General features: G+C 41.4%; 2 protein-coding genes across 2 annotated transcripts; one reads left to right on the forward strand and one right to left on the reverse strand.

Moving 5' to 3' along the window:
* Positions 1-6316: 6316 nt before the first annotated feature.
* Positions 6317-24898, reverse strand: BDH1 (3-hydroxybutyrate dehydrogenase 1). Its single transcript, XM_063441693.1, has 7 exons — positions 24593-24898; positions 22988-23103; positions 14428-14485; positions 14230-14337; positions 9976-10117; positions 9070-9222; positions 6317-6824 (listed from the first exon to the last, which is right to left on the reverse strand). The coding sequence occupies exons 1-7, from the start codon at positions 24896-24898 to the stop codon at positions 6355-6357; spliced, it is 1353 nt and encodes a 450-aa protein (XP_063297763.1). The 3' UTR covers positions 6317-6354.
* LOC134586861 (D-beta-hydroxybutyrate dehydrogenase, mitochondrial-like) lies at positions 24755-44997 on the forward strand. The gene is made up of 5 exons (XM_063442758.1): positions 24755-24970; positions 26509-26619; positions 35446-35587; positions 36772-36924; positions 43321-44997. Exons 1-5 carry the CDS (start codon positions 24755-24757, stop codon positions 43788-43790), a joined length of 1092 nt encoding a protein of 363 aa, XP_063298828.1. The 3' UTR covers positions 43791-44997.
* The last annotated feature ends 27092 nt before the right edge of the window (positions 44998-72089 follow it).

The raw sequence follows: 72089 nt of genomic DNA on the forward strand, positions 1-72089 counted from the left end.
CATGCTGACAGGCAAAAACCACCACAGCCAGCACTTCTTCCACGTACTCGAGTCAAAGCGGCAATACCCGAAGCGCACCCCGAGCCACATCAGACCGAGCAAGCCCCATCCACGATCAGAGCAGGAAGAAGAAACAGAAAGCAACCACAACCACTGACCGCACAGTGCTACAGCCCTCTACTGCACACCAAGGCTTACAAGGCACGGCACTCAAACATGCCCATCAACTGAGAAGCTATGGCGGGACTATAGGATCTCGTAGGGTTATCTCCAAGAACTCTCCCCACACATAGGCATGGATTATGACCACGCTTTGCGTTCAGATGGAGCTGGTGGTGACCCCAGCCGTTCACGATATGAAGCATAATGTACAGTACGCGTTGACTAACACAACCTCTGCATAAACCCTTGTATATAGTTATTTTTTACTTAAGTTTAATGCGGACTGAGGGAGATGGCGGAATGTGTGATGCTCTGCCTGGTGGCACCCTGCTTTAATGCTAAGCTGGAAACTGAAATAGAACTGCATACTCTTTAGTCTGCACTGTGTAATCTATCATAACGTAAATTAATGTCTTACCTATCGCATGTTAGGCTGTTACTGAACAAAACGTATGCCCCTCGCTTCAGTATAGTCATGCATAACCATATCAATGACACTAAAGCAGTGACACTTAACAAAGAATCAACCTTAAGCTACTGTCACTAATCAACAAATAATTCACAATGGCAGACGTAGTTACCCAGCTTGTATTTTGCTTGTATTATTAACCAAAAAATTGTGCGTTTTCTCTGATGCTGTTCAGCAGTCAGTGAATAAGTGCCTGTAAACATTGTTTTTGAATGCTGTTGTGGCATTACTGCTATACGAATGTTAAACCATGCACAGCAAAAATAAAGAATTTAAAAAAAAAAAAATAATCTACAACATATTCAACAAAATAAGCAGTGCAGTCCTGTTATAAAGCTGTGCGCTATCATTCGAGCCAAAACCAGCAAAATACACTGTTTTGATATCAACCTAACTTTGAAAAGACTGCACAACTGTATCGTAAGGAATTGTACGGTTGACATAACACAGGATAGATGGATGGATTTAGGTAGTTAATAATAACTCTTATACTTGTAATTCAGAAGAGAACTGATATTAGTCAAAGCAGGTGATATTCTTCCAAAATTGAATCATCTACCTTAGGTGACTAGATGGCAAACTCCTGTTCCTAACATGCAGAAGTGGAACAAGGCGAATATTCTGTTATTGTAGCTAATCTTCTCCATGATTCGACTTGTCGTGCGACCAAAGGTTCTATTTGGCAAACCACTGCTGCCATATGCTGACCTCTATTATTGGGCAGGATGTGGTCATTCACAGAGCTGCTGCTTACTGCATGCTTTCATTTATTGCAACATGTTTTTCAGCAAACTCACTACACTGCACGAAAGCCCCATGTGCTGTTTCTGTTAAAGGGACACTATAGTCACCAGAACAACTACAGCTTATTGTATTTGTTCTGGTGAGTAGAATCATTCCCTTGAGGCTTTTTGCTGTAAACACTGTCTTTTCAGAGAAAATGCACTGTTTACTGGCCCCTCCTTAGATGGCTGCTAGAGGTTCTTCCTGGGGCAATGCTGCACCGCAGGCAGCACTGCCATTCAGTGTCTACACCCTCTGCATGGAGACACTGAGCTTTTTTTATAGGGATGAATTGATTCAATGCATCTCTATGAGGAGATGCCGATTGGCCAGTGCTGTTTGGCTTGTGCTGGCTCCGCCCTTGATCTGCCTCCTTGACAGGCTCAACCAATCCTATGGGGAAGCATTGGGATTGGCCCAGACACCCACTTCTGATGATGCCAGCAGACAGCAGGCAGATCAGGGACAGAGGCAGCAGCTGCAGACTTGAATACAAGTTAGATTTTACTATATTTAGGGAGGCATGGGGGGACCAGATGGTGTTTTTAACACTTTAGGGTCAGGAATACATGTTAGTGTTCCTGACCCTATAGTGTTCCTTTAAGTTAAAACCACCACTACAAGCTCCAATTTTTATAGGACCAGTCCATTAGATCACAAATCTCCTGCAATGTACTAACTGGCAACACATACATTTCTTAGCCATCTCTGTATGCTTTATATACTATCAAAAGGGTAGCGGGTAGGGGTCCAGAAAGATAAGTTCACAGTGGTCCCCAAGTGTCTCAATATATGTGGAAAAGAAAAGCTATATATCCTCCATAGTACTTATCCCAACATTTTGTGTCCATTCAGAAAATGTCAGGATAGAGATTTGTTTTCAGTTAAGAAGATGCTGGAAGATAAGTCAATGTTTGTATTTTGTAAGGCATGTAACAGTATAGTGATGTTTGTAATTATATACATTTCTAATACACCAAAATATGTAAGCATTACCACCATATTTGTGCAAAAAAGATCCTGTGGCTCTTTGGCAGATCCAACATTTTTTTTATATAAAGGAAATACCTTATGGAGGATCAGAGGCGATAGAGAACATCTGTATAATAATTTGTATTTAGTTTCCGAGCGGGTGACATGCATGGTATGTATGAAAAAAAAAGATTTTTGCCCACTACTTGTCAGATACAGTCATTGTAGGAGGGTACAGCAGGGTGTAGGGATATTTTTTAAATAGACATCCAGCTGGTATACCATCCAACAAAAAAGAGGGTAGTAAAGAAAATAAACACTCCATAGAATGTGGCAGGAGAGTGCAAATAGTGAGCACATTTAATATTTAATAAAAAAAAAAATACATGGCACAAAAAAAAAAAAATAATTGTGGAGCACAAACCGAAAAGAACAAAAACAGGAAAGCTACCTAGTACATTTTGTGCCATCTCTGGCACTTATTTAATGTCGATCGGGATTCTTTAACCCCTTAAGGACACATGACGTGTGTGACATGTCATGATTCCCTTTTATTCCAGAAGTTTGGTCCTTAAGGGGTTAATCAACTCATCACAAAACAAAACAGATTAAAGGGCATAATACAGGAGTTGTTTTAGTTCTTCAAAGTATGTGTATGGCCTATCATCAGGGTCTGTGCTGGGATTTGAGCATAGGAAAGTACAAAATGTGCCTCCAGTCTATGTATAATATATGGCAGAGTTTGTCTTGATTGCCAAAACCAGAAAGACCAGGGTGGAATCTAATGGAAATGTTTCAATGGGTAAGAAGAAATAGGTCTTCTCCAGTTTCAGCCACATGTACTTCTCGATGATTCATAATACGCTCACTAACATAGATGGTCATGGAGAATAAAGGATGAACCACATAGTGGGACAGGTCTGGATCTCAAATCGGGTACCAGTCACCTCCCCATTACACTTTAATATCATGGTTTTCATGTATTTACTCAGACAATGCAGAACTTTGCCATTTCTGAGATACAGCAATGTTCACATTTGACTGAAAACACACTTACACTGGTTGTCAGACAGAAGGCCATTATAGCAGCTTCCTCTCGAGAACCTTCAGTATTCAAAGTCTTCACTTTCAGCATCATAAAACACAAGAACATCACTAAACCTTCTCTGTGGGGAGCACTGGACTGGCAGAGAGCAATGGTAGCTGAAAATGTGCCATAGGACCAGGATGCTTCTATGATGGGAGGGGCAGATGCTCCAATTAAAGTGGAGCTGGATACAGGTTTTATATATATATATATATATATAAAAAATTATTAAAATGTTTTTTAAATATTAAATCATGTTAAAAGTTTATCCAAAAATAATAAATCATTTGAAAATCTTATCAAAATATATTAAATTGAGGCCCATGTTGGATGAGGTCTACCGAGTTCTACATTATCTTCAGAAAATGTTAGCCAGCTTTCAAAATAATTATTTAGAATAAACTGTAGGGAATGGGATTACAGACATATTTTAAATTTACATTTCACATCCAACACAAATATTCTTCCTTGTTATGAATAATAGATTCTGTTTAAAATGTTAATAATGTACATTGTATATATTTAATTTAATAGTTCATTAATTTATGACATGTTAACAAAGCATAGCGAGATTGTATTAATAAAAATGTTTAATGTAACATTCTCTTGACAAAATATTAACATTTTAGAATTACATATCTGTGATCGACTTTGAATTAAAAAATTAGGTAGTTACCATAAACTTGTTTATGCAATATTTTTTTTTAGATAAATGTGCAGTTTCTAACAAAAGGACCAGAATGTCTGCTGCATCCCTCTATAGTGGGAATGGTATAGCTAATATATAGCAGCCTTGTATAATTAACTAATAGAATAAACAAATCATTAATTGTAGGTGTTACTGAGCATTGCTCTTGGAGGTTAGTCAAATGAAAAAGTACCTTAAGGCATTGTCGCAAGTTATTGAGGAAAAAAAATAAATCTAACCTTCATTTAGTCCCATAATACATCTAAAGCAACTCTAAAGCAATGGTGGGTTCTTGGGACAGCCTTTAATAATTATGTCCACACTTAACCTGTCTGGCCAGCAGTGAATTCACATATACGGGGCACAGTTGAAGAACGTTTTTGTCTTTTCTCCTCTGTGTCTTATACTCCAGATCTACATCTTTCCACATCATTAAATGCTAGGCTGTGAGCACAGGACTAATGTATTTGACAGAGTTGGATTTCTACAAGCCTTTCTGGGTCACCATACTGCTCTTAAAGGAACACTATAGTCACCTAAATTACTTTAGCTAAATAAAGCAGTTTTAGTGTATAGATCATTCCCTTGCAATTTCACTGCTCAATTCACTGTCATTTAGGAGTTAAATCACTTTGTTTCTGTTTATGCAGCCCTAGCCACACCTCCCCTGGCTATGATTGACAGAGCCTGCATGAAAAAAACAAACTGGTTTCCCTTTCAAACAGATGTAATTTACTTTAAATAATTGTATCGCAATCTCTAAATTGAACTTTAATCACATACAGGAAGCTCTTGCAGGGTCTAGCAAGCTATTAACATAGCAGGGGATAAGAAAATCTTAATTAAACAGAACTTGCAATAAAGAAAGCCTAAATAGGGCTCTCTTTACAGGAAGAGTTTATGGAAGGCTGTGCAAGTCACATGCAGGGAGGTGTGACTAGGGTTCATAAACAAAGGGATTTAACTCCTAAATGGCAGAGGATTGAGCAGTGAGGCTGCAGGGGCATGTTCTATACACCAAAACTGCTTCATTAAGCTAAAGTTGTTCAGGTGACTATAGTGTCCCTTTAACTCTTTTAGTCAATGAGAATTTGGCGGCACAGACAGAGCTGCAGCTATAGTTCAGTGCTCAAACCCTTAGTAAAAGTGTATATAAGCACATGTATCTCATACATTCCTAAATTCGTGAATGGATACAAAATCCTGGCAATCTGTGGTAAATGTAAGTAATTGAAAAGTGTCTAAACGCTCAACTACATTGATTACATGTTACTTAACTTTTGTCCTTGTGTGGCCACATTGCAAGGACCAGGGCAAGCAGTAATCCTGTCTCCATACAATGAGAGTCATACCGATACTGTAGGGTGAAAATGTCCAGCAGCTTGATGTTACACCATAACTACAGTTTGTATGATGCATCTACAGATACTATTTATTCCCTCAATCTGTAACTTGTACATAGCTGTTGTGTGCAGGGGTTAGAGGCTTGAAATGACCAACAATGACTACTTTTTATAAAAAAACAGACACAACGTGTGGCATGTCAGACGCTGGCTTTGGTCACTGTGAATTGCCATTGAAGTGTTATGAGGTAGACAGCTGTAATGATTTGGCTGGACATTATCCATTCCCTTATAAGTCATGTGAGGTAGACAGCTACGCAGTTTGGCTGCTATTAAAAACCACTAAAGTCACCCAGGCCACTTTATCTCAATGAAGTGGTCTGGGTGCAGTAGCCCTTTAATGTTAACCCTACAATATAAACCATTGCAGTTTTTTTTACTTTTTTTAACTGCAACATGTAAATTGCAGAGTTAAATCTTCCTCTAGTGGCTGTCATACTAACAGCAACTAGAAGACCTTCCGCGGCACTGGCCGAGTAAAACTCGGTCACATGACACAGAGCTTGGATGCACACGTGGCACTCGCTACGCTTGCGCATCAGATCCCCAATGCTCCTCTATGAGAAGCATTACATTGGACCATTGTGGAGGAGGCCATGCCCCTTCCGTGACATTACGAGAGGTGGAGAGGTATTATTTGTTTTTTGCATATGTGGGGGGGGGGGGGAACCTATGTAACTAAGGACAAGGACGCTAAAGCATTAAGAATCCATGTTTCTATTGCTAATGTTTTAGTGTTCCTGTAAATTATATTTTGTTACATTTAAACATATATCTAATACAAAAATTGCTAATGAATGTAAATTTTGTCAGATATAGCACCAGGCATGTGTGTCATAATCTGCATCCTCAGCCACCAGTAATAATCCATGGGGTGATAACGTGTGTAGGGAGTGGATGCCGTCAAAGCATGTGTGACATCATTAATAACAGGTGATGTGTCAGTGGAACCGCTGTTACAGTATGTGTGCATACGAGCAATTTTCTCATCAAAGTATTTTCTTCCGTAATCATTCTTCACCTCCTCTGTTAACTGTTCCCACATTTTGTCTCCAATGGCTTTGATCTTTTCAGGGCTGTAGAGGCTGGTGGCAGCAATGAAATTACCTGGCTCCACCACGCTAACCTTTACACCTAGTGGATGCATCTCATAGCGGAGGCAGTCAGAGAATGCTTCGACGCCAAACTTTGTGATGCAATAAGGGGAGCGAGCAGGATTTGACATTCGACCCAGCATACTACTGATGTTCACAACACGACCTAAAACGATACATAAAAAAGAACCCAGACCGTACATTAGTACATGAAAAATTGTAATGAGATTAAATGTAAGGCTATAGGGAGTTTCCAAACGTATAGTCTTGTTATCATATGACAGCATGGTGTTTACTACTGAAAGTCTACTAATAAGCATGTTAGGTAATGTGGTCTTCTTAGTGAGGCATTACTTAATATAAGATAAATCTGAAGCCTCAGTCTTGTATTCGGAACATAGCAACTTTATAGTTTGTCAGATATTTCTCCCTGTAAGTTTAAAAATGGATGATGGTGCATGTCAGATTTGGAAGCAATAATTGCTCCTCTGCCCGTACAAATACCATATTTGTTCAACATCTGCTCACAGGAATGGGCAACTACATGGGAGTAGCGGTATACAGCCATGCAAACACAGTTTTGACTGGGATTGTCTGTAAATGGATAGAAGTGATGCAATGGCTACTATCAGCTTATTCAGCTCTTATCTTCTGATTTGATAATTGCAACTGGTGGGGTCTGATCTATAGATGCCTTAATTCATGCAGATAATATCAGACCCCATAGATTCTATCCTTTCTTGAGAGAAGATCTATGCCATTGCTGCTTGCCTCTGCATTAGAAGCAGGTGAAGGAACTTTAACGGCATCTTTCAATAATTATTTGTTAAACATTACTTAACGCATTACCTATATAATTGTTTTTTACCTCTTTTTCTATCACAACCCAAATTGTGTTCATGGGATTACTTTGGCAAATTATTCTTCAATTGGTAAATTAGCTCAACAATCCATTAATTAATTCTAATATAATAACTAAAACTTTAACATTAGACCTTCACCAGTGCCAAAAGGTCCTTTCACTGCAACAGGAGAAGCATTGATGATACAATATTGTGAGCAGTTAATAAGTATCTCATGAATATTATACAAGAAGCAAATTTAGGGTCTCAGTCAAGGGACTACTGGGGTATAAAATGCATTAAAGAATGAGGGTTTACCAGCTGGGCCCAACTCACCACCCACAGAAGCAAGAGACATCATCCTATGTTGCGCCACGACACAGGACAAAATTACTATAATGCGGGCAGTGAAAGGCAAGACGCCCCTGGCATTCGAGAACGCACAACTTCTTTTTTTCCAAGACCTGACAAGGGCAACTCTGCAGTGGCGGAAAACTATGTACGAACTAACCAGTCGCCTGAGACATGCTGGTATACAATACCGCTGGGGGCACCCAGAGTCGTGACACTCACCCACAATGGCAACACCTACAGAGTCACATCAGAGACCGAAATCCCCGCAATACTTACCTCACTGGGACTTACCAACCTACCCATACCTGGAACAGCGAATAACTCGTCTCAGATGGGGACACCCTGCTACGACAAGCCCGTTTATACCTCGATCCCCTGGAAGCACATCCACAACGCCTTGACAGGGACTGCATATCTCGGCTAGCCATAGATGATACAGCCTCTTGGGACTCAGAGATAATTCTAGGGCGCTGATATGTCCCCCGAGACAGATGCCACAGAAGTTCTCTAAATGTTATTTGTTTTATGTTTTGTTCATACATGTTCGCATGCTGTAGACAACAAAGTCGGGTTCACCAGTCAACACATACCACACTCTATTGCATTCACCCCCCCCCCACATGCCCCCTGGGTTAAGGGCAACCGCTAACACGTAACTGCACTTTAGACCACCAAATTTTTCACATAGCACGGCAACCTTAGCTCCTACGAGTGCACACAGACAAAAGCTACCTCCCTCGGAACACACACCACAACAGCCAAACGTAACAATCACGCAACACCGAAGGAAACACGAAACTACCACAGGGCAACACACCATCGCTTACCATACCTAGAGCTAACAGAAGGGAAGCACGCGCTAAAACTTGTTCTAATGTTGCACTGTAACTTGTTTAAAAAATTATAAAATGTGTGCAAACCTATGTGACGAAGGAACTAACCAATTTTCTAATCTATACCATGTACAATGCATAACTCTTGTCACTGATATTGAAATGTTACCAAGCACATCTAAAATAAAGAATAAAAAAAAAAAAGAATGAGGGTTGCTTTCAGCCAATGAGGCCATAAGTGCAAAATAGATTCCACCAATTGTGCATTCCTGCTTTAAATAATGAATTATTCCATGCCCCAAGCTGATTTTTCAGATTGTTAGTGAGAAACAGTCAAAACATTACTTTTGTTTAAACAAATAAATCTAAACTGCTATCTTGCCTTTAGCCCTGCGGATGAGAGGGAGACAAGCTTTGGTAACTCGTACTGTGCCCCATAAATTAACTTCAGCAACCTCCTTGTATGTTTCCATACTAGTGAACTCAACTTCTCCAAACGTGGAGATACCAGCGTTGTTAACCACACCCCAGAGACCTGCCAAAGGAAAACATAAGAATATTAAAACAATTACAAGAATGAGCATTTATATATAAAAAATCTGTAAAGTGTATAGTAAATCATAACAATAGGAGCAGACATTTCAAATGATGGAAATATTTACAATGCTACTACAGGAATATCTGTTTTTAGAACTCTGGAACTCAAACAAACAAGGGATAGTTATATTTAGTTGAACATAAAAACTTGTCAATTAAGAGATGTAGCCTGTGCATCAATCTGCTGGTTTGAGCATCGGCTGACAATGAGGTCCCTTTTTAAGTGTGCTGTACGAGCTTAGAGTTGGACAGTGCAAGTGCTTGTGAGATCTTCTCCAATAATGATTTCATTTGACTCTAACTGTATCATTCTGAGTCAGGGGTGCTAGCTACATACAATACATCACCAGTGTTGGTCCTAAAATCCCATGCTCCATCAAACAAACTAAAATGGTCCTTTAAGCAAGGCTCTGAGGAAATATCAAGCATGGCACAAAACGTTCGAGCATCTTCCTTCTTGTGCCCCTCCCTGCACATTATGTCCAAATATAATTTTGATTTTGAATAAAGGACGATTTTAATCTGTTTAATGGCATTTAAGTCCTGAATGCAGCACCCAGAGCTGGTTATTAATTGTATGTCTTGTGTGAGGAGAACCCACCTGCCTGCACACTCGCATGGTAGGACAACTAGTTTTTTTTATAATTTCTAACGTTTTGCCACTGCACTGTTCAATAGGGAAGCTACATACCCTTTTCAGGATCCTGCAGATTTTCCCGAATGATCTCCACAGCCTTTTCTATCTCTTCCTGCTTCACCACATTAAGCTGCAAAGTCTTCAATCTGTCGCTCTTCAGGTTGTCTAATTCTTTCACACCTGCGTCTCCTTTGTCCTGTGTATGGAAACCTTTTGGACATTAGATTACATTTTGCAACAGAGTGCTAATATATAGTAATACAGCCATTAAATAAATACATGGCTCAGATATGACACCTCATCTAACGTTGTCCTATTTCAGACTATAAACACATAGAATGATCACGATTTTAAGATGTATGAGATGTATAATCTGGATATTAATCCAGGCTTGGATATTGAACAGACCGGCAGGAGGAAGAGCCTCATGGCGCTGGACCCCAGACAATACAGCACACAACACGAACCAGTCCCACCCAACCCACAGACAAAGAGACTAAAACAACACCAAGGCCAGTCTGAGCCCAGACATCCATCTGAGTCCATAGAGACATATGCCCTTACCTAATAGCCACCGGCGGACCCCACAGTATGCTTCCCAGAAATTTGCCCCAGGACAGTGGCTGATTAATGGACACATGCATAATACTTATCTATAAAATGGAAATGATGTATATCACTTATGATAACTCAATAAAATACAAATTAAAAAAAAATGCAAAAAACGTCACTTTTACTTAAAATATCATCCTTGTAATACAATTTTACCAGTAAACACTAATATTTAAGTTCAGCGAAGTCTCCTGAGTAAAACAGTACCCCACATGTACAGGTTTTATGGTGTCTTGGAGAGTTACAGGGTCAAATATAGTGCTTGCAAATTAAATTCTCTGCACTTTCTCCCTGTGTTGTCAGGCATGTCAATCAAATTTGAATTAATCAAATCACATAATTATGTTAAAAGATTAATTAAATATACATGTAGAATTTTAATATATATGCATTTATAGATATCTAAATTCTACATGTATACTAATGTAATATTTTATGTAATTATATGTATTTAGCTATATATATATATATATATATTTGCGGTTATTTGTATTTTATATATATATAGAATGTAATTCTAAGTTTATTTTGTTACCAATATATATATATTAATAACAAAATACAGTTAGAATGAAATTACATATGAATATATAATTTATATTAAATTTTGTTTCAATATTTTATTTATTAATTGTATTATTTTATTTATTATTGTAATTATACGTATATATATATATAATATATGTGTATATATCTATTACATATATATCATATATATACATATTATATATATGTAACGTCATTCTAAGTGTATTTTAATACTAATATATGTACTTATATTAGTATTAAAATACACTATGTATGACGTTAAATATATATATAATATGTATTATATATATATATATATATATATATATATAAATATATTTTTTTTTAATATACACATGTCTAATATTTTTTTTTTTACAGATCCCACCAGTCTGACATTTTAGACATTTTAGACAGTCCCCCTGCTGGCAGATCCACACTCAAAGAGCGATCACATGGCCCCCGGGGTCCTGATTTGCCGTGGGGGGGCTGTCTGGGCTGTGAGGCAGTCCTCCCGAAGCGGAGCGCCGGGAAGGTAAGTAACCCGGGCGCTCCAGGGCTCAAAGCCGTTACGGCGTTCTATGCCGCCGCAACGGCTTTAAAGCCCACTAAATGCGGGACGGCATAGAACGCCGTAACGGCATTAACGGGTTAAACTGCAAAACCACAACAATACAATTGAGTGAAATGCAAACAAATCTAAGGAGATGGAGTTTGTAGTAAGGCAAGTCGCACTAATTGGTCAATATGTAAGGTTGGGCTAAATACACTATAAATATTAGTTAATATGAATTTTTTCATAGAAAACACTACTAAGGTGTCAACCTATTCTGTTTGCTTACTAAATATAACAAAGTCACTTATTCCTATATTGAAACGTTGCAGCAACTTGTCTCACAATCCAAGAGTGTTAGATAATAAATGTTGCAGTACAGGGGACTAGAGGTTACTGAAAACACATTGTTGCAAATTTAAAAGTTAGAAGAGGTCAGCGCTAATAATAATAAAAGGTGGGTAGGCAGCGGCCTGGCAGAGGGTAACCCTCTAACATACAAGTAAAAAACAACAACAACAACAGTAGTGCAAGGCTGCGCCAAAGTATATTAATATGGACTATGGGTAATAAAACAAGTATATAGATAAAACATATATAGATAAAGCATAGATATGAAATTAGTGCATATACATAAGTCCAAGATAGTTTTAAGATTGCAGTCTGGCGGTGTCTTTTTAGGTGCTTTTGGTGGTGGGGTGTCCTCACTGTTTATAGTAGTCCGATTATTCTCGTGATATGGAAGACACAAAATAAAAGACCGATCGTATAGACTGTGTGGGTCAATATATGTGAGAGGAAGGATATATATATTAAACTCACATTTAGGAGAGCTATAGCCAGCTCAGGTATAACAGGCGTACAGCGGTATGATCACCGCTTATGGGATATATGGGTTGTTCTCTTCTGGGACGGAATGATGTCCAACTTTCAGGAAAGGGGTATATAAAAAAAACAGGTGATAGTGCTTTCTGTTTGACAATATATAAAAAAAAATTAAGAAATGAAAATGTACTTACAAGTATAGTGCAGACCAACTGCACTATGATAACAGCGTTAGTGATATAATCAGCACTTCAGGATAAGCTTGTAAGCACGCGATAAAATCGATAAAAAGCCAGGTAAAAATAGAAATTGTGTATAAAAAGATAGTTGGCACAAATAGTAACCAAAAAACCTTTTATTATATAAAATACACAAATAATAAAACCATTTATGTGTTTCACCACTAGGGCTTTTTCAAAATGGGATAAAAATTGTTGCAAATGCATTAAATGCTAATTTAACGGATTCCACTAATTAGGAATAGTGGATATCAGCAATTACGGGCATTTCAAATAAATGCAAAGTATCAGCTAGGCGGACAAAGCACTGAAAAGCTGAAGATATACCAAGAAAAAGGGTAGAGTTATGTTTAGCTGATACCACAAGAGGGCAAAGACCGTGGGGCTGAAAACGATATTTGACCACTGAAGTGGACATTAATTGGTCCACATCACTCCTGCGACCCTAAAAAGTGGGAGAACGGGATCGCAGTGATGACATGGCACTTCTAGAACCAGAAAGGCTAGGTGTTATATTATTGTACGTAGAGTGGTGCTCTGACCTTGCAGCATCCCTCTCCCTGCCAGTAACATCCACCTCCCAATTCGTTCATTCGGAGAGTCCAAATGCAAGTGCCAATTGGGAAGGCAGAAGAGAACAGGAATGACGGAGTGGCGCGTCGTTTGAGTAAGTACCGCGACAGTGGTTAAGAACAATAGACTATAGCAGGGATAGGCAACCTTTGGCACTCCAGATGTTGTGGACTACATTCCCCATAATGCTCTGTGATAAAGTGAAGGCAGATAGGCCTATAACATTTAACCCCAGGGGGAGTATGTGTAGTTTGTGTTGTAGACAACACAAAGCTATGCTTAGTTATGGGCCCCTGGGGTGGAGCATTTGGAGAGAAGGGTGGGCCAATGCTCCACTCCTCAGTTTAGACCCAACTGGGAGAAATAAGGTCCAGGCCAGAGTTTTTTGGAACCGTCTCCAACCCACTGCTCAGCTGCAGTTAATCAGCTGTTGCAGTGGGAATAAACCCCTCCCTGCTAGGCAGGTAAAGGGGGGATTGCTGGCTTCCTCCCTGGAAGCAGGTAGGAGAGAGGCTGTTCTCTCCAGTGAGAGAGTCAAGGAGACTGAGCACTGGGAGTGCAAAAGGAAAGCAGTTAAGGCTGGCTTGGAGCACTAGGAGTGGAGAAAGGAAAGCAACAGGCTGACTAAGCACTGGAGTGCAGGGAGCTACCAAAGACACTAGGTTGGTGAAACGAATATTGTTTTGTTCTAGTTTAACCCCTGAGAGATAGGGAACCTTTTGTTTATAGGGATTTGTGTTATATTTATGTTTTCATTTGCTGCTGTCTCCTGTGTGGACTTACAAATAAAGTGCCTGGATTATATGCAAATAAAAGGACTGTGCCTGTTGTTTACCCTAGAGGGCCGTGCTACCTGCAGACAAGGATCACAGCTCTTACACACATAATGCTGGCAAAGCATCATGGGAGGTGTAGTTCAAAACATCTGGAGTGCCGAAGGTTGCCTATGCCTGGACTATAGCCTCCCGTTTTTATTACCTTGAACAGGCATCCAGCAAACACTGTGAAACCTTTGCTATGTAGGTGTTTGGCCAATGTAAATCCAAATCCTGAATCACATCCTGTCACAAGAACAGCTTTATTTCCCTGAAAAACAAAAGAAAATAGTCTACGTAAAACAAAAAAATATTCTAAAAAGTATAAACATCAAAAGAAGACAAGATTTGAGAATAATACCTGCTCAGCCTCGCTTGCGTAGGATCGTCTAAGAGTAATGGACAATGTCTTCAGGATCCTAGGGAAGAAGAACAAAAAAGACATGTTAACTTACAGATACCAATAATGGATTTCCACTCTCTCAGCCATGACTAAATGGAAAGTATGTGAACAAATAGACACCATTAACGAGCAATAGTATTTCCAAGAATTCGTCTATCTCTTCTTCAAACTTTTCCAGAATCTTTCCACTGGCAACAATTCAACTGAGACATGGTTACAGCTATTGTCCATTACATAATCTTCTCAACTGCCACTGCTATACAGTCAAACCAAAGGTAGCATTGTTACTTCAAGAGGACAAGCCAGCTCTTCGTGGCTGGGCACTGGTCCACTCAAACTGGCATAATGAGCAGTGTTCAAAAACAGTAGGCCATTGCATAAAGAAACTACAAAACAAAAATAGTTCCCTAGAACTCTGAAAAAGGGTACATGAACGGCAGATTATTTACAATCTTACCAGCACCAAACGGGGCTTTGTAAACCAATGGGTCCAGAAATAAATATTACAAGGAGAAATGTTATAGCAAGTCTAACTACAGAGAGTTTGAAATTGAATGAGTCAGCTCATGTTACAAATCGTATTTACCATATCCTCATCCCGCCTAGAAGGTCCCTCTTAAACAGCTCATATATGCTACATAAAATGGTCAGTACATTAATAGTGCATGGCAAGTGGAATTCAAAGGACTTTCAAATTAGTGAGTCTACAAATTGAAATGTACCAGCACAGTCGTTGCAATGTTCACAATATACATACATTTACATGACCTGCTTTTTATGTCAATGAGAACTTGCATTCAAATCTCATATTGCATAACTGGGAGTGACTCTGTGCAATAAATACCCAATTACATAATGTGATGTGACACTGTGAGGTTCATGAAGCTTAGTGCAGCATCAAGACATAACCCAGGTTGGCTCAGATTGATAGGAGTCCCACTCCAGGCAGAATGAAAAATGAAAGACAACAGTCGCAAATACTCCTGGTATTGCAATAAGAAGGAAGCAACTACAGGTATGAGTAAGCATGTGTGCATATGTATCAGTGTCTGTGAGTTGCACAGCAGTTGAAAGGCTGGGAAAATCTCTGACATTCCAGCTGCAATGGAGCAAAATGTAATAAATATAATCAAAAATATGCACACTATTAAAGACACTTCCACTGATATTGGGCAGCAGAGCACAGCAATTACTCCCTTTAAACTATACACTGCACTAAACATTAAACAGTACACTACATTAACTTTAAAGGTACACTATAGGGTCAGGAACACAAACATGTATTCCTGACCCTATAGTGTTAAAAACACCATCTAGCCCCCCTGGTTCTCCCTTGCCTCCCAAAATATAGTAAAATCTTACCTTTTTTCCAGTCTGCAGGTGCTGGCTCTGCCCCTGATCTGCCTCCTTGGCTCCTTACCATCATCCGAGGTGATAATCTCAGCCAATCTCAGCCAATCACAATGCTTTCTATTAGGATTGTCTGGGGGCGCAGCCAAATGTCGCCCTGGCCAATCTGCAAATCCTCATAGAGATGCATTGAATCAATCCATCTATATGAGTCAAGTTCAGTGTCTCCATATAGAGGGCGGAGGAAGCACTCTGAAGAGTGGCCAGTGGAGGTGTCCCTATGCTGTAATGTAAACATTGCCTTTTCTCTGAAAATACTGTGTTTATTGCAAAAAGCCTGAAGGGAATTATACTCACCAGAATAAATAAAATAAGCTGTAGTTGTCCTGGTGACTATAGTATCCTTTTACCCATAACATTTGTTGAGATCAGTACCACGCTGATGAAACGCATAGGCTGAAAATATATGGTGTATGGTTGGTTTCGAGTCCTTTTGGATCACTCCCGATGCTCTGATTTAAAGTTGTGTTTAAAACAGGGCTTGAGTACTAAGGATGCCTCCTGAAATACAGAATGGTGCCTGCCTGGGATCATTTGCATGTTTAGCTGAGAATTCTGGGAGAGTTGTGGAAAGCTGATCTTTAGTAAATGCTGTGCCCAAGGTGGTCTTACTTCAGATTTGTAGACAATGAAATACAAAAGCTTTTAAAATTTACATTAGTCACTGGGGAATTATGTTTTGCTCTCACCACATCTAATAATGAGTAATAGTAAATTTTGAATTAACACACAAAAAACAAACATACACACACACACACACACACAGATACACACACACACACACACACACACACACACACACAACATTTTCACATTGATCTCTCCTATTACAGAGAAAGATAAGAGTAATTGCCCAGCACATACACATTTTCTTAGAACAAACAGTACTCTCGCCTGCTCTTTATTTTTTACCTTTGACATTTGGTCATAGTTACCTGGAGCTATAAAGACAGGAAGCTGCCCCCTCTATGACTAGCCTTTATACCTGGTCACACAGACGTGCCCAAATGCTAGGCAAATTGGACTTTGACTACTCAGTTCCACTCTAGCTTAGAAATCTAGATTGCGTTAACACAGAAAACTGGTTATATAAAACATATTAAGATGAAAAAACCTCCCCCTAAATGTGTTATTACACTTTACTGAATCTAATATAATTCACACCTAAGCAAACACTTGGCAATCAGAATTTGTAAGTGCCATTTTTGGATTGTGCTTGAAAAGTAACTTGCATAAAATGAGATCAGATTTTTTTCCTGCAAAACTTTAAATGGCTATTGTCAAACAGGGCTTTTTTTTGTGTTTTTTTTTTTAATTTTTATAATTTATATTTTATTGAGATATCACATCACATGACATATGAATAGCGATAGCAGCCATAGCTACATAGCCATAAGATATAAAAAATATGTCAAACAGGCACAAAGTTAAAAAACAGTAGCCGTGATAAGTCCAGTGCAGTGCCCTTACACAAACTATGAACAACCAGTGTGGTAACTGACTTTAGGTCAGGAGTGCCCAAAAAGGTAGATTCCAGATGTTTTAAATCTACAACTTCCATGATGCTTTGCAATTCTAAAGGCACACAAAGCATCATGGGAAATGTAGTTCTACAACATCTGGGAATCTACCTTTCGGGCACCCCTGCTCTAGGTATTCTATTTCAAAAGAAAACTCAATGAGGTTTGAAAGATAGAAGGCATTAGTAATACTGGTAGTGTTACTAATCTACATAATGTCAGTAGAAAACGTTATTAAGATCAATCACCACCCTACATAACCCCGCAAAGCATGTAAAACCGCCCGGCGGTGTCACAAAGGCAATAGGGGGCCTCATAGTTAACACTACCTATGTTTTAAACTAAATGCTTATCCTCTGAGAATAACATGCCAGTGCTGAACTGAATAACGTAGCTACCGCTGTTATTATTTAACAGCTAATTCCAGTGTTGTGGTGGGGGTGTAATTCCAAGAAGAGAAATGGGCAAGATAAGGCTCCTATGAAGCCTGCCTATGGTGTGCAAACAACTAAATAATCAAATAATAATAAAGAAACCCATAATGTGTACTAATATTAAACCAAAAGAACCATATAATATGAGTATTGAGAACACTCGGTAGATCTTGTGATGGAGAGACCCTGCTCCCAAGAAGATCACCAGTCCTGTCAACTTCAAGTAACCTCTGTTACGAACTGATTTCCACCAGCATCTTGTAAAAGGACTCAAAAGTATGGTGAGGAGAGCGTCAATCGCTGCCCTGTCCGCCTCCAAGCTGAACCGCCCCAAGATATACGTTTTTATTAAATTGTTTTGAATAAAGTATTGCATGTTATGTAGCTATTGGAGTGTGCTCCTGATTTTGATATGGATATAACTTTTGATCTGCAGCTCAAATTTTTTAGGCAGTTTTATTCCCTGATGTGGCACATAAACAGGCACGCGTTTGGTAATTATGAATGCCTGATTAATAAAAGACCGGAATCTGGATAATAACAAAAATAAAATTTGTGTTAAAAAAGTGAGCTTTTATCTGAGACCAACCATTTACTGGGAATTATTTATTAAACAGCAAATTATGCTGAACTGAAAACCAAAAGCAAAAAAAGTATATAGATTTGGAAAATTGTCCCAACTTAGTTATAGTCACAGGTTGAATAGTTTACTCTGAATTTTGTAAATCTACTGCAAAGATTGACAAGTTAAACTAAATTCTGGCAGAATGTAGGATTGCTGCTCATTCCAGCTTCAAAGGCAAAAGTAAACAGCAGTATCTTGTTACTCAGCTTGTGTAAATCTAGCTTGACTAGCTAAACAGAAAAAAAATATTTAGCAGATCACAAGACCAGAGCCTCCAGTCTATATCAGTATATTGGGAGGAACATGTGATTGGCAATGGGTTGTACTGAATCACTTTCAAGAATTCAAAGAAAGCAGCAGGGTTAACCACTAGACAGTGAATTCTGGGAATTGACTAAGGAATTGTAATTTCAGGCCAAGTTAGCCGAACTTGAAAAAAACAACATACATCTAAGCTTCCAACATGGCAATTCTGGCCTGAAATTAGAAATTCTTTACTTGCAGTTGTGTGTAGACTATTGATTTCTCTTTGGTTTCTGGAGATTCAGATTTTTTTTAAACCGGCTCTAAAAATCACATCAGTTCTGTTTTTCCCAATACAAAATGAGGGTGAAAGGGTTTTGAAGTCTTAATAAACTAAAGAAATATTTCAGACTGAAGTTAATTTACAGGAACACTATTTTTTAATGTGTTGTTGAGAGAATGCAACAAATATATAATAAAAAAAAAAAATATATATATACTAATCTTTAAAAGCTATTTGCTGCAAACCCCATGGACATGCAGCTTCTGCAGGGATGACTGCAAAGAACAAGATGTAGCAAAGGATTTCCAGGTAATCCTGGTCCTCCCACGGACTACAGCCATTTGAAGGGCAGATCTTGCTGCATTGATCTATAACTAGCATGCTCGTGTTTGCCATCTGAATTTCTTTTTTGAAAGAGATAATAACAAGAAGCATGTGCCCAGTGCTTTTAAATGTTTGCCCTTCACGAATGATAAGTAATCAATGGGTCGGTGGAGCACTCTGGTCTGTACTTCTCCTTAAAACCCTCCAGTAGCGATGTACTTCCCAGAATGGTGTGTACAGCAGTGGTTTCCCACCATAATGAGAGAAGTCTCAAGGCTGGAGACAGAAAAGATTATGTCTGGTTTGAGGAATTCCCAATTATTCAAGAATACTAACTATATAAGTTGCTAATATTGGGAATTCATCCAGACATGGTGAAAAAAAGCCCATTATTGTTGCTGAGCACAAAAATAAATACATACAAAAATGTGGGTTCTTCCAGTTTTATTAGAATACCTAAAAAGTATATAGTGTAGTTTAAACGATCAGGTTTATCAGAATGCAGATGACTAATACTTAGCACACAACTTAATGTACAACTGTTCTTTATACAAGATACAAACAGTCCACACTATAAAATTAAATATACAAATGTATAAATGATTGATCAATATTTACTTCCTCATTTGGTGAGAGTTTGCTATGATCGCTTAGGCTGTTGAACTGTAGTTGCTGAAAGAAATGGATTGTCTTTGTCATATTGCTAATTTTGAGGATCAAGCAACGTTATAGTATGTGAAAAGTGAACATTTTTATTTTCCGGTTTTCACAGAAAATCTATTAAATCTTGAAGGGATAATGAAGTATGCATTTACTTGTGCAGAAGGAATTAAAGGACCACTATAGGCACCCAGACCACTTCAGCTCAATTAAGTGGTCTGGGTGCCAGGTCCCCCTAGTTTTAATCCTGCAGCTGAAATCACAGCAGTTTCAGAGAAACTGCTATGTTTCACTGAGGGTTAATCCAGCCTCTAGTGGCTGTCTCACTGACAGCCGCTAGAGGCGCTTCTGCGATTCTCACAGTGACAAAGATGCTGGATGTCTATAGGAAAGCATTGAGTAATGCTTTCCTATGGGCGGGTTGAATGCATGCGCGGAGCTGACGACGGCAGAGGGAGGAGAGTTCCCTAGCGCCAAGGGAGCCCGGCGCTGGAGAAAGGTAAGTGGCTGAAGGGGTTTTAACCCCTTCAACCCAGCGGGAGGGGGGCCCTGAGGGTGGTGGGGGACCCAATGACCCTATAGTGCCACTATAGTGGTCCTTTAAGCATGGAAACTTAGAAGGGACCAAGGGAAACAAAACTTGTGTGGGCCGACTGACTATAAATTAGTTAAGATAAAGCTAACTTTGATAACTGTGCAATTGTTGGGGGTTATGGATGTGGTTGAGGGATAAAAGTAAGAGATTGGCACTGGGTATGTGTATTCTTATAGCTGCATCCTGGGAGTTTCCCTCCGGCACACCTTCATCAGAAACATGACATTAGGTAGGTTATGACCGTTTTATGACTGTCTGTCAATAAGAATTAGGCCCATCATAATTGTCAGCACCAGGCCCAACAGGCTCTTAATCTGGCTCTGATTACCAAAGCTTTGAAAAGGTTCACAAGTGAATGCAGATGATTAATTAGGGCACAGTTATAGCACAATAGAAACCATTAGCTTTGACTAGTTGACTAGTTTTGGCACAATAGAAACCGTTAGCTTTGACTAGTTATGGCACAATAGAAACCATTAGCTTTGACTAGTTGACTAGTTTTGGCACAATAGAAACCGTTAGCTTTGACTAGTTATGGCACAATAGAAACCATTAGCTTTGATGGACATATTGGCTGCATCTCTAGACCTAACCTACACTTATGTTCTCCAATTATCTAATAATCTTTGAGTGGCTCCTCTGGATTATGTAACATAATTGCTGCCCATTGTGTTCTATGGCTGCTCTACATTAATCCTCCTAATCTGATATTTCTAGTTGAATGGTCAGGATCCCAGCTTCTGAATAGACAATAGTAAATAGCAGGAGTGTAGCCCCTACAATGCTAAACAGTTTTGCATTTTCAATGTATAATAGGGAGGCTGAATGGATTTAATCCAGCTTTGATCCTTTACAAATTAAGCTGCGTAAAAAACCCAAAACCCTGATTGCTACATATAAGAAACACAAGGCAAGACTGACATTACCTCGCTCAGACATATACAGAGATTTCATTTGTTTTATATCATTTTACAAACAAACAAGAAATGCCTGTTATTGCTTGAAAAATGAAAATCAAGTTTAGACAGTCTTTCTGCACGACACTTTATCTATCAGATATGCAAGAAGGATTTCTAATTTCTTTCTTGAGCAAAACGGAGCTATACTTTTCATAGCAGTAAAACCCCAGAAAACAAAGTGTACATGTCAGATGACCTATCTTCTTGCTCTGGGCTGTGGTTAGGTCCAAGCACCGTGTGTTCACAATGTTGATGGGTGCAGATCTTCTAGAAAGCAGGACTGTGGACACGGAGGGTGAGTTTTGTGTCCATATTAACAACCACTCTGGGAAGGCTAATCTGGCTGTTCACTAAAGGCAAGTTCATTGTAAAGTCTGCTATATTGACAGTGTGACACTACCGCTCAATTACAGTAGTGTACAACTTAGATCGCTCAGTATTACTAGTATGCTAAGTTGACTATTAGTGGCCTATAGCAGACTTATCACAACTACTAGCATTTGCCGTTGAGAAGTATTTGCGTCAGAGTTACTGGGCATCCCTCTGGCCCTTGACCCAGGAAGCATTGTACCATGCAGCAAGTGATGTCAGATTTAACAGAGCATTCATGCATTGGCCCATTCTCTATCTGCCCATCACACTATGCTGGAAAAGGTAGCAGGCTGCATACATGAAACCACGTCTGTGCCCCACAAGCCTTTATAGTGCATGTAAGGTGCCAAACTTCACATTCACTCCTAGGCCGCTCATAGTCATACAACTTTGCTTTATTAATGAAACAGGTTGCCATGGCAACATACCTACAGCTTTGTAGTTATAGGCAATACAAAGCTACCTCAAGATGAGTAATATTACCATGACAACTGGGTGCCTTTTGCATGCATTTTCTCACTCTAAAATGTAACATTACACTTCCATCCACAACATTTGGTTCCATTAGTTGCATTACAAATATTGGTGAGCTTGTTCTAGGGAACCATTTACTATCTTAGAATATTATTGCTTTATTATTATTACTTTGGTTTAGTGTCATTAGAAAATCACTCTTCCCGAAGTCTTTCTGGTGAATGCACACCTTTTATTGCTGCATTTATAATGCCGGCAAATCTTATCAGTGGCCCTGGAACTGATAAAAACACAACAAAAAAGCACTCTGCTTGGATTTTGAAGGTTGCTTTATTTATTTTCTGAAAAATCTACAACTTTTATTTTCTATGCCTAACACTACTTGAAAACAAGAAAAAATCTCAATGTATCCGTCCTGGTAAAATAAAAATATTTTATATAAAAAATGTTTTTTAAATAATAATAAAGCAAAGGTAGAAGGCTGCAAGACATAAAACGGAAAGCTATTTTAATGGTGTAAAACACTTGGAATGACTGAAGTATAAAATACATTGGTTTATTAATATCAAAGCGCACTTGATTTGACCTTCATCATTTTCTTCTTTATCCTATAACATACCTGAAGCGTTCAGCGTGATCTTTCAGCTGTAATGTCCGCGCTGGAAGGTGACGACAAGCCCTGGCAGTCAACATTGTTCTGTTATGACAACCTTTCCTCTGGTAATTCAATGAAACCTGCACATATATATAAATGTAATCAGTTATTTTCCCCTCAGACACTCCGTTTCTCATGTGCTAGAGAATATATACCCCAAGAGTCACTTCTAAAAGGAGTAATTCAGAGTCTCCCGCCAGTTATTACTATCACATGTTAGCATTTGGGGTTAAAATAGAATTGACAGGTTGCCGTTGTCAGAGTTTTTGAAGTGAGAATTCAAAGTGAATTTTAAATTTAAGGCCAAAGTAGCCAAACGGAGAGCATAGCTAGCATAGATATTTTTTTCCAGTTCAACTATTTTGACCTTAAATAGAAAACTCACATTGAGTGAATAACCTTGTATTAGTACTAACGTACAAAGTATATCTTATAAATGCAGGGTCACAAGAAAAGTGGACAGACTGAGCAGAAGATGTCAAAACTGTAGTTAGTGGACCACCAGTGTGCTCCTGGAGATGGTCCTCTGTATGACAGAGCGTTAGAAAGAGTACACATATTATTTTGAGAATTATTTTTTATTTATCTATAAAATATTTTACCAGGAAAGATACATTGAGATTTCTCTCGTTTTCAAGCATATCCTGGGCCCACAAAACATTGCATTGATACAATAGGGTACAATAAAATACAAAATCAATATTAATACACAATATATACAAAATTTAACATAGAACATGTATGAAATATATAATCAACCATGACAGGTGCATTCTGTTTTGATGTATATAGAGAGGGATCTCTTAACCCCTTAAGGACCAAACTTCTGGAATAAAAGGGAATCATGGCATGTCACACGTCATGTGTCCTTAAGGGGTTAAAGGACTTTAGGCTTGGGGGAAGAGTAAGAGTTTGTATGAGTTGTTATGCTCATTAGCTGCAAACAGTAACAGCCAAAGAATAATAGTAGTTGTATTTCACTGGTATAAACAGTGTATTTCACGTTGAAATAACATAGCATTGAAACACACCTAATATAGGTATGGGTTTCTCCAGTGCTATACGTGTCAGTGTAGGACATGTGGAGAGACCAGGCTGCCCCTAGTTACTGAAATGAGAGCTGCAGGGTGACACACAGAATACCATGCAGCTCTATATAACCCATGTTTATATTGCCAGCTTCTGTCAAGGAATGACGTAAATTCCACCTTCAAATGTTACAAACCTGCAACATTGTTAAACAAATGTGAGTGACTCTAACTCAGGGGTGGGTAGGACTACAACTCCAATTATGCTTTGTCAGCAATAGAAGTTGTAGTGTTACAACAGCTGGGGGATCTACTTTCGATCCTAGTTTAACCCCTTAAATACGTATATATAAATATCATTGCTACTGATTGAAGCCAGGGTTACAAGGGATCTATACATTATCTGGCTTACACTCATAACATAATTATTCTTTGCATTAAATAGCATGTATCTAAACTGATCTCCCCTGTATTCCACTAGAATTCCAGCCATTCTGTGCATAGAACATACAGGATACAATATATACACGGTGTCACCAACCTGTCTCCCCTGTAGCCAGTGACTGCCCTTGACAGTGGCGGGTGCACTTTTTGGAGGAGTAGGAGGAGGGTGTAGCGTGTTCCCTCGGAAGTGATCTGTTGTCCCAGCTCCTCCTCCATACAATGTAGCGGCTCCCTGGCCGGGGTGTCCGAGGGCTGAGACATGGGGCTTTCTGCTGCTCAACAAAAGGCCGTGCTGCTGGTCTCCCTGTCCCTTGGCCTCACACTGGCCCTTGGGTTCGGGCTCCCGGAGGTTCTGAAGCTGCTGTTCCGATTCTTGGGTTTTCCTTGTGATAATGCATCGCATTGCATTGTCCTGCTGTACTTTGTGTTAGTGCTGTGTATGGCACTGCCAGCTGTACCCAGAGGATCCGTGCCAGTGAGTTATGTGATCTGTACTTTATCCTATTAAACACCCCGTGTCAGTAGCATGGCTTTAATATAGATTGACGTTAATTGCCTGGATGCTAATAATCTTTGCTATGCATGGGGCATAGAGGCACCCTACCTGTTCAACATCACTTAACTACTACATTCACATACTTCATACAGGAGCTCCCTATCAGTGTGTAATGTGATATGTTTATCCAGTTTCATGACATGCCAACATGCATTTGTGATGTTCAATAGTCTGGTTCTGATCTATCTGTGTTTTTGTGCTTTGGATGACTAGTTTGCTTTTTCCCCACTTGGGTCAATGCCATGGCAGAATTTGCTGTGACATGCTGGCACTAAGCCTAAATTGGAGATTAATTGACTGAGTGGAATTTAGATGAATGGTCTATTCAATATTGTTTTATTTCAAGCACAGCTAAGAATATATGGGTTTTTTGTTTTTTAACTTTGATATTGAAAATTAACCTGCTGTTCTACCAGTTAGTAACTCTTTAGTTAGTACTTGCTGTGTAATTGCTGGATGAGCTTTTAAATCATCAGTGTTATGTTACCTCGTCTAGAGGTGCCTATATTCAAAATGTATAGAGTTATAATTCCCAATTAAATTACAATCCAGAATAATCATTTCATCCATCTTGGGCATCAGTGATTGGCTGAGAGCACTGGGTTAACCTGTCTTAGATTTAAATTTTAAATTTACTTTGAATTCTCACTTTAGTAAATATCAAACTTCCTTATTTAAGAGTGACAGTCCATGTTTTGGAACCAAAAACATCAGTCCCTCCTTTTTCCTTGTGCCTCTTTTATAGGAGCTCCATATTGGTGGTGTGTGAGCGTATAACATCGATCCACCGTAATAATATGTCTTTAAACTACAATAAATGTGTTTAGAAATCAGTCTGTAAATAAGACGCCACCTTGTTCTAAACTACATTTTAGTTGTTTAAATTATTATTATTATTACTTACTAATATTTATTAAAACAGACCCGACCCCTAACCGTATCACCAACCACACACCATACAATTAAAGTGTCCCTCATTGTCTATTTGAAATGTTGGGAGGTATGTAATAGTCCTGTTTGTGATCTGTGAAATATCACCTCACTCTCTACAGGAGACAAAGAATTGAAAGATAATATACACTAATCAAAGAAACGTTATCTCCAGATGAATAAGTAACATTCCTTTTGGAGTGATATAGACAGCACAAACTGCCTGCAATTTGACAAGTAGGAGATAAATGGGTGAAAGTGATAAGACTTGGGAGTAGTTAGCTTCTACAGGCCTTATCACTTTTTTTTTTTTTTTTTTAGCTATTTTGTTAAATATGGCCACACTTTCAGTGTCAGGAAAAAGTTTTACTTTTCTGAGAAATATGTGGACATTTTTTAGATTTCCAAATGTCTTGTTTTCAGAAAAATAAGTGAGAGTTACATTTATTTCAATGATGGTGCACTATCCACTATCTAAAGTGGCATTTTATTGTATAGATAATGTGTATTATTACTTTGTCTTTCAGATACAGGGTAAAGAGGTGCTGATCACTGGCTGCGACTCAGGATTTGGACTTGCATTGGCGAAACATTTGCACAAATTGGGATTTACTGTATTTGCAGGGTGTTTACTGAAGGTGAGTACACGGGGTGGAGGGGAATATATACATTTCACAGATCCAAAGGGGTGCGCAACCTATTGCATTAGGGTGTGCACCCTAAAGCACAAAAACACATGCCACTTGTATATGTGTATATATATATTTGTGCTCGGAATCTCTATTGTGTTAATGGAATGTAGAGGAGAAGCAAAGTTGGTTGAGGTGTGCCGAAACCAACGTACGAGTAGGCCTGTAAAAAGAGGGCAAAAAGGAATTCAAAGTAAACACACTTTATTGCAAGTTTAAACTGCAAGATTTCTGAAGGCCTGCTTGAGCTCCCTTTCTGGTCGAGGGATGTAGGAGTTGTATATTGAGGATTTCCAGCGTCCCAGTCTCTTAATGATGTGTACCGGAGTGTTAGTGCTTGATGCTGATGATGCTGCGCCGATGCGAAATGAGTGACCAGAGAAGGAAGCTGGGTTGTAGCCCAACCTTGACAATAGAGTTCTGATGTGTGACAGAAATTTAGCTGTGGTGAGTGAGTGTCCTTGGAGTAGAAGTAGTGGAGTGTCTGGTGAGTGCGTGAGGTGAGAAACCAGGAGCATATCCAGAACATGTACAGGGCACCACAGATTCTCGGTAGGGAAGAGGGGAATGATAGTGGGATAGGCAGAGTGATTAGTTTTGGTGGAAGGCAAGGAGAGTACAAAATGGTAGTCTACTTTCTTTAAGTGAGAAAGTTTGAGGCATCGTACTGTGTCTCCTTGATGTATCACGGTGAACTCTCTAGGTCTGAGGAAACCGTAGAAAGCCAAAAAGATGGCAGATTTCATGACTAAATTAGTATTATGGTCAAAAGGGGACTTGTCCAATAGGTCACTAAGGAGCCGGAATATTGGACCGTCTTTTGGTTTTGATGGAAATGTCACATTGTAAGCAAAATTCAGCTGTAAATCTGTTAAAGATAGTCAGTGCCCTAGCGTAAAAGATAGTGGTGTTGGGAGACGGTGCATGAGTGTTTGTGCGTGGAGTAATAGTTTGTTTAAACAAGGGTTAGCCGATGGAACGATGGTGTCCCGGCTGATTGGAGGTGGGCCAGAGGGGGAGCCTGGTCGGAGACCTGAAATTCAAGAGCATGAAAGAGTGTTTGCAGCTGAGTAGAGGAAGTGTAGTAATTGAGGTGTAAGATATATCTTTCTTGCTTAACCGTGTATCCCTACGTGCTGGAATAGTAGAATCTAGGCAAATTACAACAAAATTATACATTGGGTATGAGAGAAACTACTACAGGATCTGGAGGGAAAGGAAAAAAGATACGAAATGTCAATAACAACTTTTATTACTTGGAGTGCAAGTAAGCAGGCCCCCGTGACGGGTAAGGTTGCAAATGGGATGGGAAATGGTATGGACGTGGTGTCGTCGTATGATTTGAGGACAACAGGTGGACCACCATACGTGATGCCGTAGATGCGGGTACCACCTGGTGTAGGTCGAGTGATTTGAAGAGTGAGGGGAAGGTTGTGAGACCCGTGTGAGCCTTTGGGTAGGACCCTGGACCAGCTAATTCTGTGGCACCCAGTTGATGGGGGGGGGTGCGTGATGAACCAGCTTATTTGTTAGGTGTCAGACGGATTGGGCACATGGTCTTGGTGTGGGCTCTGAAGCCTATGGAGCAGATGTGCAACAACCTGCATGCGCTGTAGCTGCATGCGCCTGTGTTAAAGTTACTGCACACCTGCGCCTTACCCAAGAATATGATGGGTCTGCCCAGCTTTTTTCTCTGGACACCTTCCTGTCTTAGGAGTGGGGTGAGGGAGTGGAAGTGGAAGGGTCTGCATCCCTAGGGCAGTGGAGTGTGAAGTGAAACCACAAGAGGCACAAGACAGGGGCCTCAAACCAGCAAAATGATGGCAGAATAACTCTGTATCTATCTGACACCAATTGATTCTAATATTGAATTGTGTCAGATGAGTAGCTGCCTTAGCCGAAACTGATTTGTGGTAATCGTAAAATGAAGACCCTCTGTACTTGATGCCCAAATACACCACCTTGTGCATATATAAATCAAGCTCTTCTCTCCTATGTGGGTACACCGTGCAGATAACATTGCGATAAGTGCCAAACACGATAACAAATTGTGGAATGGTGAGTTTTTTATTCAAACGTGGATCTCTAGCTCTTAAGACAACCGAAATAGAAGTCATATGCTCTATTTTCTAGGACGTCTTGGGAGGCTATGAGGAGGGACATTAAATTGACGTCCTTTCCATCAAGAATATCTTTCTTGATGGAAGCCGGGACAGAGTGGGCTGGTCAGGCGTGGGCAGTGGGAGTGATAGTGGCTGGAGGGGGAGGGGAGATGAGGGGTATGACAGTCTGAGCGGTCGAGGTTACCGGAGTCGGAACTGCTGGGCCTGGGAAGTCACCTGGAGTGGCTATGGCCGATTCCACCTTCAGCAGCCTGCTGTTTATGGCTTGCAGATTGGCCAGTATAGCAGCCAGAGTGTCCTGGGTGGAATCAGAATAGCCAACTGGAGGCCCTTGAGAACTCGTGCCGGGCATTGGGTCGTTGGCCTGAGCTGTCAGAAGTTTATAAAGTTCAGGCTTTCTAGCGGTGGCTGGAAAGGGGATCCCCCTGAGCCTGAGCTCAGCCGATATTTTCAGCTGAGCCTGAGCTCAGCCGAGAATTACCCCCATGGCGGCATACCATTTGCAAAAGAAGACACCCCAAGGTATTGCAAATGGGGTATGTTCAGTCTTTTTTGTAGCTACTTAGTCAGAAACAATGGCCAAAGTTAGCGTTCATAATAGTTTTTTGCATTTTTAACACTCAAATATAAATGCTAACTTGGCCAGTTTTTGTGACTAAGTGGCTACTAAAAAAAGTCTGTAAATACCCCATATTGAATACCCTGGGTTGTCTACTTTAAAAAAAATATGTGCATCTGAGGTGTGATTCAGAGATTTGACAGATTACAGTGTCACTATTAATACATTTTAAATATATATATTTTGAAACAGCAATGTCCTACTTGTACTTATAGCCCTATAACTTGCAAAAAAAAAAAGCTAAGAACAAGTTAACATTGTGTATTTCTAAACTCAGGACAAAATTTAGAAACTATTTATCACGGGTGTTTTTTGGCAGTTGTGGGTGCGTAACAGATTTTGGCGGTCAAAGTTAGAAAAGGTGTGGGATTTTTTTTTTTAATCATATTTTCTAATTTTTTTTATAGTAAATTATATGATATGATGAAAATAATGGTATCTTTAGAACATGGGTCATAAACCTGGTCCCTACCGCCCACTAATGGGCGTTTCAGGATTCCAGGTGGGCGGTAGGGATTTCGGCGGCTAAATCCTCTTTTTGAGAGGATTTCTCCTTTTTAGAGTGGGTGGGCAGGCGCGAGCGGCTTGGGGGCGCAAGATTTCAGTGACCAACAGGAGGGAAGCGCTCCCTCCTGCCAGGCCACCTTTTGGACCCCCCCGGCGTGGCAGAGTTCTAATCCGAGGCGGCGAGGGAGCTCTAACCTCTCTGCTCCCTCGCGTGATGTTTGCTGATGCCGCGGGAGCCGGAATATGACGTCATATTCCGGCTCCTGGCATCAGTAGACAGCCGGCGAGGGAGCAGAGCAGAGAGGTTAGAGCTCCCTCGCCGCCTCGGATTAGAACTCTGCCGCCCGCCGAAGTGAAGCCCCACTGGACCCCAAGGACAGATCCACACCAGCTCTCCAGGTAGGGAGGCTGGGTGGACATTTAATATTAATAATCTGTGTGTCTGTAAGTGTATTTGTGAATGTGTATGTGTGTGTGTGTGTCTGTAAGTGTATTTGTGAATGTGTATGTGTGAGTGTCTGTAAGTGTGTGTGTGTGTGTGTATGTATGTTTCTGTGTGTATGTGTTTCTCTGTGAGTGTGTGTCTGTAAGTGTGTGTGTTTGTGTGTGTGTCTGTAAGCGTATGTGTGTGTGTCTGTAAGTATATGTGTATGTTTGTCTGTGTGTATGTGTTTCTCTGTGAGTGTGTGTCTGTAAGTGTATGTGTGAGTGTGTTTGTCTGTGAGTGTGTGTATGTGTGAGTGTGTGTATGTGTTTGTCTGTGAGCAGAGTACTTGTAGAATAGAAGAAAGAAGGAGCAGAGTGCTTGTAAAAAGGAGAAAGAAGGAGCAGAGTACTTGTAAAAAGGAGAAAGAAGGAGCAGAGTACTTGTAAAAAGGAGAAAGAAGGAGCAGAGTACTTGTAAAAAAGGAGAGAAGAAAAATGAGAGAATTGTTGTTGGCTAATAATAGTAAGTGGGCTACCTAGCTCAGCCTTCCTACTGGGCATTGCTATAAGGAAGGTTAAAAAACAGAGGAGGGGAGCTGATGCACAGATGAGAAATCATATTATGAGCAAACAGAGAAATCGTCTTAACATCATCGAAAGAGGAGACATTTGTTTGTTCCTTACGAAAATCGAACCAGATATCAAATATTTAGCCTTGCAGCATCAACCTCAAGGATCTTATTAATCACTAGTAAAGGTAATTTCAATTTACTTTGTTTTCTCATTAAACTTTATAAAGTTAAAAACATTATAAACATGCATAAAGTAGAAATAAAAAGATAAATGTACGTACATTTTTTGAAAAAAAAAATTAAAACACCCTCCTTTCTACAAAGTATTGTGCACTTGCGCGAAAACTGGTGGGCGGTAAGGAAATTTTTCCATCAAGAAAGATGCATTAGTGGGCGGTAGGTAGAAAAAGGTTGACTACCACTGCTTTAGAAAGACCATTTAATGACGAGAAAAACTGTATATCACATGTGTGGGTACAGTAAATGAGTAAGAGGAAAATTACAGCTAAACACAAAGACAGCAGAAATGTAAAGACAGCCCTGGTCCTTATCGGTAAGACAATTGAAAAACAGTTTGGTCACTAATAGGTTATTATTATTATTATTATTATTCAAAGGTAAAAAGCAGTATACCCATCACACTTGATGGGTATAATCACTAAATCCCACAACAAAGAGTGAATACAAACAAAAATAGTGTGCAGCGCTAATACATAATACCACAAAATAAAATTTTTGTTTGTATTCACTTATTATTATTATTATTATTGCCATTTATATACCGCCAACAGATTCCATAGCGCTTTACAATATTATAAGAGGGGGGATTTAACTATAAATAGGACAATTACAAGAAAACTTACAGGAACGATAGGTTGAAGAGGACCCTGCTCAAACGAGCTTACAGTCTATAGGAAGTGGGGTATAAAACACATTAGGACAGGAAATAGCAATCAAATAAGGTGAGAGTGAAGCAGAGCTGGAGGAAAGAGTAAAGTGCTGTCCTTTAGGAGAGAGCAGGAGACGGGTATGTGAGGTAGAGGTTACTTTGGGAGGCCATAAGCTATACTCTTTATACTCCCACGGATTATAATCACTTGTAAGAGCTATACTGCTTTACTGTCTCTGGATTGGGAGAGGTCTACCCACTGGAAGCTGTATTACAGCTCTGGGGGTGGAGGACAGCGAGACCCCCCAACAGAGCTGTAACGCTGGCTGCGGGGTTTACTGTGGTTATGGTGTCTGGTGGAGTGCTTGGAGTACTCGGTAAGTACTAGGAAGCAGTGATTGGCGGAAGTACCCAGTCGGGGTTCCAGACGGTCTGCCATATGGTGCCAAGAGTCCACCCCTTGTTAAAAGTCAAATTGTGTTTGAGTGATAGCATGGATGATAGCCTCCCTCTACAGACAGAGGGGAGAGGCCTATATTTAAAGTGCATCCCCTAAAACATTGCCCGGATGGCTTCCCAGTGAGCTGCTATAAAAAATATGCAGACATCCTCGCTTCTAGATTTCTAAGGGCATTCAATGCCATCAGGGAGGGCCATGGGCTTACTGAACAATCCCTAACTGCCAACGTATCCCTAATACCGAAAGAGGGCAAGGATGCTGAACAATGTGCCAGCTACCGTCCAATCTCCCTGCTGAACTGTGACCTGAAATTACTAAATTTACTAAAATCCAATGCCTAAGGCTACAACACTACCCTCCCGGTACAAAGCCCGGAAAGTGGGCTTTGTACCTAAGAGAGAGGCTCGGGACAACACGATCAGGATTCTGGCCCTGCTCCATCATATGCAGACAGCTTCGAACGACTTTCTCCTACTCTCCACAGACGCAGAGAAAGCCTTCAACAGGGTGGGCTGGGGCTTCCTATTTGCAGTGCTCCAAACGATGGGTAAGCGTCCACACATGCTAGGCTGGATAAGAGCCCTATACTCCATCCTGACAGCCCGCCTGTGCATTAACGTAGCCCTCCCTGCAGGCTTTTCAATGTAAACATTACTGCCTAATAACACTCTAGTGGCAGTCACTCAGATGGCCACAAGAGGTGCTGCACACTGTGCAGCACTGACGTTCAGCGTCTGCACGCTCTTCATAGAGGAGCTGAACATTCACAATAGAGATGCATTGATTCAATGCATATCTTTGAGGAAATGCTGATTGATGCAGGGCTGTGTTTTGCCATGCATGCGCAATAGCCTCCCGATGCTCTCCTGATCCCCTCCAAGGAGGCCAAACGGGAGGAGAACCAGGACAGGACTAGCCGCAAGGAGACCTGTGTGGCGCTGATCAAAAGGTGAGTAAAATCACCTTTTGCTCTCCTGACAGGGGGGCTGGGGGCTTAAATATTAATTTCACAGCAATAGTGGCAGGAATGGTTTTATTCCTGTAACTATAGTTTCCTTTAATGATTGACATGACTGCCTTATACATATTTATTATTAAACTAGGGAAAGCCAGCATAAATGGACGTGTGGTTTATTTATTTATTATTCTTTAGAGAATAATATATTGTTGTATTTCCTGATAAAGGAAAGGGCAGGACAGAAAGGACAGTTTTTATTTTAGCAAGCAGTAAAGTACGTCTCACCGGGTATACCAATTACAGCTGTTGTATTCTGTAGGGCAAGCATGTCAAACTTGCGGCCCACAAGGACCATCTTTGCGGCCCGGCGACCTGCGATTACATGCTGGTGTTATAGCAGAGTAAGCACCTGCTTCCCCCACATTGCAGGTGCCTACTCTGCTAATACTTACCCGGGAGGGGAGGAAGGCCAGCAAGAGAGCTCAGTGTTCCTGCTCCCTTGCGCGCGCCGTCTGTAGTGAAGCCAAACGCCTGAATATGACATCATATTCCGGCACCTGGCATTACTGAACCACGCGAGGGAGTAATTAGGAGCAGGAAGAAGATCCCCAGACAGAAGATCCCCACACCAGTTCCCAAAGGTAGGGAACTATAAATTAAATGATGTGAGTGCAAGAATGTTTAAATGTGTGTGTGTCTTTGTGTGTGTCTGTCGGTGAGTGTGTCTGTCTGTCAGTGAGTATGTGTGTTGGTCAGTGTTGCATTGGCTGCGACTGGACAGTGGAGGTGCATGGAGGCACGCAACGTCACGTGGCATCAACGTGCTCCACCTTCACAGGATTTCGGGAGGATCAGATTTGGCACAGGGTGGTAGAGGAGGGTAATGTGGTTTAGTAGAGGGGGGACGACTGGGATTTAGTAGAGGGGGTGCTGTGGTTTAGTAAAGGGTGATGCTGTTTTTTTTTATACTGTACTTTTTAAAATAAACCTAAGTTTCTATAAAAACCTAAGGTTTGGTTTTTTTTTGCGGCCCACATAAACTTAAACCTTGTTAATGTGGCCCGTGCCAAACTTTGAGTTTGACGTGCTTGCTGTACAGAAGCATATCCAAAGGAGAAGTAGCACAAAAAAAAACAGAACAAAAATTACTTTATAAAACATATGCTATAAACTCCAATACTTCACGTGACTTTTGAAAGAAGGTCTGTTTGAAAGAAAAGTTTAAATATTTTTCCTAATTCCACACACCACTGCCCCAATCTCTACTCTCAAAATATCACATGGGTATCCTCTCTCAAGGAAGACTTTGTAGATAAATCTTGAAGTTTAATTGTGCAATCATACACCAGAAAATGTGTTGACGTTTCAGTCCTCTATGGGACTTTTGAGAAAAGTAAATGCACATTCCTGATATTTATATTTTGGCATAAGTGATTTGCACCCAGGCAAGGACAAGACCGGGTGAGTGCTGGATCCATAATCCACACATATAGATATTATATGTTGAGGTATATATAGTATGTATGTATGTATGTATGTATGTATGTATGTATGTATGTATGTATGTGTGTATGTGTGTGTATATATATATATATATATATATATATATATATATATATATGTGTGTGTATGTATGTGTGTGTATCTGCACATACAAATGCTATACCATAATCCTCCATTCAGTAGTTTCAAACATTTTAAAAGGTAATTGATTTCAGTCATTTCAGAAGGTTAGACAGGATTCAGTGCATTGTTAAGCTGCTGTATTATAATAATTATACATTTTATCTTTATACCTTGGAATCAATCTAGGATCACTCACATTTTCTTCTAATGCAAAATACAGATAAATATCTTTAGGTGGTTTATGGGTGAATTATTGCCAAACTATTTTGTAGCCTCTCTGAAGTATTACTAGATTGGCAAATACTAGAACATTCCCACACTGAACATATGTCTTCTTCAAAGGCGTTCATTATATTGTGACCAGAATGCATTAATGACCATCCCTCTCTCTGTGGTTCTGTGTCTCTGCTCCCCAGTAAAACTGTAGTGCATAGACCTACATTGAATGTGTGTCCTGTTATCGTGGGGTCGCAGCCTCATGTGGACATTAGACAAAGCATCTCATTAATGGCAGCGGAGATCCCACATTGCTGCTGGGTTGGCCAGTTAAAACTGACTTGGTTTGACTAATCGGTCACTGTTGTCCCATGTGTAGGATAAAAATGGAGATGGGGCTCAAGAATTGGAAAGTATGCAGTCGGACCGCCTCAGAGTACTTCAGATGAATGTATGCAATGAGGAGGAAGTCAGCAGGGCTTTGGAGTTTGTGAAAAGGCATCTTAGAGACCCAGAACACGGTAATTAATTTGATTGTAACATGCATCCGTAAACCAAAAAAGGTAAAACACCCTCCATTTTATAATAACGTACCAAATCATAAAGTGTAAAAAATTCCAGTAACAAAATCACACTAAAGGTAAAAGTGAAAATAATAATTAGATAAAGAAACAGAGAGAGGAAGAATAGAATGAGCAGAATGTAGCTGCAACAAGCCAATTAATTGTGAATATACGAGATAAAAATGGAATCCTTCATTTACACCCACAAGAAACATCATTTTTAAAGGTGTAAATCCATCAGAATTTAGATCTTAAGAAGAGGTGTTTGATATTGTCATTACGTAAATTAAGATGTATTCTTTCAATTGCCTGAAATTTTAGATTTATCCCCCTGTGTTACAGCCGTGCATAATAACACTCCATTGGCTTAACTTCCCATTTCATCTTCTATTTTTGTTTTCCCTATTACCCAGTTTAAATGCATTTCTATACATTACTGCACTTTTTTTTTATTTATGAAACTGTAACTGCTATTTTAAAAGGTAAACTACAAATTATAACAAGTAATAAAATATCCACAATATACTGAATATTGGAGATACAACTGTCCCTTATTGGCAGCTAAGATTGTATTTAATGTTCAATGTTATTTTAGTTTTAAGTCCTCGAAGAAGTCCTGTGTTAAACAAAACGTAGGACCAGTTTGTTTTGATTTATCTTTATCTTATTTTACCTTGTTAATTTTTTTAGTATATGGCAATGGCAAAATAAAAGCAGACTTTTGTATACTACCCTGTGTTCTGGAGAAAAAATTTGGAGGAAAGTCCACAGCCACAAGTGGATTTCCAGGTTGGATAGCCGCCCAAGTATCTATCTGGAGGCAATCTAAAGCGATAATATCCAGAAACAGCTTGTGAATGCAGCTGTACTTGGCAATACATTGCTATATTATACTGCATTACACTGTGTTGTGACTTTTTTGTAAGCAGCGTATATTATGGGATATATACCCAGGAGAAGCTGCATCCTAAATATATTTGCTAGATAAGTGTATTTCTTTCCACAATTAGAACCTAGTTTGTAGCTTGTTTTGTGTATATATACTATATTACTATATAAGTAATAAAATATGTCAGAAAGGTTTTGTGCTGAAATTTAGAATTTTTATCAAACATTTCTTTATATTGTTCTGTTGTTTGCAGGTTTGTGGGGTGTAGTAAACAATGCTGGCATAGCTACCTACGGAGATGTGGAATTTACAGGTCTAGAGACATACAAGAAGGTGGCAGATGTGAACCTGTGGGGAACAATAAGAGTAACAAAAGTGTTCTTACCTCTAGTACGCCGAGCAAAAGGTGAGTCACAATCCAAAAAAAGACAAAGCTGGAACAATTGGAGTGAATTATTGTTTCTGCTTATTCTCTGTAATTATACACAGAATTGCCTTAGCAGACTATATATATATATATATATATATATATATATATATATATATATATATATATATATATATATATATATGTGTGTGTGTGTGTAATATAATTTTATATTTTTTTTTAGTTTTTTTTTCAATCGGCACTTGTGGGAGAGCTGGCTCAGAGGCAGGCTTTTAGAACACATGGGGTTTGATCTGCAGCCTCACAGCATTCCTCTGCTGATTAAAAGCAAGTTGTGTGTTTTGAGATGTCTGTTAGTATATTACTCCAGCCCTGGATTGTCCCTCAGGGATATTTCTCAGGAGACTGAAGTATCTGAGATTTACCAGGTTTCCAGACTAGGAGTTTCTAACTCCCTTGAGGTGTTTGCAGGTGACTGCAGAGTTAGATGAGACGATAATCATGACATTCATAACACACGTTAGATGGTGGCAACAGAGTCATGAGACACAATCAAACTCCGCACAGATCTCTGTGAATGCCATAGCATGCTGCTCAGGTCATACTGATTGAGTTAACTAAAAAAAGAGCGAACAATGCGGGGTGTGGAAAATTAGTATATGCTTAAAGATTATCCACCTCAGACAGACTACTAGGACCTAAATATTTGCTAAATACATCCCAAGAGTTGAATAAAACTTAACTTTTATTGGTATAAACAAATACTAAAACAAAATAAATATATACAAGCAAAAAAAACAAAAAAAATGTACATACAGAACCAATAACATAATGTCAAAAATCTCCTTGATGTTGCTGCAATGTCTGTCTGTATAATGGAATAATAAACAAAGTAGCAATGAAAATTAACATAGCAGTGATAAGGTGAAGGAACGTTTCACTTCATTAATTAGCAAGAGTAGCAACAGGGTATAGTATACACAGTCTGGCCTAACACTCTGACAGCTGCAAACCAACGATCTAGGTAAACTAAACCAATGTGGTGCTATACCTATATGAGGGAAGGGGGGGAAATACCTATACTGGCCCCTTGTGCCTTCGAGGGCACCCCCAGTCTATGCCCCTCCTCAAATAACAAAGTAGGCAGTAGTTTTAGAAGGTAACTAGCAGCTGTGGAGAGAAACTACCTGAATCGGGAGAAACATCAAAAGTATAATATCAAAAAATCAACATTCCAATTTATCAGATTCAAGAAACAGACTGGATAGCTGGTCTGATAACAATTGAAGCTACACCAGCTTTGGGAACATAGTTAGAGCCCCTGACGTACGTTTCACCAGTGGTGGCTCATCAGATGTCATACATCTGCACTTCAAATAAAGTCTGCCTTCACCAGAAACCCCCAGGTGTGCCCAGATATTTAACCTATAGCTATAAGACATACAACATTCACCTATAAAGCGTAGTGCAAGAAACCAGCATGCATAAAATGGTAATTACCCTTTCACATAAATAAATGTAGATAAAAACCAAGGATACCTCTTAAGTCCTTAAATTAGAAATACACAGACAGGATATCTACAAAAAAATGAATAAAAAGACCATATAGTGTAATATAGTTACTAATCACTGCTTTATTATTTTGCACTTTCAAGAAGTAGAAGATAAAAAAAAAAAAAAGCCCATCAACAAATATCCGTGAAGCAGGTATCAGTATACACAGTGTCTTTCACTTCCTCAGGATAGATGTGTCAGGAAACAAATATATTAAAATAATAAACAGTACAGCATATGGAATGATACAGTCCTACGTGTTTCGTCTATATCAGCAAGACTTCCTCAGAGCAACACATATTCAAGTTGCAGTTGGTTCATTGGTCTTTCTGCCTTGAGTTTTGTTTTCATGCTCGATCCGTTTGAGATCAGGTGATTGACTCAGCCATTGTAGAATATTCAATTTCTTTGCCTTAAAAAAACTCCTGGTTTGCTTTTGCAGTATATTTTGGGTCATTGTCCATTTTGTAAAGTGAAGCACCATCCAATCAGCGGAATCTGAGCAAACAATATAGCCCTGTACACGTCAGAATTCAAGCGCCTCTGTCTTCTGTCACATCATTAATAAACATTGGTGACCCAGTGCCATTTGAAGCCATGCATGCCCATGCCGTCACACACTGCCTCCAACGTGTTTTACAGATGATGTGGTATTCTTCAGATCCGTTCCAAGCCTTCTCCATACTTTTTTTTTTTTTTTCTTACCTTCATTCTGGTACAGGTTGATGTTCGTTTCATCTGTCCAAAGAATGGTGTTCCAGAACTCTGTTGAATTTTTTAGATGTTTTTTTTGCAAAGTCTAATCTGGCCTTTCTATTCTTGAGGCTTATAAATGGTTAGGACCTTGTGGTGAACCTTCTATTTGCTCTTGTGAAGTCTTCTCTTTGTGGTAGCCCTGGATAATGATATGCCTACCTCCTGGAGAGTGTTCTTCATTTGGCTGGATGTTTTGAAGAGGTTTATCTTTACCATGGAAAGGATCATATGATCATTCTTCGACTGTTGTTTTCCATGGACGTCCCTGGCTTTTTTGTGTTACAAAGCTCACCAGTGCATACTTTTTATTTTTCTCAGAATGTACCAAACTGTTGATATGGCCACTGCTATCTCTCTGTATTTTTTTTATTTATTTTTTGCGGACTAAGGGTGGCATGTTTCACTTACATTGAGAGCTTCTTTAATGCATGTTGTGGGTTCACAGGAACAGGTTCCAAATGCGAAACAATTCCAGACCTGTTACCTGCTTAATTGATAAAGAAATAATGAAGGATTGCCCACACCTATCCATGAAATGGCTTTGGATTCAATTGTCCAAATACTTTTAGTCCCTTGGGGGAAAAAAAGGGGGGCTACATATATTAGGGCTGTAATGCCTAAACCCTTCCTTCAATTTGGATGTGAATATCCTCACATTAAAGAGAGACTGCACCTTAAGCACATATTCATTATTTAACTGTAACTTGAATTTATTTAAGTATACAGCTAATATAACAAAATGTTTGCCAGTGTCCAAATATTTCTGGACCTAGCTGTTTTTTTAGATGTGCCAGTGTGTGAATCAAAGGCAAAGAACATTTTTCATTCTTAGAACATTAACCTGAAAGTCACCCAAACTAGAATTGTTGTATGTAATGCTTTTAAGCTTACTAAATCCTATCCTTTGCAGGATTTAAAAAGATTAATTTATGCGTATATCCTTTTAAAATCGCTCACAAGCTACATCTCCCTTTAGAATGAAGTATAATTGACAAACTAAGAAATCAAAGAATGTGTAATAAGTTTGGCTTTACGAAGGTGCCGCCAAAACCCAAAGTGGGAATAAATAACCCAATTCCCCAAATATAAAATAATACCACAGAAATACACTAGGTGGCGCATTCAACATGCAAACGAAAAGTGCAGAATAAATAAATACCTAATTTGGTATGGTTTTTCTTTATAAATGGATTTTTTAGAGCCTGTAAACAAACTGGCTCAGGTAAAAGCGTTTATTGAAGTGGTGATGGTTATCCAGTATTCACTCCAGCCAATGGCCTCTCTCTCTCTCAACATATATAAATGGAAAGGCACGAGATTAGATATAAACAAGCAATTTATTGAACAAGAAAATTGTAAAATCTTACATAAAAGTACACAGTCTTGAGCTACAATTCCTTAAAACACGACAGGTTTCGACCTCTCAGTAGGTCTTCATCAGGTGTAATGGACTATGTCCGGTCACCTAGGAGAATATACACCGCTCTAAAACACCCCGGAAAGAGGTATATGTGGGATAAGAGCCCTCCCCTCCTTCCCATATATGGTCCATACCCGATGTACCTTCCACCACCTCTAACATGGTGAAACGTCTGGTTATGACCCAAACACATAAAAATATACATTTGCTAACAATCGATTTTAGTTTTATAATGTTAGTGAATTGTCAGCAATGGCCTATAACTTCACTTGGAAACAGGGATAAATGGTCGTCATGGGTATGATGAAAGTGGAATCTCAAGATTTCTGCAATTTCCCTTCTTTTAGAAAGGTCTATGCAGGATATGGGTTTCCTCTGGAAAATGCTGCAGTAACAAAGATCAAATCTAGTAGGATAGGTAAATTCAAAAGAATTTACAAACCAGAGATTTCATGAGAAATAAGTATACAATGAGAAATAAGTATACAATGATAAAAAAGCAAGACTACCCTGTTACTGCCAGTGCCTGATTGAATGAAAATTCAACCTGGGTATTTAATAAAAGTTCAGCCTAATAAGCGGCTGGGACAATAAAGTGGGCATGCCGTCTCATCACCTCATAAATGGGACATCAGAGGACCAAAGTGGGACAGAGTTTGGAACGGTTATTGCACGTGTTCAGAGGCTGCTTGTGGCATTGCATATATGTAGTATACTGTGTGTAAATGGGTGTGTTATCTGTGTAGTATTTGTGGCTAGGGCTGTAGTGTGTCTGTGTCTTAGGGGACCATTGGCTGTAGAGTGTGAAGAGTAGAGAAATTTTAAATAAATAAAACCTTAATAGTTATTAAATGTGTATCCGCTCTCCATTTTGCTTGCCTTGGCCCAGAGAAGGGGATACATGCTAATCCCCTGAACCTCCATGAAAGAAATGTTTTCAATTTTAAATCTGTGTGTTTATATTAAACATTGTAATTTTCTGCACTGTTGAAGAAATTTAATTACACACATAAGGCTATTGCTGGCTATTAACCAAACAATAGATAAGAAATTCCAAATTTCACACACAGTGCAATAAAGGTAGCTCAAAAATGCTACTGGCACTGGGAGGCCCTTTGGTTTGTGTCAGAGAGCTTTGCTGTACAAAGAACTGGGGGACGGTGCCCTTTCTAACTCCATCTCTGGCAGTATCACTGAGACGTCAATAGTCATCATTGGACAAGAACTCGGTCCATTCTGTGCACATTTCAATGCACAGTGTGCCATTCATTGGCTGAGTGAGGATAACTGATGCTGTCGGCAAATTAATTGTGACTGGATCCATTTCTGATGAAGCTGGAAGCGCAATCAGTAGAGGGCGGGGGGAAGCTTCGAGCTTTGCTGGGACCCAGGTGAAAGGGAAAGTAAACACGCTATGCTGTCACAGCTGATTGAAAATTAAACCATTCTTTCATGCAGGATGTGTGAGTCACAGTCAGGAGAGGTGTGGCTAGGGCTGCATAAACAGACACAAAGGGGATTTAGAGAGTAGAGCAGTAAGACAGCAGGAGCACACGGTAGCGTAAGGAATAGGAACCTGTATTCTTAACGCTACTGTGCTACACTGGTTGTATTAAAGGAACACTGTAGGCGATGAGGGGAGAAAGCGACATAGAGGGGGTGGGTAAGGGGAGCAAGAGACCCAAAGGGGCTGGAGCAGGGGAAGAGACACACAGCCAGGCTGGGGAAGGGGAGAAAGACACACACAGGGGCTGGGATAGAAAAAGACACACAAAGGCGGTTGGGATAGAAAAAGACACACAGAGGGTTGGGATAGAAGGGATAGAAAGAGACAAACTAAAAGGCTGGGGGGAGAAAGCGACACACAAAGGGGTTGGAAGGGAGTAACACACACAGAGGGGTTGGAAGGGAGTAACACACACAGAGAGGGGTTGGAAGAGACACACAAAGGGAAGAAATGGTGATATGCTATACTAAAGGGGGGTGTTAGACAAAATAGGGATAAGATAAACTGAAGACATTCAAAAGAGAGCAGAAGAAACACAAAAGTGGGTAAGAAATTGAAGAGGAGGATTAAGGGACACACAGGTAAAGATTCATTTTTTTATTTATTTTTTTTTGTAGGGGGCAGCAACGACAAAATGCATCTTCACCTGTAGCCAAAAATCCTTGCAACTGCCCTGGTATTTGCTGTACTGTTAATTTTGGCTATATCGCTGTAAAAAATATTTTGTCAAATAATGAGGGGTCATTGGTAAAAGTTTGGTGATACTTCTTGCAAACATCAGCAACTTGGGGACGGTAATATCAGTGTTTGTTCTGCTTAAATGCAAACACTTTGCACATCTTTGGTTAAAAAGTGTTTTCGTTCCTGTTTTTTTAATGGTGCATTCGATAACTGAATGATGGTTCTGTTAAAATGTCATTAAATGTTCTTTGAAAGCTTGTGATCGCTTAAGCTTCCCATTTTTATTGTTTAAATGTTTTAATTTTTAATGTTTTCTATCCATAAACAAGTTTATGTAAGAATAAAAGAAGTTGTGCTTTTCTGTCCTTTTGGCCTCTCATAGGTATAAATAAGAAATAATTAACTTGGGGAACCATTAACTTGATGTCATTTTGCTTTTCTATATAATAATAAAAAAAAAAAAAAAAAAAAAAAAATTATTTTATTCCCCCACCAGGTCGTGTGGTTTGTATGGTAAGCATGCTTGGAAGAATGGGCAGCCCATCTCGATCTAGCTACTGTGTATCAAAATATGGAGTGGAGGCATTTTGTGACTGCCTGAGACAAGAAATGTACCATTGGGGAGTCAAGGTGATTGCCATTGAACCTGGAAACTTTATTGCTGCCACAAATATTTTCACAAAAGATGGTGTGCAAAAACAAGCTGAAGAAATGTGGGAAAAAGCCTCAGATGTTGTGCAAGAGGATTATGGTAAACCTTATTTCATTCAACAGGTTGCTAGAATGAAATCCTTTGTGAGCTCCGGTTCAAAGAACATGTCAAGTGTTATTAATGCAATTACAGATGCTCTTAGTTCAAAATATCCATACACACGATACAACCCTTCGGAAACCTATTGGTGGATAAAGGTCCAAATTATGACTCACCTTCCAACTGCCATTGCTGACAGGATTTACATACGTTAAAACTGTAACATTTGCTACAAGTGATTTTCTGTTATTACCATGAATTAACTCTATGGGAAACAACCCCTAAAAAAAAAAAAAGAATCTAGCTAATATTTAGAATCTTCGAAGACCTCTTTACAGCCAGAGTGTGGACAATAAATACATCATGCAGGTGGTATATCTTTGGAATAGGTAAATCAAATTCATCTGTCTATAAAATGTAAGGGTGACAGGGTCATGTTTTGTAGGTATACATGTAATCTACACATTGTGCTAACTAAATTGCCAGTTGCCAATAAATGTATAGCTCAAATAACATACAGTCATGGGAAAAAGAAACACCCTCTTTGAATTCTGTGGTTGTACATTTACATAGTTTTGTCATTTCAATCGATGACTGTAGCTACCTAGAGGAACATTTCCTCTAAGTCCAAGAGGACAACTGCAAAACATATTCCATTATGGTTCATTTGTGGCTGTAATGCTAAACATTGTGTGATACCACATGCATTACTTGGAGGCAGGCCAGGTAAGCGCAAGTCTTTTAGACTATAAAAGGCTGAGAATCTCAAATTAATTTAGGGAAACATTTGCACTATGCATTTTTTAACTGCAGGATATTTTTTAATGAAAGGTGTCCTTCAAAGTGGACCTCACTCACAAAAATGAATTTACATAAAGATGCATTATAATTTGGAATTATAATTTCTGAAGTCTTTTAACAATATATTATTTAACTAAAACTGCCATTACCCAAGTTGCTGGGAAAATATCATGGCTGCTATAACCCACTGCCTCTGGAATGACATGTATTGCCAATCCAAGGTCTCATGAAAGAAAGTGCATCAGGTAGTGCCCTTATAAACACAGAGCTGTATGTGCACAAAGCCTTTAACCTATTGAGTGGAGGATCCACAGAAGTCACTTTTCAAAGATCCATGTTTAATATGAATTTGTGACATGTATAATGTTGGCTTTCAAAGAATCTTTAATTCATTCCTGATCTTGCTATTATGGAGTGGGTTTCTATGACCATTGAAGCTGGAAAGGCAACAAAAGTCTATTTTAGAGAGGCAATGTTATTACCATTGAACCTATTTTACTGCCACCAATAATATCACCTGAGTTAATAGGAAATGTTTATTAATTACCCAGTTTAGACCTTTAAGCTTTGAGATGACCCCTATATTTGATCAGCTGACTCCTGTTTTTAAAGGGACACCTTAGGCACCCAGACCACTTCAGCTAATTTAAGTGGTCTGGGTGCTGTGACCCTTTTGCACTTAGTGCTGCAATGTAAAACATTGCAGTTCCAGAGAACTCTAAGACTGCCCTCTGTGGCTGTCTACCAGACAGCCATTAGAGGGCTTCTGAATCCAAACGGACTTTTGGTCCATTATCTGACTCTGGCTGTCCTCATGGACCTCCAGCGTCAGATTTTCCCCATAGGAAAGCATTGAATAATGCTTTCCTATGGGGATGTATAATTGGCGCGCGGCCATTGCCACACACGTGCATTAGGTTTCCTCTGCCGGCTGACGTGGGCGTGAAAGAGCGTGGGCGCAGCCTGACGTGTGGGAATTTGTTAGATATGAATTGCAACTCAGGGAAACTTTGCTAGGGTCCAGGTTTGAGGGGAAATCATATTATTCTGAAACAAAAATGACCCTAGTTAACATTGTATACACTGAAAGGCAAACGTTCAAGAATATAATTTTTTTAAATAATTTTTCAGTACATTTTAAAAATTACGCACATAGTCTATAAAGATATTTGAATGGCACTCTGGAATAAGAAAATGTGTCTGTATTTGATTGACCTTCGTGATTAAAAGAAGTAATGTTACCAATATGTAAACACAATATGTAATTTCTGTTTGTATTACAGTTTTATTATTCAATTCCAACTAAAAAGGTTTTATTAACCTAATGTATATAACATACTGACAATAAAAGTATCAGTTTTTATATTATCAAATTGTATTGTTTGTGTGAATTTCATAGACCAATAGAAAAGACCCTTTGTGTACGCTGTTTCCCCCGATCTGGTACAAACTCAAAGATGAATTTCAAATTATCAGACCACAAATAAGGCTTAAAGGCTCATTCTTGCATCATTTGAATTGCCACAGGTAAAAGAACACCACCAGAGGTATCCAGGGCCGGATTAACATAGGGGCTGATGGAGCTGCAGCTCCAGGCCCAGGCCCATGGAATAGGCCCATATTTTTTACACACTACTCTTAGGTTTGCCACCTGACTGGTATTTTACTGGTTTGCCACCTGACTGGTATTTGAGGCTGCCTGGCCGTGCCAGTATTGCAGTAATACCGGCAATACAAATGCAGGTATTTTTCTCAGAATAAATGGAGATTACTCTGCAATACCAGCACCGGCCAGTAGGGGTCACTGTGTGTGGAGAGAGGCAGGGATAGGAAGTTACAGCATATCCCTGCCTCTCTTTACTGCTTACTGATCCATGAGGGAGCAGCAACACAGCACAGAGTCCAGACAGCAGCTCTACAGCTCAGGTAAGAGAGGGATGGGGGGGAAAGGCAGCAGGGACACATGGGGACACTGAGACACTAGGGGACACATGTGGACACTGAGACACTAGGTGACATATGGGGACACTGAGACACTAGGGGACTAGGGGACAAATGGGGACACAGACACTAGGGGACACTGAGACACTAGGACACATGGGGACACAGACACTGGGAGACCTGGAAACACTGAGACACTTGGGGACACTGGAAAACATGGGGACACCGAGACACTAGGGGACACTGGGACACATGGGGATGCTGAGACACATCGGGATGCTGAGACACATGGGGATGCTGTGAGACATAGGGACATTGGGAGACAATGTTACATTGGGACACAGAGACACTATGTCCCCATTTCTCCCAGTGTCCCCATGTCCACCATCCAGTGTTGCTAGTGTCTCAGTGTCCCCAAGTCTCCCAGTGTCTGTGTCCCATGTCTCTCAGTGTGCCTAGTGTCCCCATGTGTCCCAGTGTCCTTAAATGTCCCAGTGTCCCCATGTCTATGTCCACAACTGTCCCCATGTCTCCCAGTGTCCCCAAGTGTCTGTCTCCCAGCCAGTGTCCCCTAGTCTCCCAGTGTCCCCATGTCTGTGTCCCTAGTGTCTTAGTGTCCCCAAATGTTTCAGTGTCCCCATGTCTCCCAGTGTCTGTGTTCCTAGTGTCTCAGTGTGCCTAGTGTCCCCATGTCTCCCAGTGTCCCTATATGTCCCCATGTCTCCCAGTGTCCCTATATGTCCCAGTGTCCCCATGTCTATGTCCACAACTGTCCCCATGTCTCCCAGCCAGTGTCCCCTAGTCTACCAGTGTCTGTGTTCCCATGTCTCTGTGTCCCTAGTGTCTTAGTGTCCCCAAATGTTTCAGTATCCCCAAATCTCCCAGTGTCTGTGTCCCTAGTGTCTCAGTGTCCCCATTTCTCCCAGTTTCCCCAAATATTTCAGTGTCCCCATGTCTGTGTCCCCATGTCTCTGTGTCCCCCGGTCTCTCAGTGTCCCCATGTCTCTCAGTGTCCCCATGTCTCACTGTGTCCCCAGTATCCTAGTGACATGGGGACACACTGAGACATTGGGACACTGGGAGAAATGGGGACACTGAGACACTGGGAGACTAGGGGACTGGGCGACATGGGGACACTGACACTGTGATACATAGGGACACTGGGTGACTTGCGAGACTGAGACACAGGGAGACAGTGGGAGCAATCCATCTATACAGCAGAATCAAACTGTGAGTAGTTTGTTGGTGATTTTACAGAATTTTCTCTGATGTCACTCCTTGTGATTATACAAATGATTAAGGCTGGTATTTTTTTCCAAGAAAGGTGGCAACCCTAACTACTCTTCACATACTCTTGCTTAAAGGAGCACTATAGGGTCAGGAACACAATCCTGTATTTCTGACCCTATTATGTTAAAACCACCACCCTGGCCCCTTCTTGCCTCCCTAAGTATAGTAAAATATAACTTGAATTCAAGTCTGCAGCTGCTGGCTCTGCCGCTGAACTGACTGTCTGCTGACATTATCAGAAGTGGTGGTCTGAGCAAATTACAAAACTTCCCCATAGGATTGGCTGAGACTGTCAACTAGGCAGATCAGGGGCCGAGCCAGCACAAGCCCTGGCCAATCAGCATCTCCTCATAAAGATAAATTGAATCAATGCATCTGTATGAGGAAAGTTCAGTGTCTGCATGCAGAGGGTGGAGACACTGAATGACAGTGCTGCACACTAGGCAGTACTGTCCCAGGAAGCACCTCTAGCAGCCATCTAAGGAGTGGCCAGTGGAGTTATTTTCTCTGAAAAGACAGTGTTTACTGCAAAAGGCCTGAATGGAATGATTCTACTTACCAGAACAAATACAATAAGCTGTAGTTGTTATGGTAACTATAGTGTCCCTTTAAGTTTGGAAGCTTAAGAGGGATGTATGGGAACAAAACTTGTGTGGACTGGCTGACAATAAAATTAGTTTAGATAATGCAGATGCTTGTCTCTTTTAACACTGTGGCATGTCCCCTTTCTTCTACACTCACTACATACACATTTTCTCTGTCCCAGACTATATACCAGGAACTTCTGCCTGCTAGTAAGAAAGTAAGGAGACAAGTGGACATGTGAGTGCTAGGGGACAGTCCTTAGAAAGCATGGAGTGAACGCATCATTAGACACATTTATGTCAAGCTCAGGGTGCTGCCTGCATAGTATGATCTTAGTTGGCCAGCCTGCAGGATTGGCGGGCAGCCTGACATGCATTCATGCCAGGCTGTCCTTCAAATTCTTTGGACAGACATGCCCCCTTTTTGGGCATGTTCTCCCCCTTTAGCAGGTCTGGTCACGTGATTCGCACCAATGGCCCACACTTTTACCCCGCCCATTGACTTCCTGCTTCACTGGACACTGCTGTTAGGGGGTATGGATTTACTTGAAAGATGAAAGCATAAATTAGAGAGAGATTAGCATAGAGTGTGTGTTTTCTTAAAGCCGCATCCTATGAGTTCCCCTTCAGCACCAACTCCATCAGATACATGACGCTTGGGAGGTATGAATGTTTTAGTGTTTTTGGTCGATAAGATTGCGTAATTAGGCCCATCATAATTGTAAGCACCAGGCCCAGTGTGCTCTTAATCCGGCCCTGGAGGTATCAATTGGGCAGCTGGAATTAGTTTCTGGTATGCCCATATTAATTCTGCCCAGACGGCGTGAGTACACTGCATGCAAAGTTTGATAACTTTTACTATTTGTTGTATTTCTCAATAATATCTTTAACCCCTTAGTGACCAGACCGCTTTTCAATTTTCTTCTTACCGTTTGGGACCAGGGCTGTTTTTATTATTTATTTTCCTCTTACTCATTTAACATACCCACACATATTATATACCATTTTTCTCACCATTAAATGGTCTTTCTAAAGGTACGAATATTTACATCATATAATATAATTTACTATTAAAAATTATTAAATATGTAAATAAAACCACACTTTTTCTAACTTTGACCCACAAAATATGTTGAGTATCTACAACCGCCAAATAAACCCTATGATAAATAGTTTCTACATTTTGTCCTGAATTTAGAAATACCCAGTGTTGACATGTTCTTAGCTTTTTTTGCAAGTTATAGGGCAATAAGTACAAGTAGCACTTTGCTATTTCCAAACCATTTTCTTTTCAAAATTAACCCAAGTTACATTGCAACACTGATATCTGTCAGGAATCCCTGAATAACCCTGCACATGTATATATTTTTTAAAAGAAGACAACCTAAGGTATTAAACTTGGGGTATTTTGACTCTTTTCATGCTCTTTTCACGCAACCATTTTACCACCAATCTATGCCAAATAAAAAAATAATTGGCGACTTTTTTTGTTTTTGGCACACATAGCAATTTAAGAATACATGTACTGAGAACTTTAAGGGTTACTGCCAAAGAACACCCCAATATGTGTTCAGAAACCTCTCCTGAGTACAGTGATACAACCCATGTATAGGTGTGTCGGGTCCTCTAGGAGCTAAGACCTAGATATGTAGGGTGCACATTCCAGTTTTTCAACTTGGAATTTTCACAGCTGGTCATCATGCACCCATGTCCTATTTACCCCCCATCAAACCATATGTTTTTGCAAAGTAGAAACCTTAGGGCAGGGCTTGACAAATTTGCTTGGAATCTAAAAGCCAGCTAGAAAAGTTAGGAGCTGGAGAAATCAACGCCACAAATACAATTCTTAAAGGGACACTGTAGTCACCAGAACCACTATAGCTTAATGTAGTTGTTCTAAAGTCTATATCCTGTCCTTGAATGCTTTTCAATGAAAACACTGACTTTTCAGACAAAAGGCAGTGTTTACATTGCTGCCTGGTGACACCTCTAGCGACAGTCACTGAGACGGCCTCTAGAGGTGCTTCCTGGGCCAGTGTGTCACACTGTGCAGTATCTACGTTAATGTTCACTATAGGGATGCATTGGTTCAAGTTAAATTGGCGCAGTGGCATTTTGCCATGCATGCTCAATAGTTTCCCTATGCTTTCCCATAGGGAAGCATTGGATTGTCTGAGATAGTCAAGATTGATGATCTCGGCCATGGAGGTGGGGGAAAAATGGTAAGTAAAAACACCTTTCCCATGTGATTGTCTGTGTGTCGGTCACTCACTGACTGACACTCACAGACATATAGATACACTCACCGACAAACACTCACAAATAATTACTTTTTTTATTTTAATGTAAATCCACCCAGTATCCCTACCTTTGGAGAGCTGGAGTGGATAGGCTTTCCCTGGGGTCCAGTGGGGCTGCTGTCATCTCCCTGCTCGGCTCCCTCTCACGCACTGTTTAGTGTGCCAAGTCGGAGTGATATTATAACCCGGCATCACTACAAGTCGCGTGAGGAGGCAGAGTGGGAGATTACAGCTCCCTCGCAGCCGCAATAAGTCAGCCACCCGCCTCCCTCAGGTCTCCTTTAGCCACCCGGCCACCCCCAGGTCAGCCACCCGCCTCCCTTAGCGCTCAATGAGCCGGCCACCTATCTCCCTCACTCAGCCGCCTGCCTCAGCCCTCAGTGAGCCAACTACCCGCCTCTGCTCTCAGGCAGCCGGTCACCTGAACAGGCTTCACAAATCCCAAGGGCCAGGACAAATTTCCTAGTCGCTATGGCGACCTGGCACCTGGGTTTGTTGAGCCCTGCCCTAGGGTATTTCAAATGGTGGTATTTTAACACTTTAATACCAGTCTTTGTCAAACTTTTGGGTAGTCATTTTTTTGTTATTTTTCTCTCACATTGTACTTTAGGCATGGATTTTCAGTTCCTGTTATGTGTTACTGACACAGAACACCCCAATATGTGTTCAGCAACATTTCCCGAGTACAACAGTACCACCAATGTACAGGTTTTATGTTTTTTTGCAAACTTACAGAGGTCAAATGTAGGGCTTTTCCATGTTTGCACATTGAAATTTGCCAGATTGGTTTGCTCGGCCTTTGAGACCGTATAGCAGCCCAGGAATGAATATTAACCCCATCATTTGTAAAAGACAACCCACGGTATTCAAAATGGGGTATGTCCAGTCTTTTTTAATAGCCACTTAGTCACAAACCCTGGCCAAAATTAGCAATATTAGTTTTTTTGCATTTTTCACACATAAACTGCCATTTCACTGATATTATCAGTATAATACATTTTACTGCTCTAAAACACTCATATTTGTGTAGAGTAATGTCTCACGAGTACAACAGTACCCCTCAAGTACAGGTTTTACTGGTGATTTCATCGTCGTGATAAGTTTTACTTTTTAAAACATTAATATTTGTGTTCAGCAAAGTCTCCCGAGTATAACAATACCCCCCATGTAAAGGTTTTATGGTGTTTTGGAAAGCTACGGGGTTAAATATAGGGTTTGCTAATTAAATTCTCTGGGTTGTCAGGCAGGTCCCTCAAATTATAATTAATAAAATCAAATAATTATGTAGTTAATAGTTAAATATATATGTAGAATGTGTGTGTGCATATATATATATATATATATATAGATATATATATGTATGTATATATATGTAAAATGTAAAATCCCCACAGGTGGCGGATTGCTGCTCAGTTCGCTTCTACTTTGCTTGACTGGGCTCTCACTCCCAACAAGCTTAGCCATCCTTCTTAAAGCAACCACATGTTGGCTCTATATTCCACACATTTCACGCATCACTAAACACATATCTCGTTATAATCTTGTTCTGTTGTCATTGATCAGTTTTAGTCACTATACACATACTGTAGGTCGCTATTTGCGCTCTGCTGAAGGCTGGCTAATTTTTATTTATTTTTTTCTTCCTTCTCCCCATTGACAGTTTGGTTTGATTATACTGCAGGAGCTTACTTACTTAACCTCATTCTGGGTCAGGTGCATTACACACGAATTCTATGCACCTGCCATACCTGTTCAACAGTTTCTTGAATGCATCTGTCCTACTATTTACTGCCCCAATAACTTTGTGTCAATTTGCGTTAAAACTGCGGTTACTCAAATTTATCAATTTAATAGTCATACTGTTGTATAATATTACATGGGGTCTAATTGCTAGGCTTCGTTAGGGGTCACGTATATGTATTAAAAAAAACTCTGTACATGTTAGTTGTTGGATATGCTGGTAGTACCTATGGTCATAGTATGGCTCACTAATTTTTTTCAGTTGCTTCAACCCTCCCCCCGGGTATAAAACAATCTTTTATGGTCGCTCTCACACTACTTGTTTCTACCAGGTATTCAGGGAAGTTGTGGTCATGGTTATGTTCTCAAACAGGTTATTACCTGGGGCTCCCCTAAGCCGGCCTACTATGTTTCTGTTTTTCAGCTCTCGTTGATTCTCATCCGTTACGGTAGACTCTCTTTAAATGGATTTATTCTCATTCTGAGAGCACATCATATTCAAGTGGCCATCTATTCACCCTGACGTCAGGCATTGACGCTGATATATTGCTTTACATTTAGATCATTCAACAGTATCTGTTATTTGACGAACTGAAACAGGAAACTTATCTTATCCTGTTTCTGCACCCTGTTAAGGTATAACGAGGTTATTTGCGATTTTACTAATAACTAGTATAGTGCATGCTGTCAATTCCTTCCCCTTTTGGTGAAGTTAGCAAGCACTTAACTTCTTATAGGTTAGGTCGCTTATTACAACATCCAAGTCTATATTGTATTCCCTAGTCCCTTGCATATATCACCCCATAGGTATACTGCCCCAGACCAGTTATATCCCGACAGTTCTAACCTCATGAGCAGGTAAGAACAGCATATGTACCCTTTCCAAACAAAGCCATATTCATTCCCTTCCATTGCAAGCTTAGAGGAACTGGCTTCAATGCAATAGTAATCAGTCAATCCGAGGCATTAGCCATTTGAATGGTCTTCCCCACCTCACCACGGAGGTTCAACCCTGGGCCACTTCATAGTCAGAGCCTCAACTAGACTCAACTAGTCATTAGAGAGGGCCTCAACTAACACGGCCATCCGTTTTGTATCTTTTATGTCACCAAGAGGCCTACTCCCCACCACTACATAATGGTTCATTCTGTGTCACACTCATAGATAGCACCTCTCAAATGCCACTTGGCAATTAGCAGGGCCTCACCCTCCCCCAATTAGGTAATTACTTTGCCTTTGGGCATTAGGATAGCAAGCCAGTTCCTATACTTGTTTATGTTGAGAAAGTTAATTCTCCTAGGTCATAGTATATTATTATATTACACAGCATGTCTCAGGAATCTGACATTGGAGAAAATTTAGGTTTTCCGGACTCCCCACCTACGATGGGCACACCAGCCAGACCTACCTCCCCTACGGAGATTCAAGACCCAGCTACCCCGGGTTCACTTCGTTCTTGGACTATCCCAAAAATGTCAGTCAAGCTATGTAGGTGAGGCATCCCTTTCTCAGCTACGGCCAGGAAGGCAGAGTTGTATTGTCTATTGTCAGCTCAGCCAGGCACCCCATGACTGAGTTCCTGCGCTCACAGGAACATTGCTGAGAACTTAGCAGAAATGCATTCCATGATCTCGTCCTTGGTGACATCCATGCACTTGGTCAACCAGAGACTTGAGAAATTGGAAACCCCCACTGCGGGTGCCCCTCCTACTGCTATTGTCTCCCCTGAGTCATTTGCTCCCCACCCAAGCTTGCAGGGTAACGTCACTCTAACTGCTTTCCCCACAGCCACCTCATTACATTATCACTCCTTCACACCTGGTGCCCACTGCTCTGCGTAAAGACATTCTAGACGGGAAAGATGTTAACCTCATGTCTCTGCTTATCGCTTCCCAAGACCTAGAACAAAGCATTCTACTACGGTGACATTTCAGTCAGTCATTCTCAAAGCCAGAGATCCGAGGTTAAACAAAAAACTTTCCATCCCTCAGTTCGTATTGGCTTTTCGGTCTTTATAGGGACGTAATTTGCTCACAGTACCCTCACCATAGAGAGGAGGTGGATCTGTATCTACACAAATTGGTGGATTTAGGGCATAAATACAATGGTCATGCATTCTAAAACTATCATAGATCTTTTTCTGCTAAAGTGGCGGCAGCACTGGCCCAGTTCAACCTTCGTTCGGACTGGAGACCGTTAGATACCAAACTATTCTGTCGCCACTTTGCAGGGCTCAGACCTCCGTCTTGTGCCATTTGTGCTTTCACACTCCACCAATCTGTGTCCCAGAGAAGCCGACTCTCCTACTACTAGCCAGGTCTCATCTGGTAGCTCCAAACCCAAACAACGAGGACTGAAAGATAAATTTGGCAGACCTATCGTGTTCCTCGGTAAAGCACAGATATGTAATAATTTCAACGCTGGCAGTTGCAGCTTCAGCGCTTGCCATCTGTTGCACATCTGTTCCTTGTGCTTCCAAGCTCACGCTAGGTCCATGTGCCCAAATAGGTTGTTCCCCAAAAAATGACACACGGAGAATAATATTGACAACCAAGATTTTCATCCTAAAAAATCACCCCTCACCTCATTTGGTGGAGTTCCTGATTACGGGGTTTTCATGGGGCTTTCATACCGGTATAATCATGCTGCCCGCAGGATCACTGGAATGTCACAACATGCAATCAGCACTTCTCAAATCCAACACTGTAGATTAGCTCTTGTAACAGGAAATCACACAAGGTTTCATGCTAGGTCCATTTTACAATCCCCTGTTTGCAAACTGGCGCACCAATCCAATTGGTATCGCTACTAGTAGATTCACCAATAAAAAGAAATTTCTCATTGACCTCTCCGCTCCACATTCTTCTGTCATTCCCAGCATTAACTCTCTAATTCCTTCACTTTAATTTTCTCTCCATTACAAACAAGCAAGAGGAAAAAAATGGAGGGGGCAATCTGAATCAGTAGGTAGTCCAAAAATTAAAACTTATAGTTTAATACATACTGCTTAAAAGTCCAAAATCAGACACTAAACAACACACACAGCTCACTTTATATATTTGAAATGAAAAAAGGACACTGTTACAAGAACGAAAAAGAAAAAAACAAAATGATTTATATTTACACAGATGAGCTGCTGCGGTCAGCTAAGGAATATATGTAGTTAAATTACTACAATTAGCTCAATAGTGTATGCACATATATAAAAGTATTATATGTAGAAGTTTTATACGATATAGAATGTAAATATTGGGGTTAATGAAGTCAAACGTGATAGAGACTTCACCGGCTGGTAAACTGTCAGGATCGGGACAGGGATCCAACACGCAGAGTACAAAGAGTGGAAAGGTACGTATACCGGGCCTTAGAATGGCCGGACTAACGTACCGAGAGTAAAGAATAGTCAGAGGCAAGCCGAGGTCGAGGGAACGAGAAGACAGATAAGCGAGAGACAAGCCGGGTCAAGGGATAACAGAGAAACAGGGTAGTACAACGAGCCGAGTCAAAACCAATGGAGCAAACTAGAATACCAGAGCACTGAGTGACTAGACAAGCTAGAACCACGACAGGGCAATGAGCTGAAGTAAGGAGTAAGCTTAAATACCCTGGCTCTGGATGGAAATCACGCCTCTGACAAGTACCGATTGGATATCGGACACTTGAGTGACAGATTGCTCGTGCTAGCGTCATGACGTCACGTATTGAGCGTCCTGCTAGAAAAGGACGTGGATTCCTCGCGGCCGGTGTTTAAGTGACTGGATGAACCGCGAGGAACGGAGGAAACAGCTCGCCTGGACGGATACACCACCAAGTCTCTACCTCCCTTAGAGGTAGAGGCCTCAGGTACCCTGACAGTACCCCCCCTCTCAGATACGCCCACCGGGCGGAATGAACCGGGGCGAGATGGGAAGCGAAGGTGAAATGCTCTGCGAAGGCGAGAAGCATGGACGTCCTCCTGAGGTACCCAACTCCTCTCCTCAGGACCATATCCCTTCCAGTTGACCAGATATTGCAATTTTCCCCTTGAAATTCTGGAGTCAATGATGGAGTTGACCTCGTACTCCTCCCGACCCTCCACCTGAACAGGACGAGGCGAGGAGACCTTAGAGGAGAATTTGTTGCAAATGAGGGGTTTCAACAAGGAGACATGAAAAGAGTTAGGAATGCGTAAGGCAGGTGGCAGAGCAAGGCGATACGCAACCGGATTGATACGAGTGAGAACCCTGTAAGGGCCTATGTAACGAGGAGCAAATTTCATGGACGGAACTTTTAGGCGAATATTCTTAGTACTCAACCATACCCTATCCCCAGGAACAAAAACAGGAGCCGCTCTTCTATGTTTGTCAGCGTGTTTCTTGAACAGCGAGGAACTATGTAATAGAATTTGTCGAGTCTGGTCCCATAATTTCTTCAGGTTGGCGACATGATCATCAACCGACGGTATCCCCTGAGAAGAGGAAACCGAAGGAAAAATCGAAGGATGAAAGCCATAGTTCATGAAGAAAGGGCTAGAGCGAGTTGAATCGCAAACAAGGTTATTGTGTGCGAACTCCGCCCAAGGAATCAGACCGACCCAATCGTCCTGGTGTTCGGAAACAAAGCAACGCAGATACTGTTCGATTTTTTGATTAGTACGTTCAGCAGCTCCGTTAGACTGAGGGTGATAGGCAGAGGAAAAGTTCAATTTGATGCCCATTTGAGAACAAAAGGATCTCCAGAAACGTGAGACAAATTGAGAACCTCTATCAGAAACAATCTCTGAAGGGATCCCATGTAGACGAAAAACTTCTCTCGCAAAAATCTCCGCCAATTCAGGAGAAGTCGGAAGTTTAGGTAGTGGCACGAAATGGGCCATCTTGGTAAATCTATCCACCACCGTGAGGATAACAGTCTGTCTTTTGGAAGCAGGCAAATCAACGATAAAGTCAATGGACAAACAGGACCAAGGTTTCTCAGGAATGTCCAAGGGGTGTAACAGGCCACATGGGGATGCATGAGATAGTTTAGTCTTGGCACAAGTCTCACAAGCTGCAACGAACTCCTCAATATCCTTACGAAGTGAAGGCCACCAGAAATCCTTGGATATCAGAGAGTACGTCTTGCGAATACCAGGATGACCAGCTATTTTACTTTCATGAAAACATTGTAAGAGCTCCAGTTGAAGTTCAGGGGGAACAAAGTTTCTTCCCTCAGGAGTGTTTCCGGGAGCTAGATGTTGTGACTTCAAGATCTGGTCAAGTAGCGGGGAATGAATTTTGAGACTGGTATTAGCAATAATATTGCATTTGGGTACAATGGAAGACAAAAGTGGTTCAACTGAAGCAGAGGGTTCATATTGGCGAGATAGCGCATCGGCTTTAGAATTCTTTGACCCAGGTCTGTAAGTCAGAACGTAATTGAAATGGGTAAGAAACAACGACCAACGAGCCTGCCTGGAGGACAGACGCTTGGCCTCTCCGATATAGGACAAGTTTTTGTGGTCAGTCAGGATGGTAACAGGATGTAATGTACCTTCCAATAAATGTCTCCATTCTTTCAAAGCCTTGATAACCGCTAGTAATTCTCTGTCACCAATGTCATACCTGCTTTCAGTACCGGTCAATTTTTTAGAGAAAAATCCACATGGATGTAATGGTTTATCAACACCCAACCTTTGAGATAGAACAGCACCTAAACCAGTCTCTGATGCGTCTACCTCGAGCAAAAATGGCAGAGAAGTGTCAGGGTGAACTAAAATTGGAGCGGAAGCGAAAAGCTCCTTGAGAGTCTTGAACGCAAGGAGAGCTTCAGTAGTCCAATTCTTAGTGTCAGCCCCCTGTTTGGTCATGTTAGTGATGGGTGCAATAATGGAAGAATAGCCCTTAATAAAGCGCCTATAATAATTGGAAAAACCAATAAATCTCTGTATGGCTTTAAGACCTGTGGGTAAAGGCCACTCTAGAATGGATTGGAGCTTATCCGGATCCATCTTAAATCCCTCCCCAGAGATCACATAGCCGAGAAAGGTTACCTGGGTTTGATCAAAGCTACATTTCTCCAACTTGCAGTACAAGCCATGCTGGAGAAGCTTGTGCAAAACCCTCCTGACTTGTTTGTGATGAATCTCAATGTCACTAGAATGAATGAGTATATCATCTAGGTATACAATGACGCACTCTTGCTGAAATTCCCTAAGAACCTCATTAATCAGATCTTGGAATACTGCTGGCGCATTGCATAACCCAAAAGGCATGACAGTATATTCATAGTGGCCATATCGAGTATTGAATGCCGTCATCCATTCATGTCCCTGCTGGATTCTCACCAAGTTATATGCCCCTCTGAGGTCTAACTTGGTGAAAATTGTAGAGCCCTTCAAACGATCGAAGAGTTCGGTGATCAAGGGAATCGGGTAGGCATTTTTAATGGTTATCTTATTCAAGCCTCGATAATCAATACAAGGTCTCAAAGAACCATCTTTCTTTTTAACAAAAAAAAATCCAGCCCCGGCAGGGGAGGAGGACCTCCTGATGAATCCCTTGTCTAAATTTTCGTGAATATATTCCTCTAGGACTGAGTTCTCCTTTATAGATAATGGGTATACATGACCTCTGGGAGGCATGGTACCAGGGAGTAGGTTAATTTTGCAATCAAAGGACCTGTGTGGGGGTAAGGTATCGGCTTTCTTTTTGTCAAATACTGCCTTTAAATCTAGATACTGAGACGGAATTTGTGTCTCTGTAGGATTGTCAGAGGTATTCGATGTATTAGTTAATCCAAGAGGTAAGACCTTCCGCAAGCATTTTTCTTGACAATTCTCTCCCCACGAAACTATCTCCCCTGATTCCCAATTAATAATAGGGTTGTGTCTCCTCAGCCAGGAGTACCCCAGAACTATGGGAATAGACGGAGAAGAAATGAGCATCAAGGATATATCCTCTTTATGCAGGATGCCAACAGTCAAGTTAATCGGTATGGTCTCATGAAAAATAACAGGCTCAAGTAACGGTCTACCATCGATGGCCTCAACAGCCAGAGGTGTCTCTTTTAACTGGGATGGAATAGCATGCTTGGCAGCAAAACCCTGATCTATAAAGCTCTCAGCAGCTCCAGAATCGATTAGTGCCATAGTCTTAACTACTCCCTTCTCCCACTTTAAAGAAACGGGTAACACAAGCCTGAGCTCCTTGTAGTTGTGAATAGAGGACAAAGTAGAAACACCCAAGGCCTGTCCTCTAGAGGAACTTAGGTGCGAGCGTTTCCCGAACGATTGGGACAATTTAGGCGTAAATGACCCCTGACTCCACAATACATACATAAACCCTCCCTTCTCCTGTACTGTTTCTCCCTTTCAGTGAGATGAGTACTGCCTATCTGCATAGGTTCAGGAATACGTAAGTCTTCGAACTCAGAGATTTGAAAGGTAGGCGCTAGTTTAAAGGAGGGTCTACGGGTCCTATCTCGAGTGTTCTGCCTCTCTCTTAAGCGTTCATCAATACGAGATATAAAAGAAATTAAATCCTCCAAATTTTCAGGGAGTTCTCTAGTAGCGACCTCGTCAAGAATTACATCTGATAACCCATTCAGAAACACATCTATATAAGCCTGTTCGTTCCACTTAACTTCTGCCGCCAAGGATCTGAACTCTAGTGCATAATCCACAAGTGTTCGATTGTCCTGTTTAAGGCGCAACATTAATCTAGCTGCATTGACCTTTCTGCCAGGAGGGTCAAAAGTTCTTCTAAACGCAGCTACAAAGGCATTATAATTATAGACGAGTGGATTATCATTCTCCCATAAAGGATTGGCCCATCTCAAAGCTTTTTCAATGAGCAGAGTAATAATAAATCCAACCTTTGCTCTATCTGTAGGATAAGAGCGGGGTTGTAGTTCGAAATGGATGCTAATCTGGTTTAGAAAGCCACGACACTTCTCCGGTGACCCGCCATAACGTACTGGTGGGGTAATACGGGAAGAAGCACCTACAGTGGCTACCTCTAGACCTGAGACTGCAGGAGAGATAGAAGGAGTACGTGTCTCCTCAGGTGGATTACTAGCACGAGACAAAAGTGCCTGTAGTGCCAAAGCCATCTGATCCATCCTATGTTCCATGGCGTCAAACCTGGGATCCGAAGAACCAGGCTGACTGTTTGTACCTGCAGGATCCATTGGCCCTGTCGTAATGTCAGGATCGGGACAGGGATCCAACACGCAGAGTACAAAGAGTGGAAAGGTACGTATACCGGGCCTTAGAATGGCCGGACTAACGTACCGAGAGTAAAGAATAGTCAGAGGCAAGCCGAGGTCGAGGGAACGAGAAGACAGATAAGCGAGAGACAAGCCGGGTCAAGGGATAACAGAGAAACAGGGTAGTACAACGAGCCGAGTCAAAACCAATGGAGCAAACTAGAATACCAGAGCACTGAGTGACTAGACAAGCTAGAACCACGACAGGGCAATGAGCTGAAGTAAGGAGTAAGCTTAAATACCCTGGCTCTGGATGGAAATCACGCCTCTGACAAGTACCGATTGGATATCGGACACTTGAGTGACAGATTGCTCGTGCTAGCGTCATGACGTCACGTATTGAGCGTCCTGCTAGAAAAGGACGTGGATTCCTCGCGGCCGGTGTTTAAGTGACTGGATGAACCGCGAGGAACGGAGGAAACAGCTCGCCTGGACGGATACACCACCAAGTCTCTACCTCCCTTAGAGGTAGAGGCCTCAGGTACCCTGACATAAACACAGAAGAGTACATATTGTGAAAATTGTATTGGTAAATTATCCGGTAAAATTAGGTACTCCATAAAAATTTGAATATTACGTTGGGGCACCCAGAAATAGTATTGTGAATATTCACTTGACTTCGTATTAGCCCTAGGGCAGACAAGTGTTAGAGAAAAACTATTCAATTTCAGATAATATCCCATGCAGTGGTGTATGAGGATTTCATTCAGGTTAAGGTTAAATTTTTAACCATCCAAACATGTTTGATAACAATGTGGCTAATACACCGGATTAATTCTTCGTTGCAATTTAGGTTTTTATGATTCTAATGCTACAATGCTGTAATGAAATAATCAGGTTTAAGTGCTTAAGAGGAATATGTAGTGAATAGTAATAATCCTTTTATATCACAGTCACAAAAGATCTATTTCTCAACTTGATAGTGAAATCATTATAGGTAATGTGGGACTCAGTAGGTGTCCTACTGAACAGCAAGGAGATTAACTCCTACAGTGCTAGACTCGCTTGGAAATGATATTGACTCGTTAGTTATTGTAGCATCTATACATTCAGCATTGGGGGATTTCAGATTCCTATAATTGACCCCCAGCTTCTCTTGCCATAAGGGGTAATTCATAATTCGGCTGCCAGGATAGATATGATTTTGGGTAATCTAAATCTAGTACAGGCGATCTCCACAATTTCCATTGTTGAAAATACCTGGTCTGACCATGATATGGTAATTGCAGATTTGGTGGTAACTAATATGAGACCCCCTCCGGTTTGGACACTGGCAGACTATCTGTTAAAAAATAAAGCAAATGTAGAACATATAGAGAAGTTAATTGATCTTTTTATCAAGGAGAGTACATCTGAGGAGTTATCCAAGGAATGCCTATGGTGCTCTTGTAAAGTAGTTATTAGGGGACACTGGATTCAATTAGCAAGCCATCAAAAAAGGAATATAGACAATATTTTGTCCGATCTCTATATTGAATTTTACAATCTTTCTAAAGCTAATAAACAATCTTATTCCGAGGAGAGAGCATCATCCATTAAAATCTGCCAAGAAAAGATAAATGTCCAGATTAAGAACAGGATAGAACGTAATCTAAATAAGTTCAATATTAACCCCTTAAGGACACATGACGTGTGTGACACGTCATGATTCCCTTTTATTCCAGAAGTTTGGTCCTTAAGGGGTTAAATACTATTACAAGAACAATCGTGTTGACTCATTGTTAACAAATAAGTTAAAGAAAAAGATGACTGATCAAAAGATCTCCAAATTAGGAGATGGAATAAATTATATCTATAAACCAGATGAAATTGCCAGTAAATTTAGATATTTTTATGAAAAATTATATAATTTGAATAAGTCTCCTGACCTCGGCATGTTGGAGAATTACTTGAGAAAATCTAATTTATCAAAATTATCTTATGACCAGAAGGAAAGGCTTAATAGAAGTGTATCTCAGAATGAAGTCGATTTAGCAATTGATAGGCTCGTTAATAGTAAAGCTCCCGGTCCAGATGGGTATACGAACTTGTTCTTTAAGGTTTTCAAAAAACAATTACTCCCGCTGTTAACTGATACCTTTAACGAAATGGCGATCAAAGGGTCGGCCTCCTTGCATTTATTAAAGGCACATATTACTCAGATTTTGAAGCAAGGTAAAATCCCCTATGAAGTGAGTAATTATCGTCCTATTTCTTTGGTTAATATCGATGTTAAACTTTATGCCGCAATTTTAGCGGAATGATTAAAAATAGTATTGCCATCACTCATTCATCGGGACCAGATAGGCTTTTTGCTGGGTAGGCACTCCTCTAATAACACGCATAGGGTCCTAGATCTACTGGAGTGGGCTCGGACTGAGGGAACCCCCCTCCTGACCCTGTCGGTGGATGCAGAAAAGGCCTTTGACAGGGTCGGATGGGGGTTCTTGAGGAGAACTCTATCGCAGTTTGGCTTCGAAGGGTGGTTTATGGGTGCGGTAGGAGCCATATATTCAAATCCTTCAGCCCCGCATAGTAGCACGTGATTTATGCTCTGAATGGTTCAGTATTAATAATGGGACAAGACAGGGGTGTCCTCTTTCCCCCCTATTATATGTTTTATCAATAGAACCTCTGGCCAATAACATCAGACAAAATGTTAGGATCAAAGGATTGGGAACTCAGGATGACGAATGGAAGATATGTTTGTATGCAGACGATATCCTAATTTCTATTACTGATCCACATGTCTCTCTTCCACATTTAATGCAAGAATTTGATAATTATAGTAGTGTCTCAAATTACAGCTTGAATATTATTATTATTATTATTATTTTATTATTATTTTATTATTTATATAGCGCCAACAAATTCCGTAGCGCTGTACAATGGGTGGACTAACAGACACATAATTGAGATCAGACCACTGGACGTACAGGAACAGAGGGGGTTGAGGGCCCTGCTCAATGGGCTTACATGCTAGAGGGAGTGGGGTAAAGTGACACAAACGGGTTAAAGTAGGGGAATTAAATAGTTTGTTAGAGAAGGGTTTATTGAGTGCTTGGTAGGTCATTTTTGACAGTTGCAGGAAAGGAGTCATGGGGTGGGGGATGAGAAGCCTGCTGACAGTTTAATTGATACGCTTTAACGAAGAAGTGAGTTTTCAAAGATTTTTTGAAGGAGTGGAGGCTGGGTGAAAGTCTGATTGAGGAGGGAAGGGAGTTCCACAGAATAGGTGCAGCCCTAGAGAAGTCTTGAAGGCGAGCGTCAGAGGTGGGGATCCGGGCAGAGGATAGGCGTAGGTCTTGGGATGAGCGCAGGGGTCTTGACGGGACATACTTGTGTATGAGGGAGGATAGGTATGTTGGAGCAGCATTATGTAGGGATTTGTAAGCAAGTGCCAGAATTTTGAATTGGGCCCTATATCTAACTGGAAGCCAATGCATGGACTGACAGAGCGTGGAGGCGTGGGAGGTGCGACCGGACAGGAAAATAAGCCTCGCAGCCGCGTTCATTACAGCTTGCAGCGGTGCAAGCTGGGAACATGTAAGACCGGTCAGAAGGGGATTGCAGTAGTCGAGGCAAGAGAGAACAACAGCATGAACCAATATCTTAGCCGCGTCCGGCGTTAGATATGGGCGGATGCGCGCTATGTTCTTGAGTTGGAAGCGACAGGATTTGACTATCGATTGGACATGGGGAGTAAAAGAGAGGTCAGAATCGAAAAGAACCCCTAGGCAGCGAGCCTGTGAGGTAGAGGTGATAGTAGCGCCGTTGACTTGGATGGAGACAACAGGAGTAGCAGCACTTGAGGGAGGAAAAACTAGAAGTTCTGTTTTGGACAGGTTGAGTTTAAGGAAGTGAGCAGCCATCCAGTTGGAAATAGCAGAGAGGCAGTCAGAAACACGAGTCAAGGTGGGCGGAGAGAGATCAGGGGAGGACAGGTAGATTTGCGTGTCATCTGCATATAAATGATATTGGAAACCAAAGGAGCTGATGAGTTTACCAAGGGAGGCAGTATAGATAGAGAACAATAGGGGGCCGCGGACAGATCCTTGGGGGACGCCGACAGAGAGGGGTTGGTGAGAAGAGGCAGAACCAGAGAAAGAAACACTGAAAGAGCGCTGGGAGAGGTATATATGAATAAAACAACAGCTATGTCTATTAATATACAAAAAGAAAAACCAGCTTCCTTAAAGAAAGATTTTAATTTTAAATGGACGGAAAAAGAGTTTACATACCTGGGGGTGACTATCTCTGCAGATATAAGGCGGACCATGGAAATTAATTTTTTGAAATTGTTAAAAGAGACCAACGTCTTATTAAAAGAATGGAGAGTGCATGGAATTTCCTGGTGGGGAAGGATTAACACCATTAAAGCCTATATAATCCCTAAATGGGCTTACGTATTTGGTATGCTCCCTCTCTCGATCTCTAGCCATTGGTTAAATATTCTACAAAGTAGTATTACATCTTATATCTGGAGAGGGAAGAGACCAAGAATCAATACATATACTCTATCAAGGAAGGCCCAACAGGGGGGATTGGGCTACCCCTTAATTATTCAAATATATCAGGCCAATATGCTGGTCCATGCTAGTAATTTACAATTAAGTGATTCCAAACACCAAGCTTGGTACAAGATTGAGTCAGCTAGAATTGGACTAGATAATCTGGAGCTTCTCCTATGGAGAGAAGCAAGCCAGAATAAGCAAATGGTCGAGATCACATCCCAATCTCCCCTGTCTTTTGTGGGGATATTTATGGGATAATAATAGTAAACATGTGAGAATTGCCCACTATTTCAATTCTCTAGATCTAGAAGATCGTTATCATGTAAGTGAAATGTATTCCATACAAATAAAAATCACAATTTGTTATAAAAATAGATACAATTTGGGGGCGGAGCCTGAACGCCGATGAAGACGGACGTGTGAATCCTGAGCTCCCTCAACCCGAGCACACAATCAGCCAACATCAGCGATAAAACTCAACCATCCGCTCCTAAAAACGAGCAATATACAACGCCGACACTGCCTCCTCCACATCCGCACCATGGGCGGCAATAAAAAACGGAGGGAACATACTCCGTCGGTGGCCACGCTTTTCCGCGCCTCGGAACAGGGGTGGCCATCTTTGGCCCAATCCACACAACGATCCGACTCAGAATCGGACGACAGCGATGTCCCTGGAGACCCTACAGCTCCCATCACGATGGGCAACCTGCGACAACTCCTTAGGGAAACATCTGAAGACATCAAGGCCCACACAGCAGCGGAACTCGAAAAGCAAATGGCGGGCCTCAGAACAGACATAGACGCCCTGGCTGAGCGCACCACACAGGCCGAAACCAACATTTCAGGCCTGACAGCAGCTACTAAATCTCATGACCACAAACTACTTCTCATGCAGGACAGAATAGTCCAACTGGAGGATGGCTTGGAAGACCTCAACAACAGATCTCGCCGGAGTAACATTAGAATCCGGGGCCTACCAGAAACGGTCACCACGGAAGCCATCCTTCCAGCCGTTCAGGAAATCTTCTCCAAACTTTGGCCAGAAGCCTCTACCAGCGATCTCCAGATTGAGAGAGCACACCGAGCACTACGACCTCCCACACCGACCCTAACTAGGGATGTAATCGTGAAACTGCTCCTATTCACCACGAAAGAAAAACTGATGGCCGCCGCCCGCACGAAGCCACCAGTATACCAGGGACACCAACTACAACTGTTCCAGGATTTGGCACCTGTCACCTTGCGCAAAAGAAGAGAACTCAAACCCCTCACGACTGCGCTGGCACAAAATGGCTGGAAATACATGTGGGGCCACCCCTTTAAATTAATGGTCCGAAAAGAGAATCACTCCTACACCCTCCATTACCCTGCAGACATGCTGGACTTCGCCGAACACATCGGGGTGCCACTTACCCACACAACGGCTCCTACTACCAGAGACACGTCACGACCATCTCGCCAAGCAATCGGAGAAGACACCATAGCACAACGCCAGTCCCAGAGAAACCGGTCGATGCAGACACCCAAGAAATGAACGGACCAACACTCGTAAAAAAAAAGAGACCGGGGACACTGGAACCTTTACTTGGACTAACCTTCATACAGGACTGCAGAACAGGTTTAACCCTATTGTATTACCCCCCCAGTACCTGATCCCCCCTCCCCCCCCCAACCCCCGCTCACCTGAGCCCCCAGCCCCACTGGGGACATTCACCGGCAACAGGGAGCCAACCCTCAACCCGGCGGAGACTACCCAAGGGGCCCTAACCACTCCAGCCCTACACGTTATCTACCCCATCCGGCTAAGAATAGGCCGTAAACAAGATCCCCAAGACAGGCCAAGGAGAGAACACCCCCCCTCCCCCCCCCCCACCCTTCCTCCCCACCTTCTTAAGCAGCCAGAAGGCCTAATCAAGAACAGCCCGAACACCCCCCCCTCTGCTACCCCATGATTCACCGGGGATACCCTTCCACCTACGCCCAGATCGGCCTGGGCCGTATACCCGCTAGACCCCCAACGAAAACATTGAGGTAACGGAGACCAACAGAACCTGGGCTCCAGCGATACACAGATACTGTTTTTATGTTCTGTAACGGTTTTTCTATTGAATCTTACGTATTACATGCATGCTATAAATAATAACTTACCACGGGCCGCCTGCCAAACCCTTGGTATAAGTAATAGTAAATGTAATTTATGCGAACTGTACAGGGTTAATGGGGACTCAGAGACGCATGACATATAGCTGGGATAACATAAGACAAGGAACAAAAGGCCTGACGCATACTGAGAGTATCAGCACACAGAGAAACAGACACAGGTTGTTTCCCCCGACGACTTCTTACAACGCCATGACCTCACCCAGGGCAACCACATCACCCCAGAGAACCTCAGACAAACGAAAACTAACCGAGCCCCCACTAAACATACCCGGGAAATGGAGGCTTGCATTCAGGGAAACACTTGCCCCATACCTACAGCCCGACCATCTTTGAGCTTTACAGACCCCTAAAAACTAAACCACAGGACTGGGAGATAGCACACACCCTAACAGAACGGAATAGCAAAGCCACCCGCACTAGCCAGACGAGACACGACCACTCCCTCTAACCACACTAGGGATCTTGAAACAAACAGACCAGGGGAAAACAAAGTAATACATATTGTTATATCTTATTTTAAGTTGAAATGTTGAAATGTTGTAATGTTGAAATGTTATAACTGTCCTCTTATACAACTGCCGTAACACAGGAACCGGCGCTGACCCACACATCCCACTGGCCAACTACCCACCGCGGAAGGGGGACCGCTTGACCTCCCGCACACACCACTAGAAACAGCACCTATCCTTAAAGGAGAGGAATACCGCATGGAGGCGTAATACAAACCCGCCAAGTAAGCAACACTACTGTCCCCTCCACGACCGAAACACCTCACACCCAGAAGTATACCCCTAACTGCATCACTCTCCCCCCCATAGAAACCTCGTTCCCCTTGTGGAAAAACGGATACTCACCTCTGATGTAGAGACCCGTCCCCTCCACCCAACTCACAACCCCCCCACAGACCGCACAGACAGAAGCCTGTGACCCAAAGAGACATAGGCCCTACAATACCACTGATACATCCTATCCCCCCCCCCCCCCACAATAGGCCCAGATCACAATGGCTCTCAACAAAGGCGCACCTAGACCACCAGGAAGCCTCACCACAGACGGAACACATACCGACCCAACGCAAAAGAGAAACTATGCAAAAGAGGAACACAGCTGGCACACATAGACCCATGGCACACCCGATCAGAGATAACAAGACAAACAAAACTCCATCTAGAACCATAGGATAACGACCATAACCATACGCTATTGCTCATTTCCACTTCACAACTAAACGAACATGCTCACCGTAAACTTACGTGCTCGGGGGAAGGAAGGCACGTAATTCACCGATCTTCTAGACCCCCACCACCTCTAAATCCGGCACCAACACCCCACCCTTGACTTCCCATTGCCTTGGTAAGGCAAGGAGACTCGCTCCGCTCCCAACATTCCTGGCAAATAACCCGTAAGACCAGGACTACCAGACATACCCACCATATTCACACACCGCTGATTAACACTCCCACCCACACCAGACACGACACCACACCCCAACACCACAACGCCCATCTTATCCCCCTCACCCTCACGACTCGCACAGCCCACCCGCCTGGTCTTCATACACATAAAATAGGAACGCTATACTCCTAACAAAGCTAAGAGGTAAGAAAGAACGGATATGGCACCACCATTGTCATGCGTATCAATCAATTGTAAAGGCCTCAACAACCCACTCAAAAGACACCAAACGATGCGCTGGGCGAGCAGAACCCGCGCACAAATCATCCTCCTGCAGGAAACTCACTTCCAGCAAAATAAGACGTTCCCACTGCTAAACCGAAACTTTAACAGATACTTTTTGGCAAACTCGCCGAATAGCAAACAAAACGGGGTGACGATCCTAATCCACAAGGCATGCCCCTTCATAACCGACAAGACAATTGCTGATCCCCAAGGGAGGTATATAACAGTAGCTGGAAAAATGGGCCCCCAGAAAATTGCATTCACTTCGATATACGCCCCTACTGTCCCCTCAGCCTCTTTCTGGCAGGCTCTACAAGCACACGTAGCAATATTCTCCTCACACCACCACATCATAGGAGGGGATTGTAACGCCTCACCTTCTCCAGTAATAGACAGGCACAGAACAGGCCTACACCCACAAAACCGCGGACAAACAACACAATCTGACAAATTACTTCAAAACTTCCTCGCACGTACCCGCCTGGTAGACGTATGGAGGATCCAACACCCGAATACGCGGGATTACACATTTTACTCCCACCCTCACCGATCCCACTCACGCATTGACTTATTCCTGACATCCCTATCCACTCTACCTCTGATCACAAACACCTCGATAGGATCAATCACATGGTCAGACCACACTGAAATTTCACTCACTCTGACCCCACCACTCACCACCCGCCAATGGTCCTGGCGCCTAAACCCTAAACTACTCCATGACCCCACAATCAGAGACACCACGTCTACAGCCATCGTGGATTACTTCACTCTAAATACACACTCGGTTACCTCACCGGGAATCCTATGGGCGGCACATAAAACAGTGATTAGGGGCACCCTAATAAGTCAGGCCGCTCACCATAAAAAACAACGCTTAGCAAAGTTAGAAAGCAATCTAAAAGAACTCCGCCAACTAGAAAATGACTTCAAAATTCAACCCACACCGGACTTATTGGCCAAAATACAACTACACCAAACTGCGATAAAAGATTTTATGTCCACAGATACCACCAAAGCCCTCCAATGGACCCGCCAACTTTTCTACGAAAAGTCCAATAAAGCAGATACACTACTCGCCCACAAACTCAAAAGTAGAACAGCCCGCAAAAACATCACCAAAATTAGGTCAAAAGATGGAACACCACAAGAATTACCAGATAAAATAGCCACTGTATTCCAAGAATACTTTACAGATGTCATGCCTTAACTATAATATCCCCTTACTTCCTGGTTCCACGGAGCTTAGCCACACCTCTTCATGACTCGGTCTCCCTATTTAATCTGACCGCACCAGCTGATCGAGGCTGGATTAATGAACTACGTTCTGTACTCACGAACCGGCTGCAACTTAGTTGTGAAATCCTGCTGTTACCGGACCGGAATAGAAGACTTCAAGTTCCCTTCGCCTCTCCTCATCCACGGCTAAAGCTGAACTCTATCCATGCAGGATAATCTGCCTCTGAGGAATCTCGGGAACCAGTGTTCTATAAGCCGGAAGCTAAGTAAAACTTCTCTGATAAACGTTGCATCTAAAGCTGTTATTTCCTGTCTCCAAAGTCCTTCGTTAAAGCCAACCGTTACAGCTAACTTCAACACATACTTGTCTCAGTTAGCTGCATCTATCTTTCTTCAGTTAAAGTCTATGGAACAGCTATTGTAACTTCTTATCATCTAATTAACTAATACTACTAAAGGACTCTTGCTGCTTCAGTTCCGTTTACTCCTTAAAGCTACAGTGCATGTAACTGTGGACTTCATTTATCATTTATTACTTAATGCTACAGTACCTGTATATTGGAATTAAAGTCAATACCAATTACTTCTAATAAATATTCGAACTATAAGAAATCTGCAGTTGTGTTCCTTCATATGAAATGTTTAAACGTGACAACAGACCTATATGGCCATAGCCCCCAACACAGACATGACCCCGCCCCCCTGACAACTAAAATCAACAAATACCTAGACTCACTCACCCTACCCTCGCTAACACCAGAAGGAGCCCACAGGCTGTCAACGGAAATCACACCGGAAGAAATAGCAAATGCACTAAAAACTCTCAAACCCAACAAATGCCCAGGCCCGGATGGGTTCACAGGCCTCTACTACAAGACCTTTGCGACAGCACTTATCCCACAACTAAGCAAACTCTTCAACTCACTTATGAAAGGAGACCCCATCCCTCCCGACATGCTACGAGCAAACATATGCCTCCTACCAAAACCTGGAAAATCCCACCTCGACCCCGGACACTTTAGACCAATCTCCCTACTAAATGTTGACATAAAACTATTTACAAAAGTAATGGCCGAGAGATTGAACCCCTTGCTCCCCCTCCTCATCCACCCGGACCAAGTGGGATTTATCCCACACAGACAAGCCAGCGACAACACCCGACGCACCTTTGACCTCATCTGGTACGCAAACCACAGACGCCTCCCAACCCTCCTTCTATCCCTCGACGCAGAAAAAGCCTTCGACAGATTACTCTGGCCCTTCCTTTTTGCAACACTTCAGAAATTCGGCTTCCCAACACCTTTCATTGACGCATTAGGATCCATTTACTCATCCCCTACAGCAACCCTCCTCCTGCACTCAACCACACCCCACTCCTTTCCCATTAAGAACGGCACACGACAAGGATGCCCACTATCCCCAATACTGTTTGCCCTTTCGCTCGAACCACTCCTCCAGACCCTCAGACATCACCAAGAAATACAGGGAATTACCATTAGGGAGGAAACATATAAGATCGCAGCATATGCGGACGATGTTCTCCTCACAATTACGGACCCACAACACTCCCTCCCACCCTTGTCAATTGAACTAGCAAAATACGCAGAAGTCTCGGGCTACAAACTTAATCTTGAAAAAACAGAAGCCCTTCCGATCCAGGTAGACGAACCTACACTCTAGACACTCCAATTGCGGCACCCATTCACCTACCAGCAAACAGCTATCAAATACCTGGGCATCACACTCCCAACAGACCTCACACAAACCTACAATCTGAACTTCACGCCCCTGATCGAGACCGCCTCACAAGACCTTGAAAAATTGAATAACATGGCAATCTCATGGATAGGCAGGATGACATCCATCAAAATGAACCTCCTCTCTCGGTTCTTATACCTTTTTCAAACGCTCCCAATTCCGATCAATGCCTCGGACTTCAAAAAATTGCAAACTAAGATAGACAAATTCATATGGGCCGGGAAAAGGGCAAGGATTGCTCGCAGAACTTTATATGTCCCTAACAAACAGGGAGGACTAGGACTCCCCAATCTCAC

This window comes from Pelobates fuscus, chromosome 2 (assembly GCF_036172605.1).
Source record: "Pelobates fuscus isolate aPelFus1 chromosome 2, aPelFus1.pri, whole genome shotgun sequence".
Lineage (NCBI taxonomy): Eukaryota > Metazoa > Chordata > Amphibia > Anura > Pelobatidae > Pelobates > Pelobates fuscus.

Coding starts and splice junctions, on each gene's coding strand:
- BDH1 (XM_063441693.1), bottom strand. CDS start 24,898: ATGCGATGCATTATCACAAGGAAAACCCAAGAATCGGAACAGCAGCTT. Junction 14,338..14,427: donor ACGCAAGCGAGGCTGAGCAG/GTATTATTCTCA, acceptor TTTGTTTTTCAG/GGAAATAAAGCTGTTCTTGT. Junction 9,223..9,975: donor TCTGCAGGATCCTGAAAAGG/GTATGTAGCTTC, acceptor TTCCTTTGGCAG/GTCTCTGGGGTGTGGTTAAC.
- LOC134586861 (XM_063442758.1), top strand. CDS start 24,755: ATGGGGCTTTCTGCTGCTCAACAAAAGGCCGTGCTGCTGGTCTCCCTG. Junction 26,620..35,445: donor TTGCAGGGTGTTTACTGAAG/GTGAGTACACGG, acceptor TCCCATGTGTAG/GATAAAAATGGAGATGGGGC. Junction 35,588..36,771: donor TCTTAGAGACCCAGAACACG/GTAATTAATTTG, acceptor TGTTGTTTGCAG/GTTTGTGGGGTGTAGTAAAC.